Source organism: Henckelia pumila, chromosome 3 (genome assembly GCF_033568475.1).
Source record: "Henckelia pumila isolate YLH828 chromosome 3, ASM3356847v2, whole genome shotgun sequence".
Classification (NCBI taxonomy): domain Eukaryota; kingdom Viridiplantae; phylum Streptophyta; class Magnoliopsida; order Lamiales; family Gesneriaceae; genus Henckelia; species Henckelia pumila.
Window position 1 is genome coordinate 198223951 of NC_133122.1, and position 71155 is coordinate 198295105.

Consider the following 71155-nt stretch of genomic DNA (forward strand, 5'->3'; position numbering starts at 1 on the left):
TGTAAGGCCCGAAAATATTAAGTTATTAATTACGGGATTTAAGATTTAAATTTTGAACATGAGAAAATATGAATTGGAGACTTTACGAAATTAGAGATTTAAATTTCAGGTCGAAAATATTTAATTTGAGGATTTACGGATTTTAAGATTTTAATATCCGGAATTATTAAATTAAAAGAATAAATAGTTGAATTTATTATTTCTGAGATTTAAGATTGTAATTATGTAGTGACCCTGCATGAAATCACCTACTAACTGGCAACTAATAGCATGCATTAAACTTAATACAGCAAAATACTTAACAGAGTAAAAACGTGCGGAAACGTAATCCATAATTTACATATCAGCTTAGTAATATAATCCAGGCTTAAATCTGTAGTGATACAACCATATCGAAATTCTTAAAAGTAAACATTATACAGCTAATAAATCGTGCTGTATAAAAACTTTCAAAGCTCCTGCTCCCTAGTCCTGCCTTGAACTACCAGCTCCGTCCATCCTGCGACCTGCCCCATGGAATAGGGTGTCCAAGATAACAACTAGGACGTGAGCGCTACGCCCAGTACATAGACATGAGTAAACATATGTATATAATGCATGCAACATGATGACTGGTACAGTATCATCTGAAAAGTCATGCTCAGTACCGGCGCCACATGAGTGCTGCCACCGCACGGATCAACCTCTGGGTGCAACCACACTCGTCTAGTACACCAGAGTAGACAGACATAAATGTCCCCGCCGTCGCGGTACTCTCAGTGACAGACTATCGAGTATAGAGCTGAGCGGCTCTATAATCAGGTATAACAAGGTATAGGCTCAACGTGTATATGCACATGACATATGAATATAAAAAACGGTAAATCATATCTCATGCCATATAATAATGCCAAATAAATGCAACATATAAACATGTATACTCGCTGGCAATCTCAGTCAATGTGTACGTACCTCTAGGCTAGTTCAAGTATAATAGATCCTAGGTTCCAAGCCTATATTCAAAAGTTCACCGTATCACTACATAAATTCTATAAACCTTAACTAAGCTAATAAGTACTCCCAAAACTTAAATAGATTCCCGGATCATACCTTCGTCCGTAGTTAGCCCTTTGAAGTCGCTAGTCCCGGATGACTATAACCACACCTTGGTTATTCCAAAACCTCTATTATAACCGATAGGGCCCTCAAGTGTATATCTCACACTATATAACTGAAGAAGGAAACGCGGGAATTCGTATTTCAAAACTGAACCAAATGAGCCCTATTTATAGCCAAAATCTCGGCAACGATCGGAACCACCGATCTCGGGATCGGAGCTTCCGATTCCAGCTCATTCTGTGCATGTCTGACACGTCGGGATCGGAACCACCGTTCCGGGATCGGAACTTCCGATCGAACCCCCGATCAACATTTGTCAAAACTCACGGGTGAGTCATCGAGCATTGCTGGCTGGCTGAGATCGGAACCTCCGTTCCTGATCGGAACGTCCGATCTCCGTGCATCCGATCTGCTTCCGAAGTGGTCAGGATCGGAGCTTCCGAACTGGGATCGGAGCTTCCGATCTGGCCCAAAGTCAAAAGCCCAAATTCCTCTTCCGAAGTCCAATAACACTCCGAAATAGATCAATTACCAACCCTTAATCATGTTTAACATATTATTATCTTAAAATGGGTTCCGGGTTACTACATTCTCCCCACCTTTAGATATTTCGTCCGCGAAATAACATCTAAAGATAAATCAAGATAACAATATGAAACAACAAACCATGTCTTATTACAACAACGATAATTACATCTTATATGGTAATCAAAAATACAAAGCAAACAACTCAGGATATTCTGCTCGCATACGACTCTCAGTTTCCCAAGTTGCTTCTTCAACGCCTCGGCGCTGCCACTGTACCATCACAAGTGGTATAGTCTTGTTCCGAAGAACTTTCTCCTTCCTGTCTAGGATACAGATTGGTCGTTCCACAAAAGACAGATCTGGCTCTAGCTGAATATCAGTAGATTGAATCACATGAGATTCATCAGCTATGTACTGTCGAAGCAACGACACATGAAAAACATTGTGTATACTGGAAAGAGATGACGGTAAAGCCAAACGATAAGCAACATCTCCGATCTTCTCCAGTATATGGAAAGGCCCAATGTAACGAGGAGACAACTTGCCCTTCACACCGAATCTCATCACCTTTCTGAAAGGTGATACTCGCAGAAAAACATATTCACCAGGCTCAAACTGAAGTGGCCTACGGCGAATATTCGCATAACTGGCTTGTCTATCTTGAGCAACTTTGATCCTATGCTTGATCAAATCTACCTTGTCTACAATCTGCTGCACCAATTCAGGACCCTCGACTTGCCGTTCCCCGACTTCATCCCAGAATAACGGAGTACGACACCGTCGACCATACAATGCCTCGAAAGGTGCTATATCAATACTACGATGATAACTGTTATTGTAGGCAAATTCAATCAAAGGTAACTGATCCTGCCAAGATAAACCAAAGTCCATGACAGAAGAACGTAACATATCTTCCAGCGTACGAATAGTGCGCTCTGACTGCCCATCAGTCTCCGGATGATACGCCGTGCTCAAACTCAGAGTGGTACCCAACGCCTGCTGAAAACTACCCCAAAAACGTGAAGTAAATCGCGGATCTCTATCACTGATAATACTCACTGGAATCCCATGTAATCGCACAATCTCCTGGATATATAAGCGTGCCATGCGATCATAAGAATATTCCCGGTTATAAGGAATAAAGTGTGCTGATTTCGTCAAACGGTCAACAACGACCCAGATAGCATCACACTGACGTGACGTCATAGGCAAGTGGGTAACAAAATCCATAGTCACGTGCTCCCACTTCCATTCGGAAATCTCAAGATTCTGCAGTAATCCACCTGGTCGTCGATGTTCAGCCTTGACCTGTTGACAAACCAAACATCTCGAAACAAATTGATACACACTTCGCTTCATCCCCTTCCACCAGAATCTAGTTTGCAAGTCCTTATACATTTTCATACTTCCAGGATGAACTGATAATCGACTCCTGTGAGCTTGAGATAGAATATTATTCCTGAGCTCCGCAACATTAGGTACAACCACTCTATTGGATAGGCACAATAAACCATCTGCCTGAAAATGGAATCCAGATGTATTAACTCCATTGGCTAGACGTGCCAATCGCTGAGTCTTAACATCAGATATCTGAGCATCTCTGATCCGAGAATACAATACTGGCTCAGATAGAATAGTATACAAACGAATCCCATTCCTCCCTTTCTTGTGCTTGAGCGTAAAACTCAATGAACAGCATTCTTGAATCATATGAGATATTTCATTAGTCTGAAGTGCAGACAGTCTCACCTGCCGACTCAAGGCATCAGCAGTAAGATTAGCAGAACCTGGATGATATTTGATTTCACAATCATAATCCTTCAGGAGATCCATCCAGCGTCTCTGTCGCATATTCAACTCTGCCTGAGTGAATAAATACTTCAAACTCTTGTGATCCGTAAATATCTCAAATTTTTCGCCATAAAGATAATGTCTCCAAATCTTGAGCGCAAATACAATGGCGGCTAACTCGAGATCATGCACTGGATAATTACTCTCATGCAACTTCAACTGTCGAGAAGCATAGGCAATAACATGTCCATGTTGTGTCAAAACACATCCTAACCCCTGACCAGAGGCATCAGTATAGACAACATAACCTCCTGATCCAGAAGGTAGAGCTAGCACAGGTGCAGTAGTAAGACGTCTACGCAGCTCGTGAAATGACTCCTCACAATCCGAGGACCAAATGAAGGCAACATCTTTCCGTGTAAGCTGAGTCAAAGGCATGGCTAACTGTGAAAAATTCTCGATGAACCGACGGTAATATCCCGCTAGACCCAAGAAACTACGAATCTCAGCAACCGTCGTCGGTCGAGACCAGTTCAGCACTGCCTCTATCTTACTAGGATCAACAGATATCCCTTCACTCGAAATCACATGACCGAGAAATACTACCCGATCAAGCCAAAATTCACACTTACTCAATTTCGCATATAGCTGCTTATCTCGTAACGTCTGTAGAATAATTCTCAAATGCTGTGCATGCTCATCCTTGTCATGAGAATAGACAAGAATATCATCTATGAAGACGATGACAAATCTATCCAGATAATCTCGAAATATCTGATTCATCAGATTCATAAAGACTGCCGGTGCATTCGTCAAACCGAATGGCATCACCAGAAACTCATAATGCCCGTATCTGGTCCTGAAAGCAGTCGTAGATATATCTGAGTCTCGTACCCGCATCTGATGGTATCCAGATCTCAGATCTATCTTCGAATAAACAGAAGTACCCTGTAGTTGATCAAACAGATCATCAATCCGCGGCAAAGGATACTTATTCTTGATGGTGACACGATTCAACTGCCTGTAATCAATACATAATCGCATCGATCCATCTTTTTTCTTGACAAACAAAACAGGTGCTCCCCACGGAGAAACACTCGGACGAATATATCCCTTATCAAGTAGATCTTGCAACTGCTGTTTCAATTCCCTCATCTCTGACGGTGCCAGACGATAAGGTGCTCGGGATATAGGCGTAGTTCCTGGTACTAGGTCAATACCAAATTCAACCTCTCGAACCGGAGGAAAACCAGGAATCTCATCAGGGAATACGTCAGGAAACTCGCTGACAACCGGTAGCTGATCAATATCCGTACTACTCATGGACATATCAACTGCATAGATGAGGTAGCCCTCCCCACCTGACTCCAAGACATGACATGCCTTCAGAGCCGAAACAAGTGGCATCGGAGGTCGCGCACCCTCACCATAAAAGTACCAACTATCACCCTCAACGGGATGAAACTGTACCAGACGCTGATAACAATCCACAGTAGCGTGATACAAAGTCAGCATATATATTCCCAAAATACAATCAAAATCCATCATCGCTAATATCATCAAATTAGCCGATAACACATTACCCTCAAACTCCAGAAGGCAACCCATCACTAGACGCTTAGTTACTATCTCTTGCTCCAACGGAGTAGATACAACTAAATCCATATCTAATGATACATAAGGTAATCTATGTCTCTTAACGAAGCGACTAGAAATAAAGGAATGCGATGCTCCAGTATCAATTAATACAAGTGCAGGAATACCACATAACAAGAAGTTACCTGCCAACATGCGATCGCTTCCCTCCGTAGCCTGCTCCTGAGACAGAGCAAACACTTGCCCTTGAGTCTGGGGACGATAACCAGAAGAACTCTGTGGTGCTGGCTGCTGACGTGGAAAAGTAGAAGCCTGAGATCCAACCTGGGATCCCGATCCACTAGCAGAACCCATGCGCTGAGGACAATCTCTCCGCAGATGTCCCTGCTGACCACAAATATAACACGCCCCAGTAGCTCTCTGACATGAAGCTGCAGGATGCTTCCCACCACAGTGGCTACAAAACTCCTCCTTCTTCTTCTTCTTCCCAAAACGGAACATACCTCGTGAACCACGAGATCCAGATGAAGTAGTAGGAGTAGAAGAAGACGTAGGTACAGATGGCACAACAGATTGAGCTCGAGGCTCAACAAATCCACTAGGCTGTGCTGACATCATCAACTGTCCACGCCTGTTGCTGGTCTCCACAAGACGGCAACGATTCACCAAAGTCTCATAAGACACCTGGTCATCACAGACGACAACCTGAGAGTAGATATCTTGGTTCAGGCCTTGCAAAAAGATATCATATTTCGACGCATCACTCTCATTGATATGAGGACTGAAAGGTAGCAGATCAAGAAATCGCTGTTGATACTGATCAATAGTCATTGATCCTTGCCTCAAAGTAAGCAACTCCATAGATCGTGCTTGGCAAACAGCCGGAGGAAAATACAATTTCTGAAACTCCCGACAGAAATCCCCCCAAGTCACCTGTCCTCTCTCAGTACGTGCCTGAGCAACCTTGGCATCCCACCAAAAACGTGCTCTATCCTCTAGAACGAATTCTAGAACTTCCAGTTTCTGCTCTTCAGTACACTCAAAAGCTCGAAACGTGCTCTCAAGTTTAGACATCCAGCTTCTAGCTTGTTCAGGATTCTCGCCTCCCACTAAGGGTTTCGGTCCTACTTGCATAAACTTATTAATAGTATAGCGACGTCGACCCTCATGAGGACGATGTTGATCATCCTGATGATGATGGCGACGATGATGATGACCACCTCCCTGGCCAACACTACCGTGACTCTCGTCAGCCATATCCTGAAAAGAATTGCACATTAAAATCCCAAATGCGCAAGAATTACTCAAGACTAAACTAAATCCCAAGTACTAATCCCAAAATCTATGCATGCTCTGATACCAAAAATGTAGTGACCCTGCATGGAATCACCTACTAACTGGCAACTAATAGCATGCATTAAACTTAATACAGCAAAATACTTAACAGAGTAAAAACGTGCGGAAACGTAATCCATAATTTACATATCAGCTTAGTAATATAATCCAGGCTTAAATCTGTAGTGATACAACCATATCGAAATTCTTAAAAGTAAACATTATACAGCTAATAAATCGTGCTGTATAAAAACTTTCAAAGCTCCTGCTCCCTAGTCCTGCCTTGAACTACCAGCTCCGTCCATCCTGCGACCTGCCCCATGGAATAGGGTGTCCAAGATAACAACTAGGACGTGAGCGCTACGCCCAGTACATAGACATGAGTAAACATATGTATATAATGCATGCAACATGATGACTGGTACAGTATCATCTGAAAAGTCATGCTCAGTACCGGCGCCACATGAGTGCTGCCACCGCACGGATCAACCTCTGGGTGCAACCACACTCGTCTAGTACACCAAAGTAGACAGACATAAATGTCCCCGCCGTCGCGGTACTCTCAGTGACAGACTATCGAGTATAGAGCTGAGCGGCTCTATAATCAGGTATAACAAGGTATAGGCTCAACGTGTATATGCACATGACATATGAATATAAAAAACGGTAAATCATATCTCATGCCATATAATAATGCCAAATAAATGCAACATATAAACATGTATACTCGCTGGCAATCTCAGTCAATGTGTACGTACCTCTAGGCTAGTTCAAGTATAATAGATCCTAGGTTCCAAGCCTATATTCATAAGTTCACCGTATCACTACATAAATTCTATAAACCTTAACTAAGCTAATAAGTACTTCCAAAACTTAAATAGATTCCCGGATCATACCTTCGTCCGTAGTTAGCCCTTTGAAGTCGCTAGTCCCGGATGACTATAACCACACCTTGGTTATTCCAGAACCTCTATTATAACCGATAGGGCCCTCAAGTGTATATCTCACACTATATAACTGAAGAAGGAAACGCGGGAATTCGTATTTCAAAACTGAAGCAAATGAGCCCTATTTATAGCCAAAATCTCGGCAACGATCGGAACCACCGATCTCGGGATCGGAGCTTCCGATTCCAGCTCATTCTGTGCATGTCCGACACGTCGGGATCGGAACCACCGTTCCGGGATCGGAACTTCCGATCGAACCCCCGATCAACATTTGTCAAAACTCACGGGTGAGTCATCGAGCATTGCTGGCTGGCTGAGATCGGAACCTCCGTTCCTGATCGGAACGTCCGATCTCCGTGCATCCGATCTGCTTCCGAAGTGGTCAGGATCGGAGCTTCCGAACTGGGATCGGAACTTCCGATCTGGCCCAAAGTCAAAAGCCCAAATTCCTCTTCCGAAGTCCAATAACATCCGAAATAGATCAATTACCAACCCTTAATCATGTTTAACATATTATTATCTTAAAATGGGTTCCGGGTTACTACAAATTATGAGTTTAAATATGAAAAAGATTTAATTAGAAGCATAGAATTGAAGAAGGACCAAATTGCAAATATTAAGAAGTTCAAGGACTAAAATGTGATAAGGTTCAAAATAATTTAATTTTAATTTGAGAATATTTAATTTAATAATATTTAGAGTTTAGAATTAAATTCTAATATTCTTAAATTATTTAGGATTGAAATTGAATTAAATCGCTTGTTCGGGGACTGATTTGCAATTTTCCAAAAGTCCAGGGACCAAATGCAATTCCCTTGAAAGTGGTCATTAAAACGTGTAAGAAGGAGGAAAAGAATCAGATTTCTCAGCCAAAACCCAGCAAAAACCGAGAGAAGAGGGAGAAGGGTCCAAGTTCAATTTTCAACCTTTCAAGCCCCGTAAAAATTGATCCGCCTGGTAGAATTTCCGATTGATCGTATATTTTTGATCACGGCTCCGAGTGCTACGTTTTGACGTAATTTTTATGAAGTTCTACCATGTTTGAATTTTATGATATTGTTGGAATTAAGATTTGATTGAATAATCATGTTCTGGTATATACGACGATAGTATATCTCAGACGGATCGAGAAAAGATCGTCGTTTGAACACGTTTTTGATTTATTGAAATATTTTCAGAATTTTGAGTTTTGTGAGATGTTGGTCACGTATAATAATTGAAGAATTGATGATGATATAATGTTTAAATGATGGTATGAATGAAGTTTGCGCTTTCGGAATTACTGATTTCGAATTGTTACGCCGCTGGTTTGCAATTTAATACGATATCAGCTATAGATTGAACTTAGCACTAAATATTAGATTTGAGAATGATATTAAGCATATTGTACACTTTATTTCAGTTGGAAATTGAAGTTATCGAAGTAGAATCGATGAGTTCGAGCCGTTTGAACAATTAAAGTTGAATCAAGACTTTGATCAACTATCAACGTCAATGAGCAAGCGTGAATGAATAGACATTTCGAGATGCCATCTGAGTTGAAGCTAGCAAGTTTGAATATGTCAACACAACGATTGGAAGGTATGATTCGACATTATCCTCATCTGGTAGAACAACTCGAGAACGTGGTGGTTTTTGAGTTTTCCTAAAATCACATACTTACTTGTTTAAGTGCTCTTATGTGATTTACTTGTTATTATTGTCTTTGCATGATTATTGAATGGTGTGTTCAAGAGGTTTATCAGTATGTGTATAATTTAATGAATCAAGATTATGTTGCATTCATCTTGAACCTCTACCTTAAAAACATAGAGGGCAGATTGGCCTAAATTGCGAAATGACGTTTGGAGAACTATAGTTGAGTGACATGTATTGTAGATTCTCTTCCAGAGCTAGATGACTCACTATAGTTGCACCAAAGTCAGGGGACTTGAGATATTTGACGCCACATCAATTGGGAGAGTCGGTGGTTGGTTAAAGATTTTATTTTCCCGGGATCCCAAGAACCAAGATTTATTCTTATCAGACTTAATAACCTATTCCTTCAAACATGCATTGCATTTATGCATTAGCCTAGAGATTTCTATAGTTTAAAATATGTGTTTATAAATGCTAGTTTGTTATTATATACCATTCAAGTTGTGAATGTGTTTATATGCTAGATATGAGATTGCTAAATATGAATAGATATGCTATAAGAATTGAGTATGCTTTTATGATTTTACATGTCCTTACATGTTAGGAAATAAGATAGCATATAGATTTATTATGCTTAAATTAATGTATATTCATGTCTTTCATACTGAGATTTATTCTCACCGGAGTTTTTCGGCTATTACTTTGTCTTCGTATGTGTGCATTGCAATAGGTTGGGCAGGACAAGTCAGACGAGACTTGGTTAGCTCAAGATTGAAGAAGTTAGAAGTGGAGACTCGGGTTAAGATTTAGCAGATGTTTTGCTCTTTAATGTTGATCAAGCATATTCAAATGTTAAGTAAACTATGTGTTGAAGAATACATGTTGAGTAGGTTGTATACTCTAGTTTTCTCATGTATTTAGATTACTAGATGATGTAAGAAATACATGAAATCATGTTTGGCAACATGTTTAGAACTTGATAATAGTGTATGTGCATGTTTTAGATTGAAAAGATCAAGCTTTGGAGGAGATTAAACATAGCAAAGTCTAGCTTCAGAAAACAGGGCAGATTTTTGCTTATGGCAGCGCCCGAGCTGCAGAAAATGGCAGCCCTGTGTAGCCCAACCCGTAGGTTGGTTCAAGAGGGAGCGCCCGAGCGGCCATATATGGCAGATCGGGCGCAACCCCCTCCGAGATAAAAAAAATTAAAAATTCGCGACATGAATTTGTGTCGCCAAATGTATAATTTTGTGTCGCCAAGTGTTTTGGTTAATTTTATTCCGCTTGAATTAGTATTGTCTCATTAATGATGCTTATTCTTTAATTACCCCTTAGGATTAGATTAGCACCCGAGGTCCCCACAAATATTTTCATCTTTTAATTTAAGAATCCCGGAATTTAAATCTCAAAATCCGTAAATTCTCAAATTAAATATTTTCAACTCGAAAATTAAATCTCTAATTTCCATAAATTCTCCAATTCATATTTTCCCAAATTCGGAATTTAAATCTAATCTTTCAGAGCCTTACATAGGCTGTCGAGACAGACTGGTTGGAAAATCCGACACACCCCATTTGGTTGGGTGGCCTGGAAAATTATCAACCCTACTCACTTATTTGGCGGGTTGGGATGAGCCCGATCCGAAACGAACCCATCTCATTTGAACAATTATATATACTGATATGCATATACTCTCTTTTATGTTACTATGGAATGAAATCGGTATTCTAAAATTCTCATTTAAGTGACGATAATCTCGATTAAACGCTCTTTTTAGAATGGAAAATTTCATATATTTTTTTGAACGAAAATATTTTTATAAATATGTATATTTATTGTTCAGAACTTGAAATATCTATTAGCTCTTATATTTACAATGATTAAAATTACAATAAAAATTGAAAATAATTTTTTTTTTTGCTTAAATTCATACTAAGCTCGCTTAAACTCAAAAAAAATAAACTTGGCATTTACGTCTCGACGAACTTCGCACCACATAGAACCTTGGATGAAATGATTAAAATTAGACTTGTCAAATTGGGCTAGGCCCGTCGGGCCGGCCCGCCCCGCCATGAAAATGGGTTGGGTTGGGTTGGCCAAATCTCAGCCCGTTTGGAGGCGGGCCAAACGGGCTGAGCCCGCGCGGGCCGCGGGTTAGGGCGGGCTGGCCCGTCGCGGGTTGGGGTGGCCCGCCAAATATTTTTTTATTTTATTTTTGCAAAATTGTATTTTTTTTAGTGTTTTTTATACATATTTTTTTGTTTTATTGAACTTATTTTGAATGAATTTTGATGATAATAAACTATGTAGTATTTTTAAATTTTTTTCATATTTTTTTTTACTAATTAATTTTATATATTATTAAATTTTAATAGTAATATTTTTTAATATTGATTAAACTCTTTGATTAAATTTTATTTTTCATTTTCTTACCATTTCAAGTGTTTTTAATTTTTTTTTTGAATTTAAAAATTAACATTTATTTTATAAAAAAAATTAATAAAAAATTAGGCGGGCCGGCCCGCCCGACCCGCGGCCCAAGACGGGTTGGGTTGGGCTGAGCATTTGGAGGCCCGCCCAAATGGCGGGCCGGCCCGCCCCGCCGGCCCGTTTTGACATGTATAATTAAAATGCTACACCTTTGGGAAAATTCATCGATCCAAACATACCGCTCAAGATGTGACGTAATTTGTGGGCTGTCTTAAATCTTAATTAAACAAGAATTAATAAATAATTATATTATATAAGAAAAATGATGACACAAAAATTTGAAAAACCATCCACCTACCCTAATATAGAATCCGTTGGAATCCTCCAGGCCCCAACCAAACCCCACCACCACCACCCCTAATTCACCATTTTTCTTCCAAATCCAATTCCAAAAAAGATAAACACGCATACAATAAAACAAAAAGAACCAGCAAAGCTAGAGGGAGAAGCTGTGGTTGAGAGAGAGTGAGAATCAAGAATTTTTTCAGGCTACCCACGATCCAGTTTGCTCCACGGCAGTTGCCTTCAATCCATCTGAATCAGATATATAATAATCAAGAAATATGCCCTCTGGTTCTAAGAAGCGAAAAGCTGCCAGGAAAAAGAAGGAAAACCAGTCTGTTTCTAATCACTCTGATGGTATAAAACTCTTTCTTTGAAGTTTTTAAATTGAAAAAGGGTGTTGTTTCTTGATTTTTATAGTAGCTCGTACAGACCCCATGTGACGTTTAATTATTCTTACATCTTTTTCTAACTTTACAGTTGGGTTTTCATCAATTTGGCTTCGTGGGTGTCGCTTGAAAATGTGTTTCTTCGATTGATTTAGCATCATTTTCTATTGTTGTGATGTATGCTCGTGTATTGAATTAATATGTTTGCTTTCTTTGAACAGTAGTTGAGATCGGATTTAAGGACTTGTGTTAGTATTTGTTGTCCTTTTCAGTTTTGATTATTGATTTCTGAATTCTGTTTTCGTTCTCGATTTTGTTCTTGACTGTTTCGAAATGGATCAAAATACGGTAGGGGATGATGACGTCAAGCAGCAAGATGATAAAGACAGTGATGTTGGGGAGCTTAGCTCTCCCACCTCACAAGACCACAATGGCCACCAAGACCTTTTGACTGAGGGGGGCGAAGAAGAAATTGAGAAGGGAGAGAACACTTCTCATACTCCCGCTGAAGAATCATTGAAAACTAAGGACAGTGAAGAGCCAAGTATTGTGGTGGAGGACGATGTTGTTGTTCCAGTTGACAGGGAATTCGAGATTGAGGATAAATCTAGTAAAAAGGCTGATGGGAATTCGTCCCGGAGCTCCAGTAGATCCAGTAGTGGAAATAGTAGCGATAGCAGTTCAGATGACGAGTCTCATTGTATCAAGAAAGGTGAAGCTGCAAAAGATATTGCTCCGGTTCTCGAGTTGGGAAACGGCAATGAATCTTTTTCTGCAGTGCCAGCTGAGAATATAGTCGGTGCTGAGATTGATGATGGAGTTGATTCAGTTGTGGAAAACTTCCCGACTGAGGAATTAAAGAACATTTCAACCTTGGGTGACAAAGTAGAGACAGATACTTCTATTTCCCCTTTTATAATTGAACCCATAGAATCCGAGGAGAAAAGACTGGGTTTTGTCGAAGACAATGGCAGTTCGACGGTTATCATGGATGTGCCATTGAAGAGGAAGGACGAATCTATTGAGAATATAGTTGCCCCAGATATTAAGGAATGTGTAACCCAGGAAAGTCATGACATTGGAGTTGAACTTGAGAAAGATTCTGGAGTTACCGAGGTACTGTTTGTTTCATGTTACTTTTTGGAACATAGCTCGTGATTCACTGACTATTATACAAAAATCTTTCCCTTTTTTTTCAAAACTTTTTTCAGGTGTTGCTGGTTCCTGCTCCTCGTCCAGTGCAAACGACATGGAAGAGTTGTTGTGGACTGTTTGAGGTGTTTTCAAGGTCCGGGAGATAATTCGAGTTCACAATCTTCCGAAGCTTCAAATGTATTAATCTTTACTCTTGTATCTCATTCTTATCAATGTTCAACATCATAGAAAATCGGAATGAAAGTAATGATAAATCCTCGAATGCTTTGTTGCAGAACCCACAAATGAACATGCTTTGCAGGAATGCACTTGTGTAAAAATGGGAGTGATTTTCGTGATTAGAGATATAAATAATGATACGAAGAATAGCAGGCAAGATCTTGAGTTGTATTATGCCCCAGCGGGAAGTTCCTAGCATATCATCTGTTTTCTCATCGATTTAGCAGTAGCCAGTAGATAGACCTGAACTTTTTTATTTTGTGTGCTGTGGTATGGTTTTTTGGTACAGTTTTATATTTTGCTCTTGGAAACTTGTGGGTTTGCAAAAACTTGTGAACATTTGAAGTTGCATCATATCTACCTGGTATCTATTTTCAGTGTCTTGCTTCAGAGTCGAGTTCGTAATGATGAGAATTTGTTGATTCATTGATCATTGGTTCCTTTGCATTAGACCATTAGTGTTTCCAATTCATGATTTAATGTAAATACTTAACACCTGCGGCACCCTCTACCAAACTGGTTAATGCGCGCTTCTCAAAATTCAACGATCTCACGGCTCAAACAGGATAATGTTGAAATACGAGTTGTACCTTCACATACGACCTTACTTTCTTCTCGGTGATCTGGGCCGTCTAGCGCTCCGGCTGGCGGCTTCTTGACACCTTTGAGTGGGCAATTGTTGCTGTGATGGACAAAGTGTTTCGTTCTATTAGGTTTATTGTTTGGATGTTATTTATGGGTCTACAAGTACTTAGGTAGTGTCTGGGATTGCTTAAAAACAGTGTTTTTGAGCTTTTCTTTTATAAAATTTCAAAAGCAATGTTTTAAGTAATCCCAAAAATTACCCAAGTACTAGCCTGCCTCTCCAAGCTACTTTTTATGTATCTTGTGGTTTGAGTATTGTTCTCTAATCTTTATGCTTCACCTGGTCTTGTTTTGGTGCTTTTCAAAGCTAATTATTGCTTTCCAGTACTGGAACTGCATGTCTAAATTGTTTCAAAATGGATTTTTGATCGAGTTTATGTCTACATATTCATCATTTATTGTTTGTTAAATGTTTGTATCATGTTTATAAATAGTTATATTGTGCATACTAATGATAATTGTTGGTTATTTCTACTAATTCGTCTGTATGTATATGGTTTCACAAAGTCGTCCTCGGATTTTTGTGTGGAACTCTGACTGTGTGTTAAGTGTTTGGATTTATTAAAAAAATAGAGATTTCGAATTGGAATTGGATTTCATGAAATTGAAATTCTTTTTTGGTATTTGATAAGAATTTAAAATATAGAGTAGTATAAATTGATAATATAATTTTTCAGATAAATAATATTTTATAAAATTTGGAAAGAATTTGAATACTACAATTATGTTATATTAATATAATTTTTAAAAATTTTATTTAATTTTTAAAAATTTTATTATAACTTTTTAAAACTCAAATGCAATGAAATACTATCAATTTCATTTCAAAATCTTATTTTACCAAATACTAAAATGAAATTTGTAATCCAAATGATCCGACATTTTTTTTATGAGACGGAAGGATCCGTGCATGTTATTTGAACCGTGATAACATATTATATTGTTAAATTTTTTAATTTATCTAATACATTTGAAATTAATGTATTTTAATACAAAATCGCGAAACATGTCATTAGACAACTTATAACGTTAAATTATGAAACATCTAATGAACATCAACATTTTTTTCTTTTTTAATAGAAACTTAAATTGAAACCATATTCAAACTTTAATAATCAAAGATTTTATTTGAACAAAGATTAAATTGAGATCCAAACCATGACGAACAAAGTACCAAACCAAATAAAATCTTTGATTATTAAAGTTTGAATATGGTTTCAATTTAAGTTTCTATTAAAAAAGAAAAAAAGACGAACAAAGTACCAAACCAAAACCTACATTAAATTTGGTTTTCAATTGCTAATTGTCTTTTCCTCTGTTGTAATACATGTTTAAAAAATAACACAACTGAACAAAATAAACATTCAACCAAGCTTTGGGCATAACCCCAGAAACCAAAGATTTACTAATAATCATGCAACCTCAACCGTGCAAGCTTGTTAGTTATAACTACATAAGTTTTGATGGGCGATCACCGATTTCTTTCCTCTTCTTAGTAGATACATCATGAGCAATTTCTGCACAATATTTCCTGATTCACCAGTCCCCGATGGATTGTCAGCCACAAACCAATTAGTGCCTTCGGTTCAAGTACATTGAACACAACATAATAATCAAGATCAATCGCTGGGGAAAATTGCATTACCTGTTGTGCATCATCAACAACTCAAGCTCCTTGTAGTTAATACGCCAGGGAACTTTTTGAACCCATTCGAAAAGATAGTGTCTAGTGTTCAGTTTAGTTCAATATCTGCACTATAATATTAATATAGTTTAGGGGTGATGTATGAATGATTTGGGTATTTTGATGCCCAACATAGGATATAGATCAGATTTAGTTTGAACTAAACCGAAAAATACTGTATGAATGATTTGGGTATTTTGATGCCCAACATAGGATATGGATCAGATTAAGTTAGTATGTTAGGTCCCTAGGATACCTACCTTTGGGCCTGCGCCAGTTTGCCTGTCGTGCATTCATCAAGTAATTTGAGATCAACCAAATAGTAACACAGCCATGATAAATATTAAGATATCGATAAATCAGGAGAATGCACAATTTTTTTAGAAAGTTTACACATGTAAGCAGGATTATAGTAACAGAAAGCTTGTGAATAGAAGCTAACTATGTCGCAAAGGCCTGTTTTACCATCAATATCTGCCCTGAAACGAAATGTACAGCAACAAGTTGAAATGCTGGACATTAGATACCATGGGCAAGATACCAACCAGACATATTTATAGAGAGTAAAGCAGATGAGGAAATAATAAAATAATATAATATAAAACAAAAATAAATCTGTATCAGCAATCTCAGCCGAAAGATGGTGAATTTGTTTGTGATAATCATTGGAAAATCAGTGACTATTAATAACTTCATCATTGATTGCATGAACAGAGTTCACTGCATTGAAAATTAAAAAAAATTCAATCCAAAAAAATGAATGATAACAAATCTTGAGATATGCAAGCGAGATCAGATGGTAGTGCATGTTTTGTAAGATCATCATTCAATTACAGAATAGGTGGATAAGCATCATCACGCCTCTTTCTGCGTATCTCAATCATCAAAACACTTTGGTAATTAAATCAAAATAGTAAAAACAAAAAAAAAGAAGAGGAAAACAAATCCAGAAAAGAGGAATCAGTTAAAAATGTCAATCACCACATTACATCTGATAGATGTAACTTAAGCCTGGGGCGACAAATTAACTATCATCACGTTCCTCGGTATACACCAATCAAGAGATTAAAATGATTTTTTTTAAAAAAAAAAGATGAGAAAATTGAAACCTTGACAGAAACGAATCGATCGCTGAACAGTGGCCTCTTGAATTTCTTTACCCTTTTCTTGGTGATTTTCATGCCAAGTAACGGCACCGCCATTGCTACTCACCTTCTGAACACAAAGAAACAAGCTTTCAAAACGAAGAAGACGAATGAAATCAACTGAGAAATAAATTAGGGTTCTAACTCTGGTCGGCCGCCCCAACGCAAGGTGAGTATGGATGGGTCAATAGCTCTGCTCTGTGGTTTATATAGAGCGACGCTGGGGGCTCACTAGGGTTTTTTTTAGGGTTTTGAAGTTAGAGATCTGATCTGTAAAAATGGACGGTGAGAGATTTATAAAAAATAAATTTACAATTCTGAATTCTCTTTCTTTTTTTCTTTTTTTTTTTCCTTCTTTTTATCCTTCCCTTTTCGTTTGTATTAAATTATTAATTAAATCCTAGATTAACAACATTTAAAAATTATGGCAAGCTAAATTGCATATTACCTTTACTAAACAAATTAACATATGAGTAACACTTCTGTGAGACAGTCTCATCCGTGAGACGGGTCAACCCTACTCATATTTATAATAATAAGTAATATTTTTGGTATAAATTGTAATACTTTTTAATGGATAACCCATACAAAAGACCCGTCTCATAAAAATGACCCTTGAGATCGTTTGATTGGAGTTTTTGCCTTAACATATATACACTTAATTCATAATTATATCCTTATGGTTTGCTCTTATTCTCAATATTATCTTTGTTCCTTTTTAAAAAAATAAATAAATCTCTTGTTTTGTATTTGTTAATTATCACTCATCTTATCCAATCTCGTGTTCTTCTCGTCATATTATTTATCCATCTATTAATTATTTATTTTACATTAATCAAATCATTAATTATTTATCTTGCATCAATCAAATCATTGAATTTAAATTATAATTTTACCACTTATAAATAATATTATTCATATTTTATTTATTGTTAAAAAGACAAAATGGTAATTTATCATTTTTATATAAAATATAATCAATCAAATAAACTATAATACATCAATCAAATCAAAATATTATATTCACTATCATTTTTTATTTATTTTTTATTACATTATATTACTTATTTATGTATTATTTATCTCTTCATACCTATCAACCGGTACCTAAAATTTAAGCATTAGACTATGTTTCAATTTCGGGCTAGTTTGAATAAAAAAATCATTGGCTTAAAAAATATTTAAATAAGTCCAGCTTTTTAAAATATTTTTATTAAATAAAAAAATAGAAGCGGTTTTAACGTTTGAATAAATATTGTGAAAATGAGTTTTTAAATAGAAACAGAAGCAGAAACAAAAGGCCAAAAATTTTTACTTCTAAAAAAACACTTATTTGAGTTTAAATAAGTGTTTTTTAAAAAAAACAAATGTTGTAACCAAACGCCTAAGTTTTTAAGAATAGTAACACTCCTGTGAGACGGTCTCATCCGTGAGACGGGTCAACCATACTCATATTTATAATAATAAGTAATGCTTTTGGCATAAATTGTAATACTTTTTAATGGATAACCCATATAAGAGATCCGTCTCATAAAAATGGTTAGTTAATGTCATACAATGGTTAGTTAAGGACCGTATGACCTCATTCTATGCTTCCAGATACAAATACATTCATAGTATATGATTTCATCGTATCATGCATCTCTAAATCCTGAAAAGTGGCGCTTTGCGTGCGAAATGTTTCCCCGAATTGGAGTCCAAAGTGGGTTTAATTAACCAACTTGAGTACTAAAAAACTTACCAAACAATAGATAAAAATAAAACTCACCCATAAACCTGGCTAATCATTGGTACCAAACATTGCCTAGGTAAACAAAAAAAAAGGAAAAATAAGGGATATATACCTGGTCTTGTTTTTAATTCAATAGATAGACCTATGATCGAAAAGACTATATTGCTCCTGCTTTAAGTGTTTTCTCTCTCCTTCTTTTTCTTTCATCTGCGTTGTTTTTTTTTCTGTCTTTTTTTCTTTCTCTCCTTCCTCCTTTTCCCTCATCCTCTTCTTCTTTTTTTTTTTTGTTACATTTACAAAGCAGTCGATCGCCTTCCCTACCAAGTGGACCGCTTGGGTCAACCAAGCTTGGGTTGACCCAAGCCGGGCAGCCCGGCTTGGTCGACCCAGGCTTGGGTCAACCCAAACCATTGTATATATATTTAAAAAACAAGACCCTTTGACTGAATTAAACCATTGTATATTTTATTGAAAAAAAAAACCAAACTACCCTTAATTGAGACCCTTTGACTGAATTAAAAAGTCAAAAGTCCCTTTTATTGAATTAAAAACAAGACCAGACCTATATATTTAAATGGCCCAAAAAAAATCGGAAATATTTTAATAAATGAACTTGGTCAAACTACTTTGTTTGGAAAACTAACCATCTTCAAGTGCAGTTTTCGAATAAATGAGCCCGAGAAAGTTAATTTTCGAAAAAAACAGTTTGACCAATGTTATTTTGCAAACTAAATTTAAGTCCCACTTATTGAATTAGGGGAGATTTGGGATCGATGAAATTAAGGATTATGGATTCTGATTGTTCAATTGAGAGCAAAGCTAAAATCACGCTGTCTGAAATGAAGATTCAATATAAAACCTGATGGATATATTAGCACATGGAAACTATAAATACAAAATTAGGAAGAAAACTTAGTTTGCCTCTTTCGTTAAGATACTGATATTTCATATCTTTCTTAAAAGGGTTGACCCTGAAGGGACCCCATCCCACATAGGGGAGATTTGGGATCGATGAAATTAAGGATTATGGATTCTGATTGTTCAATTGAGAGCAAAGATGAAATCACGCTGTCTGAAATGAAGATTCAATATAAAACCTGATGGATATATTAGCACATGGAAACTATAAATACAAAATTAGGAAGAAAACTTAGTTTGTCTCTTTCGTTAAGATACTGATATTTCATATCTTTCTTAAAAGGGTTGACCCCGAAGGAACTCCATCCCACATGAGTCAGAGGTCCATTGGACCATGCGAGGGTTAAATCGAGGGATGTGCACGAGTAGGCAGGGACCTGAGGGAGGGAACAACATGGTCCAACCCCCAGAGCATACCCCTAAATATTTCAATGAGGAATATGCTCCACACGAGGATCGAACCCGCAACGCTGGGAAATTTCTTCCCACGTCACCTCAGGCCTTACCAACTCGCCTATGCCCCTGTGGGCGATATTTCATATCTTTTGTTTTCTCTTTGTTCGGATCCATCGATTTTTCGAAAAAAAATGACAATTAATTTTTAGATTAAAAAATTTCAACAGTGTACAATTTATTCGGAATTGAATTCTGTTGTTTTTGCTCGATTTCATTTGTGTTTTTGGATATATGTGTAAATATATATTACTCCATCCGTCCTAATTATATTGTCCACGTTTTTTTTTTTTTGTTCCAAATATATAGTCATATACCATATTTAGTAATATTTTTTTACACTTTTTTATTAATATACCCCTATTAACTACACCTTGAAAATTGTACAATAATTTTTTAATACATTGAATAGGGATAAAATATAAAGTTTATATAAAATTTGCTTTCCCAATATATTTTTCTTAATCTGTGTGAAAATCCAAAGAGTACAATATATATGGAACGGAGGAGTAAAACTCAAGAAGTAATTATGATAATATCACCTGTTAGAAAGCAAACTCCAAACATCTGTAACATCTTTTGGAAATGCATTATGTATACTGTACATAACTTCTATTACCCTTGTGAGTTCCACACATTATTCAGCAGAATCCAACACACAAATCTTCTTGGGAGAACACGAATCCAAGCAACTATAAATCGAACAGTGGAACTCATAAGAATTTGGAGTTGAGGGTGTAATGTCTATCCAATCTTTCTCAACCTTCTCCACGTATGAATGAGACGTAAGAACGGCATGAAACTGAAGTTTGTCTATGTGGTTCACCCATTTCTTCATAAAACTTATGGAGAATAACATATCGAAATGTTCCTCAGACATTGTAGCATCGTAGAGATGGATTCCAATGTTTGATTTGCTTGAATCAACTAGGCCTAAAAATGCACTACCGTGTATGTGTTTTCCAGTGGCACTGCAAACCTGTCAGAGAAAAAACAAGGAAGCAAGTTGAGGGAGATGATGAATTTGATATTCATTGGTATATAACATCTCACATTCAATTTAAACATAATATTTTTCTTCTTGGTCATTGGACAATTCAATACACTACACATTGCCCAAGTTGTGATTACATGGAGAAGGTCTGAAGCAATATCTGGAAAGAGAAGTAGATTTCTAGAGAAGAGGGAGATAGGACAGAAATAAATTGGACAGGAAACAGGAGATGTGGAATATAAATAGCTTGGAGATGATCAACAACTCAACAGTATGTCTCACCTCAATATACTCCACACCCATTTCATGCAGTCGGTCCAACAAGTTTTCAGATGAAAGTAAGCTAACAAAACCACCTGATCCAACTGGTCTTTGGAGGAATTCCCAAGGTGACTTCATCAATATCTTATGCTTGCCTTGTTCATCTAGAAAGCTGCTGACAACTGGAAGTGTCTCTTCTTCCAAAAACCAGACCTGTTAGAAGTTCAGGTGACATGCAATGAGAGAAACCGCTGATTGAACGAGTGCTACATGAAAATTTTGTCTCATTAGCTAGAAAATTAAATTGACAAGTCTATGGCATGACATTAATCATTCCAACTCCAAGTAATAAGTCCTCACGAGGACAGAATAACATTCACGGCAAATATTTTACAACCGTAATAGTTCCACCCCCAAAACCAAAATTCGAATTATAGAAAATCATGTATCCTACCTTTTGAGGATCAAATGCAAAGTGGTCATGAAGAGAAAACAACTCTTGCAGAGAACTGACAGAATGAGCAGAACAGACTAACATCAGAGGTACAGATGGACGGTTTTTCACCTGCAAAAAGCAAAGGCATGACTCAGATGATATTGCAGAGGGTAACCCTCTTCTACACGGCTAACAACAAAATTTATCAATGGTGAAGTACTTCTTAAAACACCAAGTTGAGGGATTCTAGTATGACAACATTTCTTCTGCAAAACTAGATTGCATCCAAACATAAACAGATATGACAGAACTAGCTTTATAATTTTGTAAGAATTATCACATAAAAAAATGTATCAATAGCACCTCAACAAGTCCATGGGGATCATCTAGTAGCTCTTTCACGAGAAGAGAGGCCTTCTCACTTTCTTTGGAGTTGACAACACTGTTATTAGGATCTCTTTCAATCTCCTCCATTTCCTCCAACACCAAACATATAGCAACCTTGCCACCAGAAGCCAATACGTCACCCTCCCTTTGTAGTTTCCAGTATAAATCAGACAGTTTTCCACCTTGAGCAGAAATAGGATTGTCAGCTACTTTTAGAGTGCTGTCTTTTGGTACTGCACTCAAAATCTGTGGCACATTTTGCCTGAATTGAGAAATGAAATAGCATATGGAGTCAATATTCCAACAAAACTTGCTTGGAAACGTTAAACATTGCTTATGCAACAGCACATCAGAGTAAGATCACAATATTTAAAATGTTTAACCTTGCAAAGGGGGTCTCAATATATTGCAGGGCCTGCTGAAGCAATTTTGAATTTACAGTCACTATTTGATTTGCAAGCAAGCTTGCATTGTCCTTCTCCCCATATCTAAATCCATGAAACACGTGTTGCTGCTCCATTTCACATAGTTTCTTTTTAGCCGCTATCAACTGCCTTTGAAACTTTTTCCTTTCTTTCCATTCCTGAAGCAGACAACAGATACCATGACAACCGAGCAGACCACATTCATGAAAATCAAGTTGAGCTGATAATCTTGCCTATTACTTGATAAATATGATTAGCGAAGGTGATCCCAAAGACAACTTTTTACACACACCATCTAGGGCACCGAAGAAATCTTGTCAAACAAAGATATTTATCGATTATATCATTATAAAAAAAATGAGTATATTTAATAGAAAAAACAAGAGAAATTTTGTAAAAAGTCATCAAATGAGTTAGGTAGCTCTCTAGGTTAAATATTAAGAAACAAATATGTCCGACCGAGAAAAACTGAATAAGGAAGAGATTCAAATGGGGGTAGTTCAAAAGAATACACAAATGTAGGTAATGGCTTAGGGCCTGGATTCGAGTTGCACCGTGTCTGTGAATGAAAAGATCAAAAGAATAAACAAGGAGAAACCAGTTGCCGGATAAGTATCTCAAGGCGCTGCTCAGACATAAATAAGGAGATTACGTAGGTTGTTTCAGCAGTAAAAGAAAATAAAAATTGATCGAACAGAATTGTGAAATACCTGTTCACAAAAAGAATGAGAAGCAAGTGACAAAGAAACAGTGAGAAAGCCAAATGGGATGACTCATTAGTCATTAGGCATAGAGAGTTACATAAAATCCAACAACATATATTGATAGCAATTAGTGAAGTGCGAAAGATTATGCCTCACAAGCTCACGTCTGTCTTTCTTGGACCTCTCATGTGAGCGAATATTCAAATCTAGTAGCCCCTTTGGGGGTGTAATAAGCATTTCTCTTTTTTCCAGATCAACCTCAGGAACAATTGCTTCCACAAATGGAACCCACGCAACAGGACCCGAGTCAAATTCCCCAACTTGCGACTTTTTAATCGGACCTTCTATGCTTTCCGACAAGTTAAGCCTGACTTGTAGAAGATCACTTGCTCCACTATTGAAAACATTAACGACAGTTCCCACAGGTTCCCCAGACTCCTAAAAAGTCCAAATTAGTAAAAGGAATGTCAATGTAAAGACTAATCAGATACCAATTTTTAATCAAAAAGAAATTGCAGCCAGAGTTGTCATTATTTCAACAATGACAAAAGTAGGAATAACAATAATAAATACTCAATAGCACAGACAAATTTCACAAATTGACTCACGAGTCAATAATGACATTTGGCCTCCCAAGTGATACCTTCAACTAGTTATTTCATATTACATGAATGATTTTGACGAAATTTCAATGTCTATTCAGGCCATGACCAAAGAAATAGTCAATAGTTAATAAAACATATATTTAAAAGGAAAAATAGATGGCTACTCTTTCCTTGTAATACAAAGGTATGCAAAAGTCGAACAAATTGATGGAAACAAAATCTTTCTTCCAACAATTGCACAGTCCTTATAAAAAAACACACCTTAAGAATCACTTTCATCCCAATAAGATCACGAGTATAGAACTCGGCTTCTTCAAGCATGGGCCTATCTTCATCTGTTACCAATAAAGTTGACCCAACAAGTTTTCGTGCCTGAACCAAAATATCTCCTATCAAGACATCATTCTTGAGTAGGCATAAACAATCATACTCAAAGAATGAACCCTACAACACCTGTTCCACGGTATTGATTTCATTAAATTTTAGAATCCAACTTTGTCCTGGGTGCCCACGGCCCTCTAACAGTTCAATTTCTTGAATGGTCTCGGTTCCTGAAATTTTCTGCTTCAACCATCGAGTTCCTGGCTAGAGGTAAAAGCGGCCCCCATTTAGACAAAATATAATACTTTGTTGCATTCTTAATTCATATGCCAATAATCTCACTTTTGTACTCAAAACTGTTTTCCTTTAAGAAGTTGGTGAAAGAGAGGAGGGGGAGGAATTGATTGATAAGTAAACGGACTTTATAAGCATTATTTTCAGTGAGTTCTTATAATTTCAGATTTGCTACCTTTGAAAATCTCAGATCAGGAAAATCTGTGCTAGGCTTTATCCGAACCTCTCCTCGAATCCCATGGACACCACTAATATAACCAGTCTCAACGAATCTTGAAGTAGATGAATTGGTCTCAACATGCACTGGTGCAGCTAAAAGTGGACAGAAACAGCAAATTCAAATGAAATTCAATTGCCATCACTGAAAACTAGACATAAAAAGAAACTCATGTGCATCATGACTATGTCGCTGCACAACAAACAAATTTAGCAACAACGTGTTCCTTTTCCGTCATGTACAACAGAATGGAAAGATATAATCAAGTAGCAAGAACCTCGCGGCTTCATAAAAATTAGAAATTTACCACTGGACAGTCAAAAAAATAAAAATAAAATAAAATAACGGGGAACGAAGTTGAACGATATTGTTGCTAACATTATCATAAATCCCGACAGCCTCCGCCAAATCTCCCGATAACTATAAGCAAAAAAATGACAAACAAAACGAAAAGATAAGAACTTGAGTGTAAAACGGTTACCAGAAGAACTGATACTAGTAGAGCGAGAAGATTGGTGCGGAGACGAAGAAGATGATAGTAATTTGCTGGAACTTGAGAAAACATTCACTTGATGTATCGTTGAAAGAAACGTAGATCTCTGAAAATTCGAGGGAGAGATATAATTTGAAGAACAGCAGAGAATCGAAGAGCTCTGCATTTTTCTGGTTGTAAAACACTGGTTCGCTATTTTCTCTTCTCTAGCTGGATATGTTAGTTTTACGCATTCTCCTTAAAATGAACGTGCAACATTTGAGGCACAGAGTACAATCTTAATGAAGATCCGGCTGTTTGGGTTTAAGAATAAATATCTTTTAACAAAGAAAAATGATTACGCAAGAAAGTCCATAAATAGTATCCACAAATTCCAGGCCTGGCATTCTTGTAAACTGTTGAGCTGAGTCCCAAGCCCAATTTAACTGGACTCGAGGATTTGATTCTGGCTCGGCACTTTCTCTGGCACATCGAACGTGCTATTGGTCCAAACACGTGAGATCCATATTAGACCTCGTGCCCAAAAAAGAAAAAAAAACATTTATCAACCAGTGTCATTCTGGTAATGAACTCGAATACTCAACCTGGTAAATAGTGTTTTTACTCCAGCGATAATGGATAACAATTGATCCCCGTGTGTAAAAGGGGATTGGAAAATTTTCAATCTTTTTTTCTGAAACTTAGGTGGGTGTATTCAATCCAGAGTTTTAATGACTTTTAGTGACTTTTTAAAATGATAGACTTTTGTGGAGTTGATGGATTTTTATTGACTTTTATAGAATCTCACGGATTTACAAACAGATTTTCATGGATTCTTTGTAGACTTTTGCAGGACTTTTATAGAGATTTGTAAACTTTTCATACAATTACATGAATTTGTATCTTAAATATATATTTTTTTTCTTTGAAGTAATAATTGTTTGACATATATAATAACTTTATGGGAAAATTGCAAATTTAATCATGTATGTTTGACACTTTGCGATTTTAGTTCTCTATATTTTCACGTTTCAGTTTTAGTCATTCATGTTCTATTTTTGGCAATTTCGGTCCTTTTTATTCAAAAATGCTTACGTGGCACTGTACATGTCAGCTCCACATCAGCACTGAATTTGTGTCACGTCAGCGCCACGTCGAAAAAGGATTAAAATTGCCGAAAAAACTAAGATAGCGGTTTGCGATTTTGGTCCTCTATGTTTTCACATTTCAGTTAGTCCTGCATGTTTTATTTTTGACAATTTCGGTCCTTTTATTCAAAAATGCTTATGTGACACTGTACACGTCAGCTCACATCAGCATTGAATTGATGCCACGTAAAAAAATACTAAAATTGTCAAAAAAAAATAAAGATAACGGACTAAAATTAAAATATGAAAATATAAAGGACTGAAATCGCAAAATGATAAACATACAGGACAAAAAAAATAATTTTTCCTAAATTTATTTGAAATATTTTTTTAATTTATTGATAAAAATGGATTTTATTTATTTTAAATGTATATATATATATATTATTGTACCAAAATTATAAACTAAAAACTTTGTGATTGTGTAAAATTATTTTTTTAAAAAAACATCTGATAACTTATAAATTATTTTATCAATTATATCATAAAAATTTATTTGTTTTTTTATAATGTCTGTTATCCGCTATTCAAATATTTGAATTAAATCATATTATAATTTATTGAATCATATATTATTATCATTAAATATTATAACTATTGATATAAATCATATATTAAAAAGCACAAAATATTTGGAAAATTTCAAATTTTTAAATAATATTTTTTCTTTTGATTTTTGGAGAAGAACGAAAAAATACATATATAGGAGAGAGTGAGATAGAGAGGGGTGAGATAGTGAAGAGTGAGAAAATGTGAGAAAAAAATATAAATTATGGGTTTTATAAGTTTAGAAATCCATCCAAATCTTTGGGTTAGACCAAAGACATTTTTTTACAAAATATAGTTGTACCTTAAGCATTAATGTTTGTATGTCCATGATTTTCATGGAGTTATTAAAAGTTCATTGACATTTTGAATAACACTAGACTTTTATAGAGTTTTTAAAAGTTAAGGTTGAATACCACTTGACTTTTAAAACTCTAAAAAAGTTTATTTTGAATACCACAAAACTTCTATAGAGTTTATAAAAGTCATGATTGAATACCACTAGACTTTTAAAATCCATAAAAGTCGTTAATTCTCCGAATTGAATACACCCCCCTTACTTACAGATTTTACCAGTCTACCAAGTTGTCCATGTATTTGATTTGTTGGTGTGCTGTTGGCAAAATGAAATCTCTTTTCTTTTGCTGTGAGTTCAGCTATATTCTAAGCCAGTTTTCCCAAGATGCATGATAAATATGAAAGGATGATCTAAATGAACGCATGGCCCACAAAAAGTTGAGAAAATTATATCAGTACTGGATTTCATGGACATACTACACTAAGTTCCTGGTTTTGTTACTGCAAAAGAAATATCAAATAAGATGAGAGCCAAGTTACACCGCAAAAATTAACTCATTGCAGAAAATATCCACAACGCTTTGAAACAAGTGTTCTATACGGAGTATGAAACTGTTTTTACATGCTAATGCTTCTCACGTCAAACGCGATAATTCAAATCCATGCTCATTGCTCGCTGAGGTTGAGAAGACTGTAGCATATGACCGAGAGATTACCAAAATGTGTTGTCTCATCCAAACCTACCAGGCTTATGAGTAGGCGTCGATGTTAAAATGCTGCTGCTGATGCAAGGAGTTGATCATGAGCATCCGCTAGCTCTCTGAATCATAGTTAATTATGTGGAGATTGGCCTTGCAAATGTGGAGATTTAGTCGATTCAGATGCAACATCATGATTTGGTGGGGCATTTTTAGGAACCTGCAGTGGTTTAGTTGATAAGAAAGAACTCAAAAGAGCATGATTGTATCCACAACACCCCACCCCCAACAAACAAACAAACACGCACACAAACATATAGAAAAGGGGAGAGGGATAGGGAATTAGTCTTTAGTGGATTATCTTTAGCTCATTTAAAGCATCAATTTCATAGTAGGAACTTTAGACTTGTACATTTTTTCCTGCAGTTAGTACTACGTCAGAAGCTTTGTAATAATGCTTTCAAGTGGACACAATTTAAACTTTATTGAGGACCACCAACAAATTGTTACTTCAGCAAGATCTCAGACTTCCATATGCAGCTGAAAGATTGCTTCATTTTCTTGCAGAATAGGTGGGTTGGAATTGAAGCATAAAAACATCCCAATAAAAACCATGTTGTTTGACCCTCTGAGGGGCAAGATACTAATACCGGGTCAACATACATCAAATTGTGCTCAAACTAGTTTGTTATCAATATTGAACACTTTCCAAGAAAAATTCGTACGAAAAAGGCAAGTCGGAACTCGATTACATGCTTTCTTACTATAGTAAAATAATGTGAGAGCCAAGGTGTCGCTCTGAATGAGCTAACTTTGATGTGGGAAAGAAGGGTAACTACCCGTGAAAGCACTCAATTTCAAGTATGTGATCTTGTCATTTTTATGTTCGCTTCCTACAAGGAGAGAAACAGAAGAAGCCGTGACAAAAAATGATTTGTTTTTCAAGGCAAACCTGTTGCTCTGCGCTCATAGTTTGTCCTGAACTGACTTCTTGTTGTTTATGCAGTTGTTCATCCTGCTGATGAAGGTGTTCGGGAACGTGGAGATGCCCTCCATGTGATTGTTGCTGATGGAAATGCTGATAAGCTTGTTGATGTTGTTGGTATTGCAGGAGAGGTATCTGTTGTCCTTGTGTTGCAACTTGTTGCTGATATCCTTGTTGATTTATATGGTAGTCAAGCTCCTGAAGTTGATGAGGATGCTGAGCTTGCTGTAATTGTTGATTTTGCTGGTAATAATGATGTTGTTGCAATTGTTGATGAAAATGTTCATAGTATGTTATCTGATGCTGATCCTGGCCATAATATTGCTGAGGCAACAGCTGCAAATGCTGCTGATTCAGCTGTTGATACTGTTGCTGGTTTATATACTGGTGTTGCAGTTGCATATGCTGCTGATAGTGTTGTTGCGCCAACTGCTGCTGATGGTAATGATACTGTAGCATCTGGTTTGTGGACATGGCCGGTTGGGCTTGCCAAGGATCCTGACTGCTTGGTAGATTGTTTTGTTGGACATCTTGTTGAGGATAAGAGACCAGTGGAGAGGACAGTAGAGGAGATTGTGCAGTAGATGCACCACCTGGTGGAACCACCGCACTCACTGACCTGGGATGGTCAGTTTTCACAATACACTGAATAACCCCTGCTGACTGGCCACAGATTTGCGCCCCCGAATTTGATTCAACATTTCCTTGCTCCATCAGCATCTTGCTGTCCAATTCATTGCCTGGATGATTATTGTGCTCTTGATCTTTTGCCCGCTCATGAAACCCTGAACTAGTATATCCAGGAGCTGTGACTTTGCCATCTGTCTTAATCAAGTTTACACCAGTTTTAGAAGGCTCTTTTGAATCTGCAGGATCTGCAGGTATATTTGTTATCGTACTGTTCTGATGACCCACCAATCCCTCTTTTTCTGATGCATTATGAAAGAGTGGAGATTCAACAATCCGATTTTTATTTGGAGACATAACTTCCTCAGCTTTATGCACATCGCAAGACATGGGGATTGAGTCCTGATTTTCCTTTTCGGTGTAATTTAAGATATTACTTCCCAAAGAAACAGGCAGCTTCTGCTGTTTGAACTCATGATCCAACAGGCTAAGTTGTTCAACAGGATCAGTTGTTTTTGATGACTTACCAAACTCATTAGCCAGCTCACATGTGGTCAAAGCTTGCTTTGCGGACTGGTCAATGATCTCAGCAGAAACAATCATAGGTCCAGGTTTTTCTACTGTAGAATGGCAAGAGAAATCATGGACTGAATCATGTGAGATCAAAACATTCTCATTGGACAGGGCTAATTTTTCGCTTACATCCACTGGTCCTTTTCCCTCTTCTCTTGATTGACATAACAAACCATCCATGGACTCATTGCCTTGTGACACATCCTTGTCAGAAGGAATAATAACTTTGGTATACACCGATACTGCTGTTTCCTTGCCATTGTGGTAGTCCTTCTTAGGTGACAGTGTTTCCATAACCTGGGTAGGGTCGGTTTCACGATTCACCGGATCTTGTTCAACTTGAAGCTGGTCCATGTTCAACAAAAAACTGCCTGATGCAAAGTGTTTATATGGCTCACTCCTTAGGAACTGCGGAAATAAGCTAATATGACGGTTCCATGCCTTCATCACATCGTGTACAGTTCCACAAAGATTCACAAACTGGAATGTATCACCAATAGTAGTCATCAATGTCACATAAAACTGTCAATTACTTCTCCCGAACATGAAAGTTCAGTAAAAAACTAAACAAAAGAAAGGATGGATTTAAAGCATAAGGGGTGGGGAATGGATAGCAAAGCGTTTTAATCCTTGATTACCCATAACTACATGGTAGTCCTGAGTTCGGATCTAACAAACCACAAATATGAACCATAAAGCTTCTGACATTTGCTACAAGTAGATCCCAGTCTAATACTTGGCCAAAATGCTTTTAATTAAATAGAAAGAGTTCGCTATATTTTGCAAAAAAATTCACCTTTATCAGCTCTAAAGCAGCCAATTCATTTTCATTCTAATTGGCTACTTGGCTACATGGCCTAAGAATCATTCAAGACAACAACATGACAAGAATATGTCTATGTACAAACATCCTCACAGGAAATTGGACTTAAAAAAAATGGAAAAACAAATACCAGTATAGCACCAAAGTAGACTAAAATCAAGATAATCTCCAACCTCTAAGAACAAGCACGATATAACCTCTCGATCTTTGGCATTCAAACCATGGTATTCATCTGATCCGGGAGAAATGGCATCCGATATGATTGACTCGATCACACTCACTTGGCTTGACCCTTCATGGGTCATTGCAAAATTTATCAATTCCTGCATGAGTAGGAACTCTATGTTTGTTTAAGGTCAATGATGGAAAAACTATAAACAGCACATCAAGTACCTCGAAAAGGAATCTGCAATTAGGTAATTGTTTTACACCATTGATTAGTATATTTCTAGCAGCATCTGCACTACCTGTTATCTATCAAGCAGTTCGGTTTAGTTAGAGAATAATCCATGAAATCAATCATACAAAATAAAATATGGCTGTTAAAATCAAAGTTGATTAAAATTCGAGAAGATAAATACAGTTACATGCTTGTAAGTCATAATCCTAAGACTCACGTCATGGTTATTGTTGCGTTATCATAATAACATTGTTCGTGGCAGCACCATTGTTCAATAATAGACATGCGGAATGCATGTCAAAAAGGAAGTGCGATAATGAAAAAGCTACATGAGCTTTAGAAAACCATAAAAAAACTTGATTGACAGGGGACATGGAAGCGTATTTAGGACTCACAAATGTTACTGAGGATTCTGGCCTTTAATAACACACAAACTCAGAACAGAGGCAGAACGCAGGTACATGAAATTATAAGAGATATGAACACAACAATTAAAAATAAAAAGAAAGAAAGACAACCATCATGTTTTATGAGAAGAGACTACAAAATGAGCAAAAGAAATGGCAAAAGCAAGATCAGAGACAAAAGTGGGGAGAATTTTGCTAGCCAAGAAGAGAACTAAGCTAACTTATAACGGTAAGTTGTACAAGAAAATGAGACAACAAGTTGGCAGAGCTTCATAGTCATATAGAATGAATATTGTCGCAGAAAACTTCTATATGTGGCAGTAGGCTAACGGCAACAAAAGGCAACTATCTATAATTGATAAGAATTAAACCACATAGAACTGACATTACTGATAGTCGAAATGGGATTACTAACAATTTCCATACCATGAAGGTGAATCGGGAATAGTGAGAATACAGCCTGGGAAGAACGTGACTCTTCTGCTTCTCTTTTGCTGTTTTCAGCGCTTCTTCATATGCAGTAGAAGCTTTAGCTAAATTTCCCTAAGGTTCAAACCATCCCTTCTTAACAAAGGTCCTTAATCAAGATACATGAATATATGCAACAATGCAGAAAACACACCAGACGTCTTTCCATGTTTGCTTCTGTTACAACTTTTTCAAAAAAACAGGAATCAGTTTTTGCATCACACTGCTGCAATGAAGCACGAGCACCATTCACATCTCCTAGGTGCTCCTTAAACCTTGCACTGAATAGATGGATATCTGGCACGTTCTGCGAGGTGTTAGCGCAGGAAAAAAGTCACATTCTCCCATATAACCGAAATTCTGATAAAATATAGCAAGATCCTCGCTTCTTGACAATAGGTTTATAGAACTATTAATTAAAGTTTTTTTAAAAAAAAATCTGAAAAGTGCATCATTTGATAAAGAGATACTACAATAATGCACACATTCTATCAAGAAGTGTGGCATAACATAGCCATATTCAAACCTAGAAGCGGCTATAACTCGTGGCAAAAAATTGATAGATACATAGAAACAGCAAAAGTTCAACAAGAGACTATTTTGATAAAAACAAAAGAAAATTTGCATTCATTTGAATACCCAGGGTAAAAAGTATCTCAGATGTATTTCAGTTCCTAATCTCAGAAGTTAAAACACAGCCAAAACCTCAACACAGACTGCATAACTATATGAATTACACTTCACAAGGGGTAGAGAATCCGGACCATATGCTTATCCATTGTCCTTTTACAAGTTCTCTGTGGTTCTTGGTTTTGGAAGGAAATGGGTTTGTCATGGGTGATTCCGAAATCTACAAAGGATCTTTTTGCTGCAGACTTTGGAGGCTTGTTGGGTAAAAGAGGTAAAGTATTTTGGGATGTAATAGTGCATTGTGTTTGCTGGTCAGTGTGGCTTGAAAGAAACAGGAGGATTTTTTAAGACGAAGAAGACTCATTGGGAGAGCTATGGGACAAGATAAAGTTAACAGTATCTATTTGGACCCACAAGATTACAGATTTTCAATCTTTTGTGGTTTCAGATTTGTAAATGGATTGGAGTTTAGTCTTGGGTTAGCTATTTGGTGGTTCTTCTTTTAGAATCTTTTTGGTGGACCACTGGTTCACAAGTTGTAAATTTCACTCTCTTTATTTATATAATATTAATATCGTTTCCTATCAAAAAAAATTACACTTCACAAGGACCACGAATAACTTCTAGTCCACCCTATACTACCAACCAAAATGGGTGGGAATGATACATGAATCGAATTACGGAAGTGTTGATGTTTTATCCCAAAAATCAACCAACCTTCAAAAAAAAATTTGTTGCCCGGTCTAGAGCAGAGATAGCCAGCTCACGACCTCCTTTCGATTCCAGGAAGTCAACATAACGCATCCAGAATTCAGGGTAATTCGCGCAAGATATTAAGCACCTCTCATACAACCTTACAGCCTTCACAAAAAAAATATATAAAAAAAGTACAAGAAGATATCAGGAAGGTATGATGACTGTATCAAAATCTCACCCAGTCCAAATTTTCTTGTTTCTCCACAAAATCAAGATAGAGATGCCAATTATTTATTTGATCATCGCCAATAGGAGTAACACAAAAAAATCGCCTTTTTATATTTGTCTCAAAGCATTTTATTTTTTCGTTCAAGTTACATGACTCCTGGTAGAATTCTTCACCAATAGATCTATATCTATCCAGTGCCTTGCACCTGAGGAATTTATCAGAAGAACCCAGCAAATCCTTGATGACAAGAGAGATTTCATCCCCAGATATGTTTATCGCTGCAGAAGGACCTGATAGTTTCTCTACTGCAATGTGGTCATTCTTCTCATATTCCATCTCCTCTTCCAAATTGGCCACAAACTGCTTGAAACTGAAGCATTAATGGCAATACGTGTTTATTGATTGACTATGAAATTGAAAAGGAGAATCTGAGAGAAAACATAAAGGTTGGAAGTATATGTTAATTGAAGGCCAAATATATATGTTTAATCACATCAAACACAACTACAGATAGCAACCTATAAGCTGGCTTCTGTAGAATCTCAGTACTTCAATCCTGGTGCACAGATTTGAGAGAGAGAACAAAATACAATGATCCGGAAATAGAAAGCTATGACTAGCAAAAGCTTAACTGAAAACTACTTTCATGTCCCCTTGTTTTACGCCATGAATAACATTAATGGATTATTTGTTAGGCTACTGAAATAAGCAAAGCCAATATTCAGGTAATGATTTGGAAGACTTCATTTGCAGTCAGCCCTTATCTTGTATTACAATATAACAATACTGCACAAATGGTAGATGAAATTAAAAGCATCCTACTCATTTTTAGCTGTTGATGGAGGTGATGCCGATGATTAGCGGGGACCTCTTCCATAATTCGATAAAGGTAAAACATATGATCACGGTAGTTCTTTAGGGTAAGAGTAAAGGTTTCCCACCAGTCCGTGGACAAGGTTGCTATGTAATTGAACTGGGGTATGAATTCTGAAAATCGGGGAAAGGGAGGTTGAGGATATTTCATATTAGAATCATTGAACTATTTGTTTGCACACAATACAATACTTTGCACTAGCAAAAGGAAATCCAAAATGAATACTCAGAAGTCTTCATGATAAATGAAGAAAACAATCCAAGGCAGGCAACATACAAAAAGGAAAATAATTTCGCTGCTCCACAAGGAAAAAACTAGAAAAAGGGACCAGGAGCTAAAATAGAAGCCATTTAGTGTTACCTAAAGACAAGTATATTTAGCCGGAAATAAGCACAAAACAAGGAGATAAATAGAACATAACTTCTGGCACGGTTACAATCCATGAGACCCAACTATAGAGTTAAAAGTGAGAAATTATAAATGACAAGCTTGAAAAGCTTCCTTAACAGGAAAAAGAGTTATTTAATAGCAGTAGCAGTCACTTCAGCATTTTGTGAGGAAGTTGGAGCACGACATACTTATCATAATAAAAATGCAGCTTCATTGTCGGAAAACTAAGAGCTTGGATGTAACTTTGTGCAAGAAAATTCCATCCCTGTTGATTGAATTCATATTTCATGTACTTGTCCCATAGGGCATGACAAAAGTAATCCTTTTCAACATAGGAGAAGGCTCTTCGAAATAATCTGTCAAAAAAAGCATGATATTAATTACTTGAGACAATTTTCATACTGATCTTACCATGCAATCAAGTAGAGGGGAAGTATTTCAGTCATGGAAGCATCATGATGCAAAGGCTGAATGTCCAATCTTGATCGATTGAATAGCTTGAGGTACTATAATGTCAAAGCCAACAATGTTTTCAGTAAATCAAATCGGAGAAAAGACCTTGATTTTGACAAAAACCTCATTTTCACAAATAGTTGATATACCATATGTGTGAAGAAAGGTAATACCTAGTTTGCTGGTTTTTAGGGCACTACGAAGATCTCAGCCTCATCTGTTAGGAGTGCTTTTCAGACATTGAGAGAACAAATAATGAAAGTGGGCAATGATGATTCAATAATATCCATTTGCAGGTCTACCTTTTCTGTCTGTCTCAAACCTAGATTGGCTTCCCAGGCATATGCATATCTATCACCAGTGTGACTTAGGCTTCATCTGGGAGTTTAAATTTGGATGGAAAAGAGAAGAAAAGAAAGGAAATTTTAAAAAGTGGGTAGTTTGGGAGATTTTAAGGGAGGGAAAAGAAGGGAAATTTTTTTAAAATTGACGAGGAAAATTTTCCTCCCATTTGTGGGAGGAAATGGAAGGAAAGACAAATATTTTCTCTTCTTTTCTCCTCTCTTCTTTTCTCTTCTTTCCCTTTCTTTTCTTTCCGCACTTCCAAACTAAGCCTTAAAGATCCCAGAGACATACATTTGACACTGCAAAAATTTCTCTCTTTTCTTCAACAAAGTCCACAAGCCCGTGACTATTAGACATCCTTTGGCTTATACATCAAACAAACTCTAGAAACCCACAGCTACAAAATGTAGTAGTGTAGGCACTAACTGTAAGCTTTAAAACCTACACTCATAGAATTCAATGACTACAATGTATCAAATCAAAACATGTCTAAAGCAGCTGAAAGCAAAAATTTGCATTTCGGGTACTTTTTCATTCCAAAAATAAATAAATAAATGCCTAAAGCAACAGCTAAGCTCTAAATTTTAAAAAATAACCATTTGCCACATCTTATAATGATTTAGTATTGATGTATTTGAAATACATAAAAATAATAATAATAAATCCACTCAGGGTCTTGAAAATGAAAATAGGAAATATGTAGGGACACACTATTTTTTGTTTTAAGAAGCAAGCCATAGAATGACCATAAAACTCAGAATAATAGTTATCTATCAAAGTCATTACAATAAATATGTATGAGCATTACTTGCGAATATCTTCAGGATCTCCAAAACAAGCTGTGCCAAATGCAAAATAGTCAACCCAGAAACCAACTGAAAACTTTCCCAGTCTTGTTCCTCTTTCATAAACTTTAATGGCTTCATGAGTACCACAAAGCTTTGCCTTGCAATAGGCATATCTTTCCAAATGCCAGTGACACAATGGAAATTTCGACAAAAAAGTGTCATATGACAGCGAAATTGTATCTATATCATCCTGCATTTCATAACCACGCAAGATTTAGTGTACGTAATAACCAATTCAACAAGCATACTCTTGTACATCCAATAACCTCACCACTCACAACTGACCTATTATTGTCTTCTACTGCAGGAACTTTAGAATTTTGTTACAATCCAAAATGTCAGCTAATTAATTTTCCAATTTCATAAATCACATTGTGAAATTGCAACATGTGCGATTCACTGTATTGAGTTGAGACTTGAGAGATAGATATTAGAACATTAGCCAGATGCCCATCAATGACAAAAAAAAAATTCATAGAAAGCTCTCAGGGTTCTTTAGCCCTTAATTGCAGTAGGTTTTAATGTATGAACTCGTATATAATCGACCATGTCCCTCAACAAGCATAATGCTTCCTTCAGAGAACATTCATATTGTTTATGTATCACCTTACCGAATATTTTTTTTTTATGGGAAACCAAATATATTTCATTAAGATATAAAAAGTAATGATCACAAAAAGTGGACCAGAGGTCCACGGAAAGAGAGATAAAACCCGGAGTCAGCTTTGCATAATATAAGACTTCGATCCCTGTACAAATCTGAAACCGAAAAGTCATGAACTCCTTGTCTTCGAAATCCAAAACGGAACCGTAAATTTAATCTTATCCCAGCATTCGCCAACCGGTTTCTTCTCCATTATAAAAAATTATCCTGTTTCTCTCCAACCAAATCATCCAACAAATACAATAAACTAACACGATCCAAAATATTCTACCCCTCCTGCCCAGATTTCCACCAAGATTTGCTTCAAATAAATCCTTAACTGATCTTGGGGATACCCATACCAAGCCCAACTCCTCCAAAGCTCTGAAGCAGAGAACACTCATAAAAGGGCAATGAATGAGCAAATGATCATTATAACCAGTGATGACATATGTATCAAATTCTAAATTTTATAGCTGCTCAATTTTAATGTTTACATCGTTTTTCCAATAGGGATGGCTACTGCTACCCAACGAACCCCTCCCCATTAATTATGCTACATTGCATCTCATTAGCATAAAACATGTTACCTAACTTCGATAAGAAAGAATGATTACTACTTTAATATACATTACAGCTAATGAGGACGATGCCTATAAAATTTTCAAATTATTCAACGACCCAAATAGCATGTTTTGATGGTAAAAATTTCAAGTAGTGGGTTTTATTTCTTCCCAAGATAATGTTGTGGTACTGTCCATATCTACAAGATATTAATAGTTGAGGAGGCAAAAGAAAACAATCTAGACTTACCTGACAAGTATTTTCAACTTCTAAAATCAATGATCTCCAGGCATTGTAATCTAGCGAGCCACAAGCAATCAATTCCTTGACCTTTTGAGATAACCTCACTGCTAAAAAAGCAAGGAGCATCATAGAATCACTATCATGATAAAACTTTTTGAGGATTCTTCAATGCTCAGAGATGCCTAAGACCTTGAAAACTTAACAAAAGTTATAAAATTGGCATGGGCCACAAATTATAGTCAAATTATAAATCCAGAAATTGAGAAAATAAAATGCACAGCTTTTAGATAGTGTGATCGATCCTTTACTATAATCTAGTCTGTATAGAAACTCGATTTCAAATGCAAAGACCCTAGACAAGATATCCAATTCCTAATGTTAGTCACGCACATGAAGTCAGAAAATTCATCAATTTTCAGACCAATCATCTTTTGCAGCAAAAACCTAAACAATTCTGGCAAAAAAATAAAGAATGGGATACAAGCAAATACTTAATCCAATTCAATGATCATCTAACTAGTATCTCATCACGTTTATAGTAATTTAATGCACTCAGTAACCTCTAGATCAAGAAAAACAAGAGATGAACAAACCAACAGAAATAATAGAGACCTGTGGTTGTTTGGATTGATAGATTTGATTAGAGAATTATTTGATTAGGGAAAAAGTTTGGCGTATGTAGGCCCCGGTCGGGGTGCCTCTACCAACGTGGATCTTTGAATAGTTTGGTCAAACGAACATGACTGATAACTGACAGAAGTTTCCAAGCCACATCTCATTAATTAAGTTTTGCGGATTTTAGTTCGGGAAAGTCGAGGAAAATTTGACATTTTATTAAGTGTATTTTTCGAAAATTTGATGTGTTATTTTCGAAAATATGGGGTGAGAAAAATGGTGTTTTGTTATGCTAAAGTTTGAGAATGCATGTGGTTTACGGATCATTTGCTATCATACGAAACTGCTTTTTTGGCCCTTAGGTTCGCTAGCTTTCATTGATGCAGGTGAGGAAGACTGAGTTGGTTGTGGCTGACAAAGAACTTGTTATTGTTAAGTTTTTTTATTGATGTCTGACTTTTGAAGAACTATTTTCAATGTGTTAGATGTGTAAACTCTTTAAGATTTTGAATGTTAGATTTTATATTTAAGAGCTTGATGCAGGTTCCAAAATTCTGGCGTGCAAATTTTTAGATTCCAGAAGACACCCATCTTCTACATTTGAAAGCCCGCAATTATTATTGAAATTACAGTAGTGTTTGGGAAGCTCTTCTTAGCTTTTCCTTCACATAATTTTCTAGTCTTTGTTTTCCTTCACAAAATTCTTCCTCGATGCACTCCCAAACAATACCTACGTATAAGTTTTGAGTCTACCGTGATTTCTTTTTCTTGGACCATCCCGTAACGGTAGCCACTAGCCACCGCCTACGGAACTCATGGAATTTGAAATCATCTTCTCACATCCATCAATCTACCAAAAAAATTCGTGGCTTGTGTAGCACATCGAATTAAATAATACTAATAATAAGCATCGATTATCACATTATCCCCAAAAAGAGAATTGATATACTCGTTCCAATTCCAAAAGCTAAAAAATAATAATTTTTTTAAAAAAAAAAAAGCTTTTTTTTTACGCTTTTTCTGTATCAGAATCGCGAAACACTTAAGAACGAAAAAAAAAAAAAAAAAGGCAAATTTCAAAAGCTAAAATAACAAGAGTTCGAAAAATTCAACATAACACTCACCAGCCGTTTCAGCGCCAGGATTCTGTGTGGCCATTTGACACCCCCTCCCGTCTCGATTTTCTTCCTCTTTTTCTCGTATTCACTTCCAATTGCGGCACTGAAAGTCTCCACCAACACTCCTCGATGCAATTGCTTCCGAATCTGCGTGCCGTATTAACTTGTTTCGTGTGCTTTAAATTTCCACTGGTAAACATGTGCTGATATGCACACAAGTTAAATTATTTATTTAAAATATAGTTCATATTTAAACATGATAAGATTAAACTAATTTTTATTTAATGTTATGTGTTTTTACTTTTTAATCATTAATCATTAATTTTTTATTATATTTAAAAACTACGAGATACAAGTATTTTTGGAGAAAAAATTAATATCATGAATCAATTTGGATAGTCATCGAAAAGTTGTAACGGCTAAATAAGATTAATTTATTTTAATATTTTTATTTTTTCAAAAAAGATAGAAGTTATTTCAACGTTTAAATAAATGTTAAAAATACTTTTAATTTTATTTTGAAACGTAGTTAAAAGCCCAAATTTAAATTAAAAAAAAAAAACACTTCTTTAACGGTTTGATTTAATAGATTTTAAAAATCTCGTTTGAGTGTTTGACATAATGAAATTTTAAAATTTTATTTGATGGGATTTTGTGGAAAATTTCAACATATATGTTCAAGCACTACTGTAAATTCAAATCCAATTTCAAATCTTATTGGGTGTATTCAATCCAGAGTTTTAATAACTTTCAGTGACTTTTTATAATGATAGACTTTTGTGGAGTTTATGAATTATTATTGACTTTTATAGAATCTCACGGATTTACAAACAGATTTTCATGGATTCTTTGTAGACTTTTGCAGGATTTTTATAGAGATTTGTAAACTTTTCATACAATTACATGAATTTGTATCTTTAATATATTTTATTATTATTATTATTATTTTGAAATAATAATTATTTGACATAAATAATAAATTTATTTGAAATATTTTTTTAATTTATTGATGAAATGGATTTCATTTATTTTAAATGTATATATATTTATATAATATATATATATATATATATTAATGTAACAAAATTATAAACTAAAAAACTTTGCGATTGTATAAAGTTATTTTTTTAAAAAAAACATATGATAAATTATAAATTATTTTATCAATTATATCATAAAAATTTATTTGTCAATTTTTATTTTTTATCATGTATGTTATCCGCTATTCAAATATTTGAATTAAATCATATTATAATTTTTTGAATCATATATTATAATCATTAAATATTAAAATTATTGGTATAAATCAATTAAAAAGAACAAAATATTTCGAAAATTTCAAATTTTTAAATAATATTTTTTATTTTGATTTTAGGAAAAAAACGAATATATATATATATATATATTAATTCATTTTGAATATGAGAGAATGTGAGATCGAGAGGAGTGAGATAGTGAGAAGTGAGAAAGTATGAAAAAAAGATGGAAATTATAAGTTTAGAAATCCATCCAAATCTTTGGGTTAGACCAAAGACTTTTTTTTACAAAATATAGTTGTACCTTAAGCATTAATGTTTGTATGTCCATGATTTTCATTGAGTTATTAAAAGTTCATTGACATTTTGAATAACATTAGACTTTTGTAGAGTTTTTAAAAGTCAAGGTTGAATATCACTTGACTTTTAAAACTCTAAAAAAGTCTATTTTGAATACCACTAGACTTTTATAGAATATATAAAAGTCATGATTGAATACCACTATATTTCTAAAGAGTTTCTTTCAAGTGTCCACCTATCATGCCCACTACCATGCCCACCAATGATGTGACATTATTCTATTGGACCTATAATTTATCACATTTTTATCACATCCAATAGAATAGTGTCACATCATTGATGGGCATGGTAGTAGGCATGATAGGTGGGCACTTGAAAGAAACTATACTTCTAAAATCCATAAAATTCATTAATTTTTCAGATTGAATACAACTATAATTCATGGAGTTATTAAAAGTTAATTCAACATGATAATTTTTTAGAAAAGTACCAACGCAACGATTTTTTTTAAAAAATGTTTTTATTCTCAAACTAATTTTACCAAACATAATATGATATATATATATATCAAAAGTGATTACTATTCACAAGTCTATTTAATCATACTGTTGAATCCGACATTTTGGTGATAATAAGTATAGGAATGTGCTGCCAATTTTTTGTATTTCAGGAATCTACTACAACTCCTACTGCAACCGTCTAAACCCTTCAAGTTATCTATCGGAAGCTTGTCAACCGCCTTTGTCTCTCGACCGGTTGCAGTCACAAGCCTATCGACTGGTTATTCAAACCAGCAGAGGATAAATCTATCTATCGGAAGAATGCCAACTGCTTATCAAGATATCTCAAGACAAATACTTGTGACAAGACGTTCTTTGCAAGATCTTTTATCAAAAGCAGAACCGGCGTATCAGAAGATCTGTTGACTCTTGCATCGAGACAACGGGTTGCACTAAAATGGCAAAAACGCAGAATGGCTACAGATAAAGCATTCGACCGTTTTATACCAGTTTTGGACCCTGGAAGTTGTCTGCATTTAAAGAAGTGTACGATCTTCATGCAGAATCATCAATGCATTTATAAAGCATTAAATGTGCATTCAATGCAGCATCAAAACGTTCAAAATAAAGACGTTGATGATTGACCTATATAAAGGGAAGATTGCTCAAGAAGTGACAAGAAGACAAGCAACACGAAAAATCTCAATCAACTCAATCACTTGAATACTATCAGAAGTCCTCATCTGATATACTGAAGCAATACTTGAGCACACTTACAAGATCATTCACTTGCTGCTCAAATAAACTCTCGCCTACAGTTTACATATCTGATCTTCAAGGATCATTCTAGGGTTTCCAAGCCTCTCGACCGCTCTGCAGTTTGAGAAGCTCAACCGGACCGTATTCATTATTGAAGAGACTTGAAGTTACTCTGAAAGCTTCCACCAGTCTGATAAGAACTGAGAATCTTATCTGTGTAAATCTAGGAGTTTCGGATTAGGCATTGGATAAGTCCTAAGTCTGAAGTGGGTGTATTGCAAGACGTTGTAATAACCAAAGTCTTCTAGTGAATTCCTTCCTAAGTGGAAGAAGGGGAGACGTAGAAGGATTAAGCCTTCGAACTTCCATAAATCGTGCCTTAGTCTTTACTGCATATTTATCTTATATATTGCTCATACATCGTGTTATAACTTGCCTTTGCATCACTAAAACCTCTGAATTATTTCCGCACTATTTAAGTTGTTCAAACCGTTTTAGAAGTTGAGAAAACATATTAAGTGAACTAAAATTCACTTGATCATTTTGAAAAGAAAGAAAATAAGTTTCAGAGTGTATTCACCCCCCCCCCCCCTCTACCCTCTGAACCGATCCCAACAAATGGTATCAGAGCGGGTTCCTTTCTCAACTGCTGATCTAAAGTTTTAAAATCATGACTTCTTTCAACAAAATTCCTATGTTTTCTAAAGAAGATTATGATGACTGGAAAATTCGCATGCAGGCACATCTTGCAGCACATGACGATGACATGCTATATGTCATAACAGACGGTCCTATCAAAATCATGAAGGTCAACCCAGCTCTAACCGATGGTGCAGGACAAATGATTGAGAAACCAAGAGCTGAGTGAACTACTGAGGACAAAAAGAAGGCCAATCTTGACAATGTGGCCCGGGACATCCTATACAAAACACTGGACAAGAACATGTTCAGCAAAATCAAGTCATGCTCCACAGCAAAGGAGATTTGGGTGAAGCTCACTCAACTGTGTGAAGAAAATGACCAGACCAAGGAAAACAAGCTCACCATGGCCATTCAAAAATATGACAATGCCAAAATGAAGCCAGGGGAAACCATGGCTGAATTTGATGAACGGTTCAGTAGTATCATTTGTGATCTTATTGCTTTAGGAAAAACTTATACTAACCGTGAAATTGCTGTGAAGGTTATGAGAGCTTTGCCCAAAGAATGGGAGATCCAGACAGTGGCCATGAGGGAGACAAAAGACTTAAGCAAGGTTGAACTGCATGATCTCTTTGCAGATCTCAAAGCCTACGAGTTCGAGCTCAACATGAGGATAGAAGATGAACCATCTACCTCTCAACCAACCAAGGCCTTAACCTCAACGGTGATGCGTCCACCAGTCGAGGAAGCTCCAAAGAGATCAGCTGAGCAAATCAGCAACGAAGCCATGACACTCTTTGTCAAGAAATTTGGTAGATTTATGCGTAAAAACAATTCTAAATTTAAAAATTATCATAAATCGGACCATACAGACGATGGTCCTACTTGTTTTAACTGTGGCAAGCCAGGCCACTTCATTGCAGATTGCACCAAGCCTAAGAGCAATGATCAGAAGCAATTCTTCGAAAGAAGAAGGGGCAAGGAGGACAAGAGGGCGTTTAGAAAAGGAAGAGACCAAAGGGTTCTAGTAGCAGACGAAAGCAAAAGCAAGTGGGCTGAGTCTGACTCTGAAAACCCCAATACCGGAAGCTCTTCAGATGACAGCGATGATGAAAAGGTGGAATGCCTTATGGCTGACATCGAAGAAAAAGCTGAGGAGGTATTTGACTTTGGCTCACCTGAATTTACTCACAGTGATCTAGTTACTGCTTTACATGAAATGGCTAATGAATACAAAGCATTATCCAAGGAATTCGAGGAGGTAAAGGCAGAAAGAGCTGACCTAAAAGATAAGTCAAGCGAATCAAGCTGCATGCAGCGAAAAGAGCTTGATGGTCTTAAGGTCAAGCTAAGTCTGCTGGCTACTGAGAATGACACCTTGAAAAGAGTGTTCCAAGCAACCTTGACTGAGAACAAAAAACTACTTGAAACAATTAAGGCTTGGAATAAATCTTCTGTAACCATTGACAAGATTCAAGAAATCCAAAGACCGGCACATGACAAAACCGGTCTAGGGTTTGGAACAAATGAACAGTCTATGGAATCTTGTATTCAGTCAAGCCTGGACAAAGGCAATCTTAACAAAATAAGATTTGTCAGGTCCAGCACGATATATGAACATGATGAGTGCAGCTTTGACAAAAATCAGAAAGTATCTAACGAACGAAGCTCTAAGCATAGAGGGCTGGGATATGTGGATCCCCAGATCTCTAATTAAAGAGGAACTTGGATTAAACCAAAACCTAATGAAAGAAGAAACGGAAACCAATCTAATTTCAAAAGGCCATGGAATGAGTCTAACTACTCTAAGAGAAGATGGTCAAAGGAGAAGCCTTACCAGTACTTTAATTGCAGACCAGTTCAAAAGAGGTACAGGCTAACTGATAAAGATCAAAAAGGCAAGCAGCACACAGCAACCTCACAAGCACATACATTTACTGCTTATCGACCGCACAAATTTCTGGACACACACACGGGCAAACCTGTAAGGGTGTTCCAGGTGTGGGTCCCGAAAGGGCTAATCCGACCTGGACCCTACTAGATATGGGTACCAAAAGTTCTTCACTTTTTGCAGGGACTAAAAGTCCAAACGGGCGAGAAGACCACTTCTATCAAGGACACTACCTGGTACTTAGATAGTGGTTGCTCACGGCACATGACAGGGAATCCAGAACTTCTAACAGAAGTTGTGCTGTGCAAAAGACCAAAGATCAGCTTTGGAGACAACTCCAAAGGTAAAACCGTGGGTAAGGGTAAGGTTATCCATGGTAACATCATTATTAAAGATATATTGCTTGTTGACAAACTGTGCTATAATTTGATAAGTATTAGTCAACTATGTGACAATGATCATTCGGTCGAGTTTCACAAACACACTTGCATCATCAAAAATGACAAAGGTGAGACTCTTATGACCGGTGTAAGAGACCTAAACACCTACAAGGTAAACTGGTCTTGCTCACATATTTCTTCACCTACTTATCTTACTGCTCATCATGATAAACATTGGTTGTGGCATAAGCGGTTAAATCATCTAAATTTTAAGTCCATCTCTAACTTGAGGAAGCATGATTTGGTTTCTGGTCTGCCTGAAGGAGATTTTATAAAAGACAAAGTTTGTCCTGCTTGTCAACTAGGAAAGTAGGTGAGAGCAACCTTTAAAAATAAAGGGTGTATGTCTTCTTCCAAATGCTTAGATTTACTTCACATGGACCTATTTGGTCCTATACCAGTAAGAAGCATAGGGGGAATGAGATATGCTCTTATTGTTATAGATGACTTTTTTCGATTTACTTGGGTCATCTTTCTCTCTTTAAAAGATCAAACTGCACCTCACCTGATTAAGCTTTTTAAACGCTTGCAAAATGAACAATCTACTGTGATAGATAGAATCAGGAGTGATAGAGGGACTGAATTTTTAAACACCACTCTTATGACTTATCTAGATGATCAGGGAATCAAGCATGAGTTGTCAGCTGCTAGATCCCCACAGCAAAATGGGGTGACTGAAAGAAGGAACCGTACTTTAAAAGAAGCAGCCAGAACTATGATTGCTGATTCAAATGTTTCTCAAAGGCTTTGGGCAGAAGCAGTTAACACAGCTTGCTATACTCAAAACAGATCTATGATTAATAAACGATTTAACAAAACTCCATATGAGATCTGGAATGACACAAAACCTGATATTTCATACTTCAAAATTTTTGGGTGCAAATGCTTTATCCACAACAATGGCAAAAATCATTTGACAGCTTTCGATGCCAAAGCAGACGAAGGAACTTTTATTGGTTACTCAGCCGTTAGCAGAGCTTATCGAGTGTTCAATCAAAGATCACTAACGGTCGAGGAAACCATTCATGTTGTTTTTGATGAATCTACTCTTTGTACAGAACAAACTCAAGGGAGCATAAATGATCTGAGTCATAGACTGGAAAACACAAATCTACAGGAAGAGAGTGACAGTGATCCATATCCTCCAAAGAAGGATGATCCAGTTCCCTCTACCGTGTGTGATCAAACAAGGCCAGAAGAGGATCCACCGGTTGATAACGATCCTCCTGCCAATGATGATCCAGTAAACGAGGACGTTCGTCAACCAATTGATGACAACCCTTTAGGGAATTATTTTAGGTGGAACAAAGATCATCCACCTGGGTTGGTCATAGGTGACCCTTCTGCTCCTCAAAAAACACGTGGTCAAATGATTAATGAATTCTTGCATGCAGCTTTCATATCTCAGGTAGAGCCCAAGAAGATAGATGAAGCTTTATCAGATGTTAGCTGGATTGAAGCTATGCAAGAAGAGTTGAATCAATTCACCCGCAACAATGTTTGGCATCTAGTTCCTCGACCGGAAAATCAAAATGTGATTGGAACTAGATGGTGTTTCGTAACAAGCTCGATGAACATGGCACTGTTGTGCGTAACAAAGCTCGGCTTGTTGCACAAGGATTCAGACAAGAAGAAGACATAGACTTTGAGGAATCCTTCGCGCCAGTTGCAAGACTAGAAGCAATTCGCATCTTTCTTGCCTATGCAGCTTTCAAGGACTTTAAAGTTTATCAAATGGATGTCAAGTCTGCATTCCTCAATGGTCTACTTCAAGAAGAGGTGTACGTTGAACAACCACCAGGTTTTGTCAATCCTACTCATCCTCAATATATCTATAAACTTGACAAAGCCCTCTATGGATTAAAACAAGCACCGCGTGCATGGTATGATACATTACTAAAATTTTTACTGGAACATGATTTCCAAATTGGAACGGTCGATAAGACCTTGTTTAAATTTGTAAAAGGTGATCATGTGTTACTAGTACAAATTTATGTTGATGACATTATATTTGAGTCAAATAACCCCAAGTTGTGCTCAAAGTTCTCTAAGATGATGCAGGAGAAATTTGAAATGAGCATGATGGGCGAGCTAAATTTCTTTCTTGGATTGCAAGTGAAGCAACTTGAAACTGGAATATTTATCAATCAATCCAAGTATGCCAAGGAATTGGTAAAGAAGTTTGGAATGGAACAGTGCTCAACTGTATCTACCCCCATGAGTGCATCAATCAAGCTTGATAAAGATGAAGGGGGAATCCCGGTCGAGGTAACAATGTATCGAGGCCTTATTGGCTCATTGCTTTATTTGACTGCCAGTCGACCGGATATCATGTATTCAGTTTGTTTATGTGCTAGATTTCAAGCAGCACCTAAGCAATCTCATTTCATTGCCGCCAAACGAATAATTAAATATATTAAAGGAACTACTAATGTGGGTCTTTGGTATCCCAAAGATTCAAATCTTAATCTTATTGGCTATTCAGATGCAGATTATGCAGGTTGTAGAATTGATCGCAAAAGTACAAGTGGCACATGTCAATTCCTTGGAGATAGACTAATTTCGTGGTCAAGTAAGAAGCAGACATCAATTGCTACCTCGACCGCCGAAGCAGAATACCTTGCTGCTGGCAGCTGTTGTGCTCAAATACTCTGGATTCAACAGCAGCTTAATGATTATGGAATCCGGTCGAGTGAAACTCCTATCTACTGTGACAATACAAGTGTCATAGCCATCACTCACAATCCAGTGATGCACTCTAGGACAAAGCACATTGATGTCAGGCATCACTTTATCCGAGATCATGTCTTAAAGAAGGAAATCCGGCTGGAATACATCTCTACCGATCAGCAAGCAGCAGACATATTCACCAAGCCTTTACCGGACGCTAAGTTTTCATATTTTCGAAATATTCTTGGCTTAGTAGATCTAAGTTAGTATGCATGTTTTTAGGGGGAATGATTGCTAGTATGACGTTAATAGCTTAGCTGTTACATTGCCATAAATATTGGCATATCATCCGCCTTTAGCTAGTCTCTGACAGGCTCCGTACTAGCAGCTTTGTGCTCTGAACCAAATGACATTAATTGGGCGCGGTGATTATACTCTTCAAAACTTTTTGAATTTCAAAAATACTTTTCATGACATCACCATATGGCCCATAGGTTCCTATATATACTTCTTTACACTCGTATATCAACCTTTCACCATTGCTAAAGCTTTCATATTGCATTAAAAAATTCTATCGTATTACTATCAAGCTTTTGCTTACTCTCTGCTCGAGTTCTTATCTACAGCTATCATGTCGATCCAGAAGATTTGTCTTGCAATCAACTTTGATTCCGTTATTGAGGCAAACAATGCAGGAATCACTGAGGTCTTCACCATGCTTGAAGCCTCTGGACTGAAGAAGTTTTTGGGAAGCAGCGCCATCTGCGATCTGCCTGTCTTGAAGGAGTTCTTTGCAACCGCTCAATTCGAGCATGGGACTGTCAAATGCTTGATTCGGACAGAGTCCTACTCCTTCAATCAAAAGTTCTTCGCCAGCACATTTGATCTGCCCTCCAGGGGTTTGACAAAATGCGCGGATCTTCCCGATGGTAACTGCTCATACTGGTTGAAGGAATTCTCAACCACTGATGCTCCGATCAAACTGCCGGCTCAGAAGACATCTCTTAAAGCTCCATTCAGGCTATTAACCAACATCGTGGCCAAGAATCTTCTTGCCAAGGCTGGATCGTACGACAAGGTGACGATGGAAAAATTCCAATACATGGCTTGTATCGCCTCCAAAATCAACATCAACTGGTCAGACATATTGTTCACTACTTTATGTGAAATGATCAGGAGAAAAGGGCAATCCGAGGGATTTGCTCTGCAAATTTGCCACATCTTGAGCGTCCTTGGAGTAGACTTCTCCAAGACTGAGCCTCTGCATCCCACCAAATGACTCAACAAGTCTACAATCTTCAAGTTTCTGAACAAGAAAGAGGTTGCGGTCGACACTCTGCCTTCAACCGCAAGTGTTGTTGCTGTCACTTAACCGCTTTCAACAGTCCCAGTAGCGGCCAAACCAGCCCATACCAAGAAATCTGCCAAGCGTCAACTTATCATAGAGTCTGACTCTGAAGAAGAATCACGTGAGAACGTTCCACTGATTCAAGCCTTCAGCAAGTCATCTCTTTCTGTCTCCAAAGCAGCTGTGCCATCCACGCCTGCAGGCGAGAAGAAGAGGCAGCACAAGAAGTTAAAGTCCCTTTCTGGACTTGCTCCTACCGTTCCAACACCAATTCTGCCAACGGTCGAGACTACTACCACTACTGCTACTACTGCTCCACGTCCTACCAAGGGTGTGATAATCAGGGAAGGTGCCTCATCAACTCCAAAGGTCACTCTCGCTGATCCCAAGGACAAAGGGAAAGGTGTGATGATCTACTCACCTAAGGCTCAACCAGCAGCTACTGTAGAGCTTAACTTGATCATCTCTCACGTTCTCCGCACTGTCAAGCGTCACCTACAACGCTTTGACAGATGGCATCATTCCCGTACTCACCTGACGCTTGCTCAAATATTTCCTAAGTGGAAAGCTCTGAACGTTATTGAGCAGAAGATGCTTCTTTTTGCTGACACTGAAGACATCGTGGAGGCTCTGGGAAGAAGACAGCTCATCGACTTGAAGCTTCGAGGAAGTCTGATATCTCTGTTGATTTCTGAGCGTGTCAAAAACTTCAAATCCAAGAGTCCTACCGCCACCGATGACTTTGTGATTTTGACTGGACTACAGAATAGTCTACGTCAAATCACTCAACTACTTCAGCACTTCCAAGCTCTTAACAACGTAAAGACGACAGCTTCCGCAGCTTGTATACAGGCTTATGGACTGGAAGCACAGGTGATGATGAAGACTTTTCTTACCCAAGATCAAGGTGAAGAAGACGTCTCTGCTATTACTCTTTCAGATGGGATTCTGACCGGTCTCATCACTGCTGACCTGTTTCAATCATCCGCTCTAAGATCGAGTGTGGCAACATCTTCATCGGTCGACCCCGCCTCAACCGCAGTCCAAGCAGTAATTCAACCGGAAGCAGCTGTGACTGCTCACTCATCTCCAGCGGCGACCGCTCACACCTCTCCCAGTCGTCTACAAGATTTTTTAGAAGTGATTGAACAAGAAATTCCTGTCACCTCTGTGACAGAGGCTCCTTGCAGCAGTGAAGCAGTAGTGCCCCCAACAGAGATACCAAGCACTATTGTATCACTTGCACCTCCAGAACAGCCAGTAACTGATGCTGACCCAGCACTTCAACCGTCTCCATCTACTGAAAAGTTTGTGGAAGATCTCCTAATGGATGAACCGAGTGCTGATCCTGCTACTCCACCAACCATCTTGGCTGCAGTCGAGACCCCTACATCTCCAACTGTACCACTATTGGAAGGTCCATCAGCTAGCTCACCAGCCAGATCACCAGCACCACATCATCTTGAGTCTGGCCCAGCTTCACCAAGGAATGACACACAGAGTCAAATGCTTCAGACTGATGACTCATATATTGAAGCCATGGCAGCAGCTCTGGATCACACATTGATAAATAGGCTTCATGAGCTCATGCAAACAGTTCGCTCCTTTTCACAAGCCATCACAAATACATCCTCATGGGTTGACAATTCACGCACGACGATGATTCGGCATTTTGAGACCGTGTCTAGCGACCTTGCTCATCTGTCCAAAGAGATCACTGCCCATCATCGCACTCAAATCCAAACGCTCTCTACCGTCTCCGAACAAGTTGTCAGATCCGAAAACCGCCTTCATAGGCAGTTGAATGATCGGATGGACACTATGCAAGCTACTCTAATTGCTCAAATAGATGCAAAAATTGATACTATGCAAGCCTGCCTTGTCACTCAACTCACTGAGATCATCCTTCGACTCAACCAAGGTGATGCCAAAAAGGGGGAAGAAGAGCAACGAAGAGCAGCAGAGGCAAGAAGACGTGAAGAAGAATCCAGAAGAAAGGAAGAAGCCGACATAAGAAGAAGAGAAGACGATAGGTCAGGAGGAGCCAGTTGGTTCAAAAGATGAACAACTTGTCTCTTCTTTACTTATCGCAGCTGTATCTCATTTTGTTTTTCTTCAGTAGGTGTAATAAGAATGCTTATTGTAATTAATGAAATTCATTCTCTCAATGAAGTTCATTTTAATGCTTTCATATTGTTTTCGGAGCACTTAAGTTTTGTCATCACCAAAAAGGGGGAAATTGTTGAATCCGACATTTTGGTGATAACAAGTATAGGAATGTGCTGCCAATCTTTTGTATTTCAGGAATCTACTACAACTCCTACCGCAACCGTCTAAACCCTTCAAGTTATCTACCGGAAGCTTGTCAACCGCCTTTGTCTCTCGACCGGTTGCAGTCACAAGCCTATCGACTGGTTATTCAAACCAGCAGAGGATAAATCTATCTATCGGAAGAATGCCAACTGCTTATCAAGATATCTCAAGACAAATACTTGTGACAAGACGTTCTTTGCAAGATCTTTTATCAAAAGCAGAACCGGCGTATCATAAGATCTGTTGACTCTTGCATCGAGACAACAGGTTGCACTAAAATGGCAAAAACGCAGAATGGCTACAGATAAAGCATTCGACCGTTTTATACCAGTTTTGGACCCTGGAAGTTGTCTGCATTTAAAGAAGTGTACGATCTTCATGCAGAATCATCAATGCATTTATAAAGCATTAAATGTGCATTCAATGCAGCATCAGAACGTTCAAAATAAAGACGTTGATGATTGACCTATATAAAGGGAAGATTGCTCAAGAAGTGACAAGAAGACAAGCAACACGAAAAATCTCAATCAACTCAATCACTTGAATACTATCAGAAGTCCTCATCTGATATACTGAAGCAATACTTGAGCACACTTACAAGATCATTCACTTGCTGCTCAAATAAACCCTCGCCTACAGTTTACATATCTGATCTTCAAGGATCATTCTAGGGTTTCCAAGCCTCTCGACCGCTCTGCAGTTTGAGAAGCTCAACCGGACCGTATTCATTATTGAAGAGACTTGAAGCTACTCTGAAAGCTTCCACCAGTCTGATAAGAACTGAGAATCTTATCTGTGTAAATCTAGGAGTTTTGGATTAGGCATTGGATAAGTCCTAAGTCTGAAGTGGGTGTATTGCAAGACGTTGTAATAACCAAAGTCTTCTAGTGAATTCCTTCCTAAGTGGAAGAAGGGGAGACGTAGAAGGATTAAGCCTTCGAACTTCCATAAATCGTGCCTTAGTCTTTACTGCATATTTATCTTATATATTGCTCATACATCGTGTTATAACTTGCCTTTGCATCACTAAAACCTCTGAACTATTTCCGCACTATTTAAGTTGTTCAAACCATTTTAGAAGTTGAGAAAACAGATTAAGTGAACTAAACTTCACTTGATCATTTTGAAAAGAAAGAAAATAAGTTTCAGAGTGTATTCACCCCCCCTCTACCCTCTGAACCGATCCCAACACATACATAAAATTGTGGTTCAAACGTCCTCGATGAAAGGGCGTCAACTTATTATTAGTGTTAGTTAATGTTTGAAATGTTCAGATTATTTAATTAATTAATTTGAAAGGAAAATAATAATTCTAAAAAATTAGATACAAATAGATAGATTATACTCTAAAAACAAAAATTGAGTAACACTCTTGTGAGACGGTCTCATCTATGAGACGAATCAATCCTACCCATATTTATAATAATAAGTAATATTTTTGGTATAAAATGTAATACTTTTTAATAAATAACTCATATAAAAGATATGTTTAAAAAAAAATAAACGTTTTATGGGAGTTTTTGCTAATTATTATTATATTTACTTTCGTTGGTATTAGTATTATTATAGCTTTATTAAAAGAATATTATTATTATTATTATTATTATTATTATTTGTAAAAATAAAGGTAGACACAGGGGCCATCCCATCCCGTCCCCCATACAATAAACGCAAAGTGAAGCGTTCTTGAAACCAATCTTCTCGCCGCTGCGGATTCTTACGTTAACTCCTAAATTCTTCTGCTGATACAGTAACGAATATATGCTCGCTGCTTTTGTGTAAATTATTGAGTAATAATTCTGCGAGGAATAAGGAATTGATTGGAAGAAGAAAAGGCAGAGTCTTGGATTTGGAGAGATTTTTCGGGTTAGATCTAACGATGAGCACAATAAAGGGAAGCGGCGTCGGCAGTGGAGGCGGAGTCCAGGCTATACCCTCGGGGTCGCGGAAGATAGTGCAGAGTTTGAAGGAGATAGTGAGTTGCTCGGAGGCGGAGATCTATGCAGCACTCAAGGATTGTAATATGGATCCTAATGAAGCTGTCAATCGTCTTCTGTGTCAAGGTTTTTCTTTTAAACCCTGATTTTTTATTTTTATTTTTGGTTTGTTGTTGTAGGGTTTTTGGACGTATGGGTGAAGAAATTCTTATATGCGTTACGGAAGTTTTGTGCGGCCGCTTGCGTCAAGGACACGTGTCTGCGCTTTCCTGTTTCCGAGTAACCCGTTTGTGGCGCGGGGTTTGGGGTTGGGGGTGTTTAATTTAGAATTTATTGCAAACACGTGTAATTGTTTGCGAAGTAAATATAGAATTTATTGGTTTATTCAAGTTGTCAAGAATTTCTCCAAACGCTCATATCTGGGTGATAAAGATGGTTGGGGATTTAGTGTCCCATGATGTTGATTCCTAAAGGCAACTGGTGATTTACTCTAAAGTCTTTGTCTTTTTTTCCCCCCATTTCTAATTCAATGATTGGCTTTGAGTTGAAATTTTGCCCTTGGTGCTATGATTACTCTGCACGCGATTTAGCTTGAGTAGAAAGGAGTGTGTTCATCTAGAGCTAAACATAATTTAAGTACTTAGCTAACTGAATGTTACTGCTCGTGAAACATCTGAATTTGAAATCATTGTGTGTTTCTCATTTGTTTAAACATATTTCTGATCAATGTTTTGCAATTGTTTAGATCCTTTTCATGAGGTGAAGAGCAAACGAGAAAAGAAAAAAGAGGTTCGTGATTGTCATCAGTGGATAATTTAATGACTGATTCGATGTGATAGTTGACTCTTCCCATTCATGCAGTATGCAGAAAGAAACATATATAAACACAATAATAAAATCAATTGTGGAAAAAGTTTATTTCTTAATCCACGTCTGTGATGGAGCAAAATTGGGGATGTTTTTGGCTCCTACTCTCTACTGCTAGCGGTTTGGTTTGTTCTTTTTGCAATAAAAACAGAATGATTCAGTTTTTAAAGATGACACGAATCTTGTTACTATGTACATATTGCTTTTTTATTTTGTATAGTTTGATCTGGGTTGTAAAATCTGGTATGCATGCAATTTAGTTTATTTTTCTGACTTGCTATAACATACTTTTCTCTTTTCAGGGCAAGGATATCGGTGATTCTCGGCCTCGCAAATCTAATAATTCATCAAATCGAGTCAGCAAGAATGTTTCTGATCGATTTCTTGGCCGCGGTGGTTTAACACCGAATAACTCTTATGGTGGTGCGGACCTTCAATACAAATTTTACCTGTTCTATTATAAGCTATAATATATCATGAAAAGGCATTGAAAAAACAATTTAAATCTTTCACGTTTTCAGAGTCCTCACCTTGGCATGGAAAGTCGTCATTTAAGAAAGATAATGAATCAGCTCCTTACACAAGTTCAGTGTCGTCAGCACATCCTGTGTCAGGAAAATATGAAAGCAAAGGATCTTTCGGTTTCAGGTTTGTCTCTTTTAACTTATTCAAAATATCTCTGAGGCTGCAATCAAGAAATTGTTTTTAAGTCTTAGGACTTAGAATGAGATGTAGATCTGTTTGACCAGATTCCGGAGCTATTGGTTTTTTAAATTTTTATTGGAACCGTATTGTTGAGGTCTGTTTTTACTCATGCCTGGTGCCTCTCTCAATTGTGTATTGTGTTCTCATACTCATATGTGCAAGTTTTGTGTATAAATGTCAATAGGTATGTGCATGCATGCGCGTAGTTGTGTCCAGTGCATTGTGCTAATAATGCTTGATTGCTTGTATATGTTTCGTTTTTAATGTCTTGAGTGTTTCTGGATAAAAAATCTAGCCGAATTAAGGCTTCAATAATTACATGTTGTGTTGTTCTTCCCAAGACTTGAGTTTTGGATCCCACAAAGACAGTGAAGTGGTTAAATTTCAGTACAAGCATGATAACTAAAATTCCACTCTATCGATCACTCTTCTTCTTGATGATATTTCATCTGAATGCTTTTTTTTCCCTGTCTTATGGTTTGTTGCAATACCAGTGCTTCTGCCGAAAATGAGGTGTCGTTGCTGGGCATAACTGAAGGTATGCCATCTGATGTACAACCAACTTCGGGGTCTCAGTCTACCTGGTCGGGTGTTCCTGGTCAGTTGTCCATGGCTGAAATTGTGAAGATGGGAAGACCACCTAATAAAGCGTCATATGCTGCAAATACAACTCAGCACACTGTTCAGGTTCCTATTGTAGCAGCATCGCATCAAACATTAAAATTTTCTGAAGATCATATCCCCAAAACCCACGACCCAGGATTTTCTTCAATCCAGAATGTTTCCACTGCTGGTGACTGGCCTCCAATTGAGACGAAAACGATCCCTGTCCCAGAGTATGGTGTTGACTCTGAGCTGCATCAGGAGGCACCTTTTGTTCCTTTTGATGTTATCAATCGACAATCAGAGGCAGATGATGTTCAGGAAACTGAAGATGAAACCTCCGAAAATCCTGGATCAGATGACGTGGGATCACTTTGTATCTCTGGTAGGAGTGTTAAAGATGACGATATAACAGGTGCATCTGTACTTGAGAATGATTTGTATGAAAAGATGAGCTCTTACCAGCCTCGAGGTCGTGACTATGAGCATCATGAAGGTGAGTGCTTGTAGAATTGTACCTTTAAATCACAATTTATATTTTTTTGTTTGCACAAAGTAAGTGTACTTTCTTCCTTGTGGATTTTAGATCAACTCATATGTCAAAAAATAGTCACTGTTCAACGAAAAAGTTGAAATAGCTTTGGATATTCCTAAATAATAGCTTTGGATGTTCCTAAATGACCACCATAAGGTCTTGTCTAGAGTAATTTATCTGCTTCTAATGCTGATTGATTGGGCTGAGAAGATGTGGGTCTGTCAATTAAGGTTTGTTTGTTGTCAACACTCTAATCTTTTGTGCAGCACTTCTTCTGCTCAAGCATTTTGATTGTCCTGCCAGTGATTGAATTGGTCTGTGCATGAATTTTTTTAGTCTTTTATTTGCAGCCGAAGACGATGATTCAGTCCCATCAGTGACAAGAAACTTGCAAGAACTAAGTGTTAGAATGGCTGAAAGCGGGATTCCGTTGGAGGGGGATACTCCTTCTGTGGTCATTCCAGATCATCTGCAAGTTCATTCTGAAGATTTTTCACACTTGAGTTTTGGTAGTTTCGGGTCTGGCATTAGTGCTGCATTCTCTTCTGGGACAATGAAGTCTATACCTGTAAAAACTAACTTGGGAGATGTACTCGGCAAGGCTGATGTTTCATCGCTTGGGCATCCAGACACTGGGTATAATTTGTAGCTACACTCGGAATTCTGTATTTAATCTTGTTCTCTTTATGGATGGTAATTTAAAGATCTCACCTCTATTTTTGGCAGAAATTCGGAGTACTTTGTGGATGACTCTCTTAGAAATCCTTCTGATGGTAGTTTTTCAATTAGAAGTGATCTACATGGTCAGAGCTTTGATGCTTCTGCTGCTTCACAGCCAGAAGAATTGAAGCCTGAGAATGCTGAGGTGGCTCATGGTTTGCAATATTCTTTTCCCGCTTCTAAACCCAGCCACACCTATGCTGATGTCCAACACTTAAATGCCGCTTATAATCTGACAAGTTCACAGATGGAAAATATTCCACCCTTCTCAAATACAATGGTAAATACGTTTGTTACTATTTTAGGCTTGGTAAATATATTGGATTACTCAATCCTATTGTCTGGAAGCAACAATCAAATTCACATGATTTTGAAGCCAAAAGTTCCCTTTGAATTTAAATATAATTCATAAATTATAAATAGCGTGACCCTCTCTTTTCCCATTCTTGTTTGATATTCCTTTATTACACTTCATGCACAAAAGATTTTTCTGACAGTATATCCTTATTCCTATGGCCATGTTGTCATCATGGGCATGGGCAGTAATTTATATTTGCTATTTCTGTTATCTGGATCGTTTGATATATGATATGTTTTTCTTTTTATTAAGACAAAAGTGAGAAATTTATCTCAATGCCTTGTCTTGAAAGTTTCATTTTCCGATGTTTCTTAACAGCATTCATACACAAATTCATTGTCAAGCGCTCTACTGCCTGCTAATGTTCACCCGATTAGAGAATCTGATATTCAGTACTCGCCATTTTCTCTGACACAACCAACATCTTCTAGATACGGGAACTCCATCTCTTCTAGTGGTGTTTCAGAAATTTCTCTGTCTGAGGTTCCCATTTTAACTTCTCTATGGATTTTCTTAATTTATTTTTCACTTATTGGAAAAGCTCCATCACTTTGGCTCCTTCAGTTGCGATAAATATTATTTGTCATATTATTCCTTTGTGGACCTTGAGTTCTACAGGTATAAAGAAAAATAAGCTACATCATTCTGGTAATTTAATTTCTGGCTCCATAAAGCACGTCAAACAGAGAGCACCAATTGACAATGGCATTTTAATCTATCAAATAGATTGAATCTCTGACTTAGTTTTAATATATGGTATAAAGTAGTACTGTAGTAGTTCACATTGTTCTTGGCTGATTGTTCGTTGGCACCTTTCAGGCTCTGAAGACCTCTGAACTGTCTTCAGCTCAGCTTGGTCACCAGAACCTTTCTGGAACTAGTGTTGCAACTGGACCTCCTCTGCCTCAGAACCTTGCGGTCCACCCATATTCACAACCCACTCTTCCTCTGGGACCATATGGAAACATGATTGGCTACCCCATCATGCCTCAGAGCTATACGTACATGCCTTCTGCTTTTCAACAAACGTTTTTGGGTAACAGCACGTACCATCAGTCCCTGGCAGCAATGCTCCCTCAGTATAAAAATAGTGCTTCTGTCAGTAGCTTGCCTCAATCTGCTGCTATTGCTTCTGGATATAGTGGTTTTGGAAGCACAACTACGATTCCTGGAAACTTCCCTGTGAATCCACCTGTTGCCCCGTCCGGGACAACTTTGAGCTACGATGATCTTTTGAATTCTCAGTTCAAGGACAGCAATCACTTGATCTCACTTCAGCAGGTATGGTGTTCCACTGTTCCTTTTGTGTTTTTTGTCTAAACTTGATTGATTTTTTTTCTATGCATTTAATTATCATCAATTTCTTTACAAGGAAAGAAATACTTTTACCATTTTATCATTCATGCGTCTACCTCTTGATATGATGTTACTTTGTTCATTCAAATACGAATATTGGTACCAGTGTGTCATAAAATTGTGAAGTGTAATTCCTAGGTATAAAGTACCTTCTGACAACGACGTTATCAACATTTTCATGTAAAGATGACAATTGTTTGAAATACACGCAATATTGGCAATGCTATCTGTTGCTAGTATGGTTGGGTTGATTGATTTTGTGTCAATGTTGGACTGACTTGTATTTTATCGTTTGCGTCTCTCAGAGTGAGAATTCGCCAATTTGGCTTCATGGAGGTAATTCGAGAACAATGTCGACTCTTCCGGCCAACACATATTACAATTATCAGGGCCAAAATCAACAGCTTGGTGGATTCAGGCAAGGTCAGCAGTCATCACAGAATTATGGGACTGTTGGACACCCTACCTTCTACAATTCTCAGACCGGTATGACCCTCGATCACAAGAACAGCTCAAGAGACAGCACTGGCTCCCAAGGACAGCTCAAGCAGTCCCAAATCTGGCAGAGTAGCTACTAACCTTAACACCTCCTGGTTTTTTAGGGACTTGTAAGTTGTAAGTGAATGTGTGTGGCCTTTATGATGTTCAAAGTGGATTTGATTGGCCACTGCCCTTTGCTGTGAGGTTGTATTTTTATCAACTTATCTTTGATGTAACGTAGGAACATGGATGCTAATTATTTGTTTGTGGAGAGTTTGGAGACACCTTTTTCTCTAATGTTTTATTTTTTGGGTGGCAAAAGATCAATATGTACCATCCCAATTGTAGTTAAAAAATGTAGGGCGGGATTTGGAACATTTTTGTCATCATATACTTAGTATTTGGGCGTGTGGTGGGTGTTACCATATATTCTAAAATATATTTCCTGGTGACTGAACTCAAAAGGTCAGATTTTCAACAAATTAAAAGCTACTGGAATCACTATCATGCTTGTCATCATTCAAGAAAAGTTTGATTTACAATAGAGTTTTTTAATTGTTATCATGGTGACTGAATTTGCTTTAGTCATTTCGAGCGTTCAGATAAGGGATATACTTGCAAATTTAACATACCAACCGGGGTCCTGCACCATATTCGTGATGTGACCGTAAGCTCATGAATGCATTCAAATGTAAAATTTTTCATTTCACTTGAAAAGAGCGATGGAAGATTGCATCATGGCTACATTTCCAAAAACATTCACTTGGAAGTTAAAGATGTCATCCCACTTGAAGCATAGATTCCATTTATAGTTGTCTAGTCTAACTCTATTTGAAATTAATCCAACATTTCATCACTTCAAAAGAGATCTAGCAAGATGTTCGCGGGCAGTTGCCAGTGCTTGACTTATCGTCTGCAATCACGAATTAAGCAACAAATTAGCATGTTAACGTGGGAAATTATTAACTTCTTTAAAAAATATTGTTAGACAATCTTACTTGCTCAGAAAGAGGTGCTCCAGAATCTATACTGTGACTTGCAACTTTGCTTGCAATGCTTGTTGCATCAGTTTCCAGAATAATTCTTCTCACAGAAAAAGAAAAGCCATTTCAGAAATAACATTATTGCTCATTTCACCGGAGAACCTAATATCTGGCATGCTTCAAGTTCTACAGCATCTTTTTTTTTTTTTTCATTTTACTTGCGCACATACAGACACGCACACACATATACAAGTTTATGCACACGTGCACGCATGTTGACACACACACATTGTATGGATTTAAAACTGTTTGATTAAGTTTATAGAAGGCGGCATTTTTACAGCACCATCAACCAAAATTTCGTCGGCTGAGCAACTCCAAATCAAATTAACCAACACCACCGAGGAACAAAAGGGAGATTCTTACCCGCCATCAACAATTTCATCAATGCATAGAAGAATGAGATCCAGATTTTCAAGTGCCTCCTTCTTCTCGACATTGCCCCTAAACAAAATATATATTGTGTAAAATGAAACATGGTGTTTATGAAGTATTTTTACCTAATATAATTAAAATTTTGTTCTCTTGACAATACTCACTAAATTTATTGATATTTCTATCTTACAAAATTTAAATTTTGTAAAAAAAAAATTCATTTACAAGTGAAACGTGGTTTTTATGAAGTATTTTTACCTAACATAATTAAAATTTTGTTCTCTTGACAATACAATCTAAATTTAATGATATTTCTATCTTACATAATTTAAATTTTGTAAAAATAATTTTCATTTACACCTCACACATATTATAAAATTATCATTTTTCCTTCTCCCATTAAGTAATTGACCCTTGTTTATCTTACATATGTCAATGAACGGGTAATTTGTATTCACCTCCCCTACACTTTTTGCTTTTGACATTCACCTCTTTTCCATGTTATAATTTTACACTTTATAAGGGAGGTGAGTGTCAAATGCATAAAGTATAGAGGAGATGAACACAAATGACCCGGCAACAAACTGTCATTTAATTCACAGCATGCATTAGGCACGTATTAAAGAAGTGATGATCACCATATACCAATAAGAAGCAGTTTATGATAAATACCTAAGTAGAATACCGACAGCATCAAAGAATCCCTGAAGAACTGAAGCTAAAATGAGTTCATTTTCACCTTCACCTCCAGTAACATAGAAGTGCAGGTCTTGAACAAACTTGTACACTATGATGTTGTTCTCAAGCATAGCTATCTCAGCTGTGGGTGAAATAATCCAGCCCAATTCAATAAGACCCGACTTCTCAGATTAAAAAGGATACGGAATGAAATTGAAAACCAGAAAATTCATGAAACAAACAAACAAGATTTAACATCTCCAATTCAGTCGCACAAGCATATATCACCCACAGGAGTTGTGGTAACAACATAACTAGAAGCAGTAAAATACGAATCATAATTCTGTTTTCGGAAAAAAGGAACTTTATACACACATACACATACAAGAAGGAATTTTTCAGAAAAGAAAATATTATAATTATAATCCAGTTGCCTAAGGTTTCTAAGTGCATATAATATAATCTTGTTCACTTCGCCACTTCCTCAGAGAAGCACACCACATTACTAGAATAACATAAAATTTATAAAATATAAAAATCTTCGAGCATTCTGTGCTAACTGCCAAGTGATTTCAAAATAGCCAATAACACGTCAACTATGTAACCGACAGTGGGAATTCAATTACTGTTCAAACCACAAAAGGGTAGTAAACAATGTTGGACATGGAAAACTTATGCTTCACATCATCAAGTTGGGCAATACTTTTTAACAAAAAGCCATAGGAGACTAGAACTGAAAACTAATGATCTCATAAGACATGAATAATGCATATTAAAAGGCAAAGAAGGGGATGACGAAGAACTCAACTGATAAAAACTATAAGTATCTAACAGCATATTAAGCAATTAGATGCAGATGCACAGGCAAAAGGAATAATGTGACAATTTTAAAGTCACAGAGTACCTTCAGTCCGGGCACTAGTCTTCTGTGTCTTGGTAAATACGGCCTTTTCAAAAGTTTCCTTCGCACTATTTGAAGGCCACTCGTCTGCATAATACTTGACAGCGACACGTTTCCCCTCTGAATCAAGAAGTAGAATGTTCTTTATAGAAGGGCAGAGGTCCTGTTAGCAAGAAGTTAATTATAATTAAAATCAAGACCACATTTCAGAATACAAGAAAGTAAGTTCTGGGTCATCAACGAAGCTCAAGACACTTTCGACTGTCATATTTAACTTAAAACTCTTAAAATTAAAAGTTTGTTCTGGTGAAGTCAAGTTCTCATTTTTCCCTCCGGTAAAACCTGGGCCTACTACAAAGTACTCAAACTTGTAAAAGGAAGGTACATGTGCACATATAAACAAAAGCTTTTTCCTTTGTTTTTTGTATCTAATTCTTTTATCCAGAGATTTCGCGCTTGTATAAACAATAGCTTAGGTTCCATTTTATTCATCCTCCATTTGTTTAGGAAAATAATAAACGCAAATGCAATACCTATATTCAGAACAAACAATCATTTTCTTCGTCAAGAAATTTCAATCTAGCAGCTTGATATTTTCGTTATAAATTTTTTTTATTTAAAAAAACTGTCTTTTTAAAGCATTGTTTCGTGTTATTTAACCTTTTAGATCAACAAGCACCCAAAATACTTCTGGGAATCAATCCATGGCATTTATCATCTCTCCTAACCACAAGGTTTCACGTTTACGGCCAAGTTAAAAGTGAAAACATTCCATTTCCAAAAAAAAAAAAAAAGGAAGTGAAAACATTCAACGTCAGAGCAAACAAGGCCCCAGTTCTCACCACTATCTGAACATAATTACTCCCTTAAAAAATTTTTAAAAAAAAACTCCGAATAAGTGAAGCAAGATCTAAAATAGATCCGCGTCGTTCAAGAAGTAAGGATCACCGGCCATGAATAGCACAAAAAGAATATTACAACTTAACCCTAAAACAGTTACCTCGGTTGATCCGAACCTCAATTAACGTAAAGTCCCAGTGAAATCACAATAATAATCCGTAAAAATAACAAAATAAAAATCGAGAGCATTGTGCTTCTACTCTGTGGAGTGTGGCAGAGAGAGAGATACCATGTCCGACGGAGTAGCTTGGATGGAGAGAAAGGGAGAGAACAATCCCACGCTACACCACAATCTCTTAGGTCCGTTTGGTAAGGTAGTGTAGCCTGGATAATGGCTGCCAAAATGGGTTTATCCCTCGTTTGGCAAACTAAGGTAATCTACCGCACATGAGATCGGGTTTATCCTCGTTTGGGTGACAAAATCCTCGGCTATACTTGGTGCTACAAACCGTGCTACATTTTTGTTAAAAACAATCCCGTTTGCACAAATTATTAAAAATTAAATTCATTAAACAACATGGATGAACAAAATATAATTAATCATTGATAAAATGTTCGATTCACCTATTTTTTCAATTAAAATAGACAATAAATTGTGTCCCAAGCACGATAAATGAGTAAAACAATTTATTGATGACTTTTTTAATTTAAAAAAATAGTGAATCGAAATTTTTTTCAATGATTAATTATATTTTGTTCATCCATATTGTTTAATGAATTTAATTTTTAATAATTTGTGCAAACGGGGTTGTTTTTAGCAAAGTGAAGCACGATTTGTAGCACTGAGTGTAGCAGAGGATTTCGTCCCCTCGTTTGGTAGCATGTGAAACAAATCGGGATGTACGTTTGGTAGCATGTGAAACAAATCGGGATGTATGAACAAGAGTTAGGTATTTTTTGGGAGAACTTTTGGAAAGCACTACTCAGCTTTTAGAGGGTGTTTCAAACAGCTTATAAGTTGTTTTAAAGATTTTAAGCTCTCAATATTTGTTTGGCAAAAATTTTTAAAAACAACTTATAAGCTGTCAAAATAAGCTCTTTGACAGCTTATAAGATGTTTTTAAAAAAGTAAGAGGGGAGGTACTTTTTCAATAAAATCTTATTTTAATATTTTATCTCTCTAAAATATCCTTTAATATTTTCATAAATCTCCATCATATCCTCTAACCATTAAATATTAAATATTATTTAAAAATAAAAAATAAAAATCACATAAATTTTTCTAAAGTAAAATATTAAAACAATTTTATATTCTAATACTAAAACTATTTTCGTATATGTATAACTCGAAACATTACTTTCATATAATTATACTTTTTTTTGGTAATTTTGACAATAAAAAGATCTTATAATACCAAACATATCAACATCTTTAAGTTGTTTAAAATAAGTTTACTCAAACACTTTAACAGCTTATTTTTAAAATAAGTTCTAACAGCTTATAAGCTCGTAAAACAGCTTTTAAGCTCTAAGAGCTTATAAGATCTTTTTAATAAGTTTAGCCAAACACCCTCTTAATAAAATTTCACAAAATTTCAATTTTTTGTTAACGGAAAAGCTGAGAATTGCTTCTAAGAAGCTCTCCCAAACACCATCTTAAATAAACTCATGTCTGTAGTGTGTATTAATAATCTATATTTCTATCCTCCTCTTTATTCCAACAATACCCCCTACAGTTCCTGCACAATTTGGCCGACTTCTTCTCAGATTTGTGTTTAGGGTTTTATTTCTCTCCACGATTTCAAGTAAATCCGATGCTGTGAAATTAAAATCCAAGCATATGTGTAGAATAACTTTAATTCTCAGATATTTTGCCTCCTTCTCTTTTTTGAAATTTATAGGAAGAGGAAGAACCTCTGCTGCGTAGATACATGTACCGATAATCTTTGTTCACGGTATTTTTTTTTGACTTTTTTGTTCAGTATTAAGCGTCATGATTTTTTCTGGGTTACAAATCTGCATAAATTATATTTGTGCACAATGTTTGTGGTCTCATGTCAGTTTTCTGGAATTTTATGTGATCATCCTCTTTGAATATATGTTTTAATGAGGGTAAAATTAAAGTTTCGTTCTTTTCTGTCGATTCTATACTCCATCGATAAAACTAATAATGTTGCTCACTTTTTAGATCACCTGTTACATACTCACTCTGTATTTTGGTGTATATAAAGGAAAATTTGAACCCAGCCATTGTAAAATGCTCTTCACGATCAGATAAGGTGAAGACAGTGGGTTAACCGTTTTGCGAACAGTCAGAGCTTTTTGGAAATACCATTTTTTAAGATTTAATATCAATTTGTATAATATAGATTTCGCTAAGCCCAAAATAATCTAAATTTTAGAATTTGTACCCTTCTAAAAATGATGCGTATATTGCTGAGACTTTTTTTATGACATTTTACCGAATACATATTTTTAAGACTTTGTCTTTTAAAAATTAGAAGCTAGTTTGTTGTTTTGTCCCGCATGGTTAACTTATTTTTTATTTATCTAGTGTGAAGTATATTGGAAGATTGGCCATTATGCGTAGGCATATTGTACTTTTTGTGCTGCTGCACCAAATCATGTTTCACTCAATGCTAATGTTGTTACTTTTGAGACGTTATCGAAAAAAAAAATTGCAAAACGACTCCGTGAGAGGCGTGGAACAGCAGCCTCTTACAGCATGACCCAAAATATTAGTATGCAGATGAATAATTTGCATAGGATTATTAACATAGGAGATGTCCATTGCGTGGTGAACTTAAGACTGAATAGAGATGCGTTCGCACGATTGTGTTACTTGCTAACTAATGTTGGAGGGCTAGTGGAGTCAATATATGTGCATATTGAAGAGAAGGTCGTTTTGTTTCTTTCTATTTTGGCTCACCACAAGAAAAACCGAGTGGTAGGTCATATGTAGTGACCTTTACCGAGATCACCTACTAATCAAAAACTTAGGCATGCAATTAACTTAATTAATCAGTAAACTAGAATAAAACTGCGGAAGCAATAACAATATACAATCCCAAGAAAATAAATATATAGATACCCAATAATTATACAACCAAATCGAATTGCTCCAATACAATAAAATAAAACCCTATGCTAAGCTCCTGCTGGCCATCCACTGCCTAGCCCCTCTTGGATCCATCCGCCTCATCCAATCGCAAACCTGCCCCATGGAATAGGGTGTCCAGATACACAAAGTACGAGACGCGAGCATAAAACGATCAGCAAGAGAGTATGAGTATACATGCATGCAAGTGTACCTCCTACTGACTAGAGGTCAAGAATCGGATAACTAAGACAGACCGGGCCCTGGTATGTAGCACGATGTGTCGTCGCTTCAGGAGGTGGCTCACATACCGAAAAACCAGGGGATACTCCAGACCCAAATCGATGGAAGTCCATCCACTAACAGGATAGAGTAAAATCCTACTAACAGACATCTCAAAAGAGATAGCTCAAGATCCCAATGTATGCAGCATATAATCATGTCATATAAATCATGCAGTCACATAATACATGCATACTCAGTCAGGATATCTCGAACAGTACTTTCGTACCTTAAATACTAGGCAAGCTCTACCATCTCTAGGTCTACGCCTATAATCCGCACTACACTGCCAAATGATACTAATATCATTATAGTGCTCTAAAAGCCTTAACTAGGATATTTCATACTTCTAAATATTTTTAGGAAGCAAAAGCTATACCTGCGTCCATCGTCAGCCCGTTGCTGTTGCTTGCCTCAAAACTAGGCCACAGCTCCGCTACGACGCCTAGATCGCTGCGCCACTTCCGGATTCCCAATGGGATGCATAGAATTTCCTAGATCTAAGCTGGAAGACTAAGGGATCAAGAGAAGAGAGGTGATTGGTTCGTATGAAAATGAATCTCGGCACCTCTATTTATAGACGGAGTTCAGGCCCTTCGAACTGGATTCGGAGCCTCCGAACACATTCGGGCCGTCCGAACTCAACTTCGGAGCGTCTGAAGTCCCATCAATGCGTCAGCAATGATGTCATCTTGTTGATGTAAGAAATGACGTAATACTGGACTCCGATCGGGCCGTCCGAACCTTCCGACGGAGCGTCCGAACACGTTCGGAGCCTCCGATCTTCCTTTCGAAGCGTCCGAACTCAAGGTTCCTAATTGCAATTATTTCCCTTAATTACCTCATTTGGTTTCGGGCTACTACATCATACCTATGTGCGTAGTGGACAAACAATTAACACTCATTTCCATGAAGTGCTCCGATCAATTCTGATGTTGCATCCTATACTACTGGTAAAACCCTCTCTTGTTGATGACACTTGCACTAACGATAGTTGGAAGTGGTTCAAGGTAACCTGAACTACCTGTTTAAATTTTAATACAAAATAAACGTTCATGTTTTAATCGAAATTCATATTGTGATTGTACAGGGATGCCTTGGAGCATTGGACGGAACATATATCAGTGTTAATGCACGATATAGAATCAGAAAATGTACAATTTCAGTGAACATTTTTGGGGTTTGCGACCATGACATGAAGTTCATATATGCACTCACGGGGTGGGAGGGATCTGCAGCAAATGCTAGAGTTCTTCGTGATGCTTTGAGCGGTGACGAGATATTTAAAGTTCCTAGAGGTAAGCACAATCTGACATTCTTTTCAAAAAAAATTCAGAATGTACACTTTTTAAATTAATACATTTTTGCTTTCATTTAGGATGTTATTATCTATGTGACAATGGATATGCCAACATGCGGGATTTTTGACTCCTTATAGACGAGTACGTTACCATAGGGATGCTTGGGGAAACCGTGCAATTGGTCCACAAAATTATAAGGAGTTATTAAATTGGAGACACTCTCAAGCTCGAAACGTGATTGAAAGAACCTTTGGTTTGCTGAAAAAACGCCGGGACATACTTTGAAGTCCTTCGTTATATCCATTGAAAACACAAAACAGAATCATATTGGCTTGTATGTTATTGCATAACTTCATTAGGACTGAGATGCCTGAGGATCCCCTTGACGAAGCGCCCGACGAGGCTGTGACTCCAACACATGAGATACAAGATGAATTCATAGACAATTTTGAATCATCAGATGTGTAGGATATATGGAGGGAGAACCTTGCTATTTCGATGTGGAACAATTACGCTTAAATTTAATTCTCTGGTGTTCTTATGTTTTCATATTAATGTAGTTGTGAATGTATTGACTGGATTTCATCCTTTTTATCAAGTGAACTTTATGGTTGTAAATTCGTAGACTGTATTTTTAATGTGATTTGTTAATTGTAGGTTGTTCAAGTGTTAATTAATTTGTTAATATTTAATGTGATTTGCAGCCCAATACTTTGAATGGTACATTGACCTTATGCAGTCATCATGCAAAGTGGAGCCACTGCTGGGAGCTGTGTTGGCAAGGGAAGAAAAAATGATAAGACTAGACGCACTTGGAGTGAACGTGAAGAAGAGATTCTTGTTCAAGCACTGAAAGATGCTTCAACGGAAGGTTGGAAGAGCGGCAACGGATTTCGGCCAGGGTACTTGGGTTTCCTTGAAAGTCGTATGAAAACATCATTCCCCGAAGCCAATCTGCGTGGCAATCCACATATTCACTCCAAGGTTCACGTGTGGAAGAAACGGTATGATTCTTTGGTGGAAATTTTAAATAAGAGTGGAGTGGGATGGAATGAGACCGAGAAGACTATTGAAACTACAAATAAAATCTGGGAAGCACTCATTAAGGTAGTCTTAGGCACTCTCACATTTCTTATTACTTAGAATTGTTTTATGTTGATTTTGAGGGTTTCTATGGAATTATTAGGCGGACAACAATGTACGCACCCTTAGACACAATAGGTGGATCTATTACCACGATTGGGCAGAAATATTTGGAAATGATCGGGCAAACGGTGTTACACATGAGCACTTTGTGAGTTTAGTTCAAGAAGTCTTTGCAATGACACCTGACATACCAAGCAATACAGGATGAGCCTTGAGGATCCATTTTCTGTTGATGAGGGGGCAGCTGAGTCAATGTCTCTATCTATGACGGCCTCAGCCATGCCAACGTCTTCTGTTAAATCAAAAGGCAAGAAACGTAAGAAAGTGGACGATGATGATGATGTGATCATTGAAGCCATAAATAATTTCGCTTCTATTACGAAAGATACTATCACAGACATTGTCAAACAATTGGCTGCTAAGAAACAAGAAGACGATGAGAAAATGTTTGTAGCCCAAGACAATGTCCTAAAGGTGATGGAATCAATTCCTTAACTTACTGAAGACGAGAAGGTAACTGTAACCGATATTTTGGTGGACAAACATGCCAAATTATCACTGTTCTTATGTTACGATCACCCTGGAAGATTGCGATTAGCAAGACTTATTCTAAGAGGAGGACCATTTTCTGGTTGATGATGTAGTTCTATTTTGTCTGGATCAAAAGAAATGTACTTCTTTTGTGATATTTTGAAGATACCATACATGTGATGAACACCATGTACTTGGGGAAAATTTGTGTATTTTCCTAGATTGTATTTTGCTCACTGAAACTAAGATTATGTATATTTAACTGTTGTGCACGTAAGGCAATGGATTTCTAGTTTTTGTATAGTTGTGCATAGTCTAAAGATTGTTAGATTGTGTTACAAGGGTTGTTGGATCATGTTTATATGAAATGTACTGGCTTGTTCTGATTATATGTTTTCTTCATTCCTAATTTGTTGTTTGTATCTTCTAACTTATGGAATTTTGAAGAAGTGTTTCCTCATCGTCAAAGGATAGTGATTCAATATGAAATTATTTAACAATTGTGTTGCCTTGGCACCATCGTGAACCTGCCTGGTCGATTATTGCACAATTATATTGCCTTGAGGAATTCAATTTTGGTTTTAGTGATGATCTGGAATTTGAATAACTAATGCACAATGTAAACCGACTATACACACTTAAACAAACGAAGCTTGAAATTAATAATGAAACTGAACTAAAATAGGAAGTGTGGCTGGATTGACAGAAGAAATAATGAAGATAGAATGATTTGAGGTATAGAGTGCACTGTGCAGCTGCATCACTACTGGGAGAAGGTGTTGGTATATTTCCCATATGTTTCTGCACTAAGGTTGAAGTCTTGGTTAATGAGAAATATAGATACATTTCCCATATGGTTGCTTCCGACATTTTTAGCGTGCAAATTCAAATAACTCAGTAATAATTATAGCTTGTTTATAAATAAATTGTAAGAGGGAAACTTTGCTAGAAACAAATTTATACCAACTCGTATATCAAGATGTGTGTGGAGTGAAGACACTAGTAACACATAATCATGTTAAATATATAACGATAACAAACATAAAGTCCATTAACATACAACTGGTACGATTTCATATTCGAAAAAGATACAATTTTCACCACATTAAACTACCAACATCATGATACGTCTTTGGCCTCTCCAATAATAAGACCCTTGCTTGGGCATATGCCGCTCGCTCCACTAATTGCGACACATATTAGGTCTCAAAAAACCGATCTTGAAAATGGTTAGCAAAAAAAGAGGGTCTAGTAGCTCCAAAAATATTAACATATACATACAATTCTAGCTTCATCCTTATATATTTCAGAAAAGTGATGCCGATGAGTCACGGCTTTCTGGAACGTATGATTCAGAACTGATATATTCAATTAGAACAAGAGAAGTATCATTGGAACTAGCATTATGTTGAGTGTCTTTAGAGTTTGCACCATCCCCTGCATTGTCGACTTCGAAAAACATGTGGTTCATAAGTAGTCTCGGTGGTGTCACGTGTCGAC

General features: G+C 36.9%; 5 protein-coding genes and 3 non-coding genes across 15 annotated transcripts; 2 read left to right on the plus strand and 6 right to left on the minus strand.

Annotated features, from left to right (window-relative positions):
* Nucleotides 1-11746: 11746 nt before the first annotated feature.
* LOC140892070 (uncharacterized) lies at nt 11747-13845 on the plus strand. Its single transcript, XM_073300818.1, has 4 exons — nt 11747-12062; nt 12447-13210; nt 13306-13426; nt 13525-13845. The coding sequence occupies exons 1-3, from the start codon at nt 11987-11989 to the stop codon at nt 13393-13395; spliced, it is 930 nt and encodes a 309-aa protein (XP_073156919.1). The 5' UTR covers nt 11747-11986; the 3' UTR covers nt 13396-13426; nt 13525-13845.
* A 2574-nt stretch (nt 13846-16419) lies between these two features.
* Nucleotides 16420-16504, minus strand: LOC140893650 (small nucleolar RNA Z196/R39/R59 family). The gene has a single exon (XR_012153244.1). It is a non-coding gene; the product is annotated as a small nucleolar RNA Z196/R39/R59 family (small nucleolar RNA).
* Nucleotides 16505-16583: 79 nt separating this feature from the next.
* Nucleotides 16584-16663, minus strand: LOC140893649 (small nucleolar RNA Z195/SNORD33/SNORD32 family). Its single transcript, XR_012153243.1, has one exon. It is a non-coding gene; the product is annotated as a small nucleolar RNA Z195/SNORD33/SNORD32 family (small nucleolar RNA).
* Nucleotides 16664-16754: 91 nt separating this feature from the next.
* On the minus strand, nt 16755-16839 carry LOC140893686 (small nucleolar RNA U31b). The gene has a single exon (XR_012153278.1). It is a non-coding gene; the product is annotated as a small nucleolar RNA U31b (small nucleolar RNA).
* Nucleotides 16840-20555: 3716 nt separating this feature from the next.
* Nucleotides 20556-25437, minus strand: LOC140890697 (uncharacterized). Of its 3 annotated transcripts, none has more exons than XM_073298682.1 (10): nt 25171-25437; nt 24648-24775; nt 24311-24442; nt 24119-24229; nt 23409-23690; nt 22507-22706; nt 22100-22385; nt 21755-21865; nt 21322-21513; nt 20556-21024 (listed from the first exon to the last, which is right to left on the minus strand). In XM_073298682.1, the coding sequence occupies exons 1-10, from the start codon at nt 25346-25348 to the stop codon at nt 20683-20685; spliced, it is 1962 nt and encodes a 653-aa protein (XP_073154783.1). In that variant the 5' UTR covers nt 25349-25437; the 3' UTR covers nt 20556-20682. The 3 variants fall into 3 exon arrangements, with proteins under 3 accessions (XP_073154783.1, XP_073154781.1, XP_073154784.1); XM_073298680.1 differs by having other exon boundaries at nt 24648-24784; nt 25171-25436; XM_073298683.1 differs by lacking the exon at nt 25171-25437 and having other exon boundaries at nt 24311-24438; nt 24648-24785.
* A 2180-nt stretch (nt 25438-27617) lies between these two features.
* LOC140886980 (uncharacterized) lies at nt 27618-39978 on the minus strand. Of its 4 annotated transcripts, none has more exons than XM_073293953.1 (12): nt 39788-39978; nt 38055-38152; nt 36559-36788; nt 35141-35308; nt 33698-34058; nt 33481-33624; nt 32288-32440; nt 32092-32208; nt 31252-31332; nt 31032-31181; nt 28803-30515; nt 27618-28070 (listed from the first exon to the last, which is right to left on the minus strand). In XM_073293953.1, exons 1-12 carry the CDS (start codon nt 39819-39821, stop codon nt 27984-27986), a joined length of 3336 nt encoding a protein of 1111 aa, XP_073150054.1. In that variant the 5' UTR covers nt 39822-39978; the 3' UTR covers nt 27618-27983. The 4 variants fall into 4 exon arrangements, with proteins under 4 accessions (XP_073150054.1, XP_073150053.1, XP_073150055.1 ...); XM_073293952.1 differs by having other exon boundaries at nt 38055-38155; XM_073293954.1 differs by lacking the exon at nt 38055-38152.
* Nucleotides 39979-53541: 13563 nt separating this feature from the next.
* Nucleotides 53542-59822, plus strand: LOC140886863 (uncharacterized). 3 transcript variants are annotated; one of them, XM_073293750.1, is made up of 11 exons: nt 53542-53963; nt 54583-54626; nt 55007-55127; nt 55226-55352; nt 55904-56096; nt 56187-56508; nt 56898-57183; nt 57274-57547; nt 57944-58108; nt 58445-58906; nt 59287-59821. In XM_073293750.1, exons 1-11 carry the CDS (start codon nt 53780-53782, stop codon nt 59557-59559), a joined length of 2451 nt encoding a protein of 816 aa, XP_073149851.1. In that variant the 5' UTR covers nt 53542-53779; the 3' UTR covers nt 59560-59821. The 3 variants fall into 3 exon arrangements, with proteins under 3 accessions (XP_073149851.1, XP_073149850.1, XP_073149852.1); XM_073293749.1 differs by having other exon boundaries at nt 55904-56508; nt 59287-59819; XM_073293751.1 differs by lacking the exon at nt 57944-58108 and having other exon boundaries at nt 55904-56508; nt 59287-59822.
* A 319-nt stretch (nt 59823-60141) lies between these two features.
* Nucleotides 60142-63714, minus strand: LOC140890734 (coatomer subunit zeta-1-like). The gene is made up of 6 exons (XM_073298749.1): nt 63588-63714; nt 62462-62621; nt 61552-61699; nt 60871-60948; nt 60460-60544; nt 60142-60374 (listed from the first exon to the last, which is right to left on the minus strand). Exons 1-6 carry the CDS (start codon nt 63588-63590, stop codon nt 60315-60317), a joined length of 534 nt encoding a protein of 177 aa, XP_073154850.1. The 5' UTR covers nt 63591-63714; the 3' UTR covers nt 60142-60314.
* Between the last annotated feature and the right edge of the window lie 7441 nt (nt 63715-71155).

Coding starts and splice junctions, on each gene's coding strand:
- LOC140890734 (XM_073298749.1), bottom strand. Junction 60,949..61,551: donor GCTGTCGGTATTCTACTTAG/GTATTTATCATA, acceptor TATTTTGTTTAG/GGGCAATGTCGAGAAGAAGG. Junction 60,545..60,870: donor GATGAAATTGTTGATGGCGG/GTAAGAATCTCC, acceptor TTCTGTGAGAAG/AATTATTCTGGAAACTGATG.
- LOC140892070 (XM_073300818.1), top strand. CDS start 11,987: ATGCCCTCTGGTTCTAAGAAGCGAAAAGCTGCCAGGAAAAAGAAGGAA. Junction 12,063..12,446: donor TGTTTCTAATCACTCTGATG/GTATAAAACTCT, acceptor AAAATACGGTAG/GGGATGATGACGTCAAGCAG. Junction 13,211..13,305: donor AAGATTCTGGAGTTACCGAG/GTACTGTTTGTT, acceptor AACTTTTTTCAG/GTGTTGCTGGTTCCTGCTCC.
- LOC140890697 (XM_073298680.1), bottom strand. CDS start 25,348: ATGCAGAGCTCTTCGATTCTCTGCTGTTCTTCAAATTATATCTCTCCC. Junction 24,785..25,170: donor TACTAGTATCAGTTCTTCTG/GTAACCGTTTTA, acceptor GTCCACTTTTAG/CTGCACCAGTGCATGTTGAG. Junction 22,386..22,506: donor ATTGAGACCCCCTTTGCAAG/GTTAAACATTTT, acceptor TTCTCAATTCAG/GCAAAATGTGCCACAGATTT.
- LOC140886863 (XM_073293749.1), top strand. CDS start 53,780: ATGAGCACAATAAAGGGAAGCGGCGTCGGCAGTGGAGGCGGAGTCCAG. Junction 55,353..55,903: donor AAAGGATCTTTCGGTTTCAG/GTTTGTCTCTTT, acceptor TTGCAATACCAG/TGCTTCTGCCGAAAATGAGG. Junction 57,548..57,943: donor CACCCTTCTCAAATACAATG/GTAAATACGTTT, acceptor GTTTCTTAACAG/CATTCATACACAAATTCATT.
- LOC140886980 (XM_073293952.1), bottom strand. CDS start 39,821: ATGGCCACACAGAATCCTGGCGCTGAAACGGCTG. Junction 35,309..36,558: donor GATCCTGAAGATATTCGCAA/GTAATGCTCATA, acceptor TTTTTTTGACAG/ATTATTTCGAAGAGCCTTCT. Junction 33,625..33,697: donor AACAAGAAAATTTGGACTGG/GTGAGATTTTGA, acceptor TTTTTTGTGAAG/GCTGTAAGGTTGTATGAGAG.